Source organism: Pezoporus flaviventris, unplaced genomic scaffold (genome assembly GCF_033815535.1).
Source record: "Pezoporus flaviventris isolate CSIRO_AGI_PZ_B2104156 unplaced genomic scaffold, CSIRO_AGI_Pfla_v1 ptg000066l, whole genome shotgun sequence".
NCBI classification, from domain to species: Eukaryota; Metazoa; Chordata; class Aves; order Psittaciformes; family Psittacidae; genus Pezoporus; species Pezoporus flaviventris.
Genome location: NW_026892614.1, coordinates 24,989,637 through 25,061,725, shown reverse-complemented (window position 1 = coordinate 25,061,725; position 72,089 = coordinate 24,989,637). Strand labels below are relative to the sequence as shown.

General features: G+C 41.5%; 1 long non-coding RNA gene across 2 annotated transcripts; it reads right to left on the bottom strand.

The window, feature by feature from the left end:
- Positions 1 to 12,083: 12,083 nt before the first annotated feature.
- LOC133278303 (uncharacterized) lies at positions 12,084 to 47,389 on the bottom strand. 2 transcript variants are annotated; one of them, XR_009746509.1, is made up of 4 exons: positions 46,767 to 47,389; positions 18,433 to 18,604; positions 17,578 to 17,689; positions 12,084 to 12,476 (listed from the first exon to the last, which is right to left on the bottom strand). It is a non-coding gene; the product is annotated as an uncharacterized LOC133278303 (long non-coding RNA). The 2 variants fall into 2 exon arrangements; XR_009746510.1 differs by lacking the exon at positions 46,767 to 47,389 and adding an exon at positions 31,619 to 33,477.
- Positions 47,390 to 72,089: the final 24,700 nt, after the last annotated feature.

Genomic DNA, 72,089 nt, shown 5'->3' with positions numbered 1-72,089 from the left:
TGCTCCTGGAAGGCATGCTAAGGCACATGAAAATCAACAAGATGCTTGGTGACAGCCAGCATGGCTTCACTAAGGGGAAATCCTGCCTGACCAATTTGGTGGCCTTCTATGATGGGGCTACAGAACTGATGGACAGGGGTAGAGCAGTTGACATAATCTACCTGCACTCATGCAAAGCATTTGACACTGTCCCACATGACATCCTTGTCTCTAAATTGGAGAGACATCAATTTGATGGATGGACCACTTGGTGGATAAAGAACTGGCTGGATGGCCGCATGCAAAGAGTTGTGGTCAATGGCTCAATGTCCGGCTGGAGACCGGTAAGGAGTGGTGTCCCTCAGGGATCGGTGTTGGGGCCGGTCTTGTTCAACATCTTCGTCGCTGACATGGACAGTGGGATTGAGTGTGCCCTCAGCAAGTTTGCCGATGACACCAAGCTGTGTGGGTCGGTTGATACCCTGGAGGGAAGGAATGCCATCCAGAGGGACCTTGACACACTTGTGAGGTGGGCTGATGCCAACCTCATGAAGTTTAACCATGCCAAGTGCAAGGTCCTACACCTGGGTTGTAGCAATCCCAGGCACAGCTACAGGTTGGGCAGAGAAGAGATTCAGAGCAGCCCTGTGGAGAAGGACTCGGGGGTTTTGGTCAATGAGAAAATGAACATGAGCTGGCTTCAGTGTGCACTTGCAGCCCAGAAAGCCAACCGTATCCTGGGCTGCATCAAAAGGAGCGTGACCAGCAGGTCGAAGGAGGTGATCCTGTCTCTTTACTCTGCTCTTGTGAGACCTCACCTGGAGTATTGTGTGCAGTTCTGGTGTCCTCAACATAAAAAGGACATGGAACTGCTGGAACAAGTCCAGAGGAGGGCCACGAGGATGATCAGGGGACTGGAGCAGCTCCTGTATGAAGACAGGCTGAGAAAGTTGGGGCTGTTCAGCCTGGAGAAGAGAAGGCTGCGTGGAGACCTCATAGCAGCCTTCCAGTATCTGAAGGGGGCCTATAGGGATGCTGGAGAGGGACTCTTCATTAGGGACTGTAGTGAAAGGACAAGGGGGAACGGGTTAAAACTTAAACAGGGGAAGTTTAGATTGGATATAAGGAGGAAATTCTTTCCTGTTAGGGTGCTGAGGCGCTGGAATTGGTTGCCCTGGGAGGTTGTGAATGCTCCATCCCTGGCAGTGTTCAAGACCAGGTTGGACGAGGCCTTGGGTGATATGGTTTAGTGTGAGGTGTCCCTGCCCATTGCAGGGGGGTTGGATCTAGATGATCTTCAGGTCTTTTCCAACCCTAACTATTCTATGATTCTGTGATTCATTCTACAAATGAGCTTGATGTTCTGAGAGAAGATAGAGAGGGTAGAACAAAGATATCAAAATACACTGTAAGAAAGGGCAGTTTTGAGTGAAGTTTTGAGAGAAATGGGGGGAATTTTTATGTTTATCTGTGCTGGGCTGAAAGTTAAACTCCAGGTCCTTGAGAAATGCCAAGGGCATAACTAAAAGCAACTCAGGTGGCCTTTTGTGTTTTGGAGCAACTGTTGTGAGGTGGAAAGGCATTAGTAATCTGTACCTATAGCTTTCTTTTTATCTTTGGGAAACTTTTTGAAGGCTGCAGTCTGGATGCATCTCTAGAGACAGCTTAACTTTCACAATGAACAGTTTAACAGGAGTGACAGCTTAGGTAAAATAGTGGGGGAAAATAAACCCAGAAAGGAAAGTGTCTGCATTTTTGTGGGTGTGAAAGAGCACAGCATTTTCCCAGTGTCTGTGAATGTGTCTTTTAGCCATGAAAAATCTGCAGGCATTGGTGTTTTGCCTACACATCAAGGGGTTTTGCTCTTTTGTCAGACAGGTTTTAACCTCCTAGTTTTAGTGGCATTGCTTCTGATTTACAGGGATGTAGGAAGACAGAGCAGGCACTTTCCTGACTCATTCCTGATTGATAATGTAGAAAGGCACTCTATATCATGGCCACTAAACAGAATATTTTTTTAGTAGTTCTGTTTTTTCACATAATTAGGGCAAATAAGAATGGCCACAGCTTTTCATATAGGTATTGCACATTTAAATGTTTATTTACTTATTTTAAAATAGATATTTCATGCCTTGGGGTGCAATTTGTAATTTCTAATCAGGGAAACATAAAATAAGTGAACTTATTATGAGGTGCTTGCTGGAGCTACGAAAACATTTTACTTAGAGATGATATAGCAGTGCTGGGAAACATTAAATAATTCAACAGAAATCCTGCACTGTTGTGCATGGAGCTTTGTGTATGATCAATTTAGTGTGAGTGCATATAGATATAAATATGTGTGTCTGTGTATTTACTTATTTTGCTTTATATTACTCTTTTGCTTTATATAATTAAATGGAAGTAACACACCCTGTGTGGTATTTCCTGGTGACACCTACAAACCATGGCAGGCAAATTTCAGGGTATTGTGTTGCCAGAGATGGGCTAATTCCTATTTCTTTCTGCCATTTTTTCAGTTCTTTCATATGTTGTATTGACACACTACCCTTTAAAAAATGCTAGATTAAGCCTCAGTGCTTGCAGTCATGCTCCTTTGACCAAAGTGGATCTCCTTGTCATAATTAAATATTTTGCATGTCTTCTTCCAGGACAGGGAAGCGGACACATCTGTGCCTTGCACACAAAAATACTAATATTTCTTACACCAATACTGGGATCTCTGAAAAGCAACACTCATTGTGAAAAATCGTGCAGTGATAAAATGGTTCATTGTCTCTTAATCTGTATACCTAGATTAGGTACGGAGGTACCACAAAGCAAAGTGAAGATGCAACATGCACCTCCATTCTCTTTTTGTCTGAGTGTGACATACAAACCCTGTGACTCCCATCTAAAATTCAAGAAGGAGACATTCCAGGCCCCACCTGAAAATTAAAACAGCCCAAACCAGTGACGGAGGGGAGAGGAATTGCACCTGTGCCCTTGCTGCTAAAAGATATATGAAAAGGCTGTATTTAGCATCTTCCTGTCTATTGTGATGTACTTTGCAAGCTCTAAACAGTAATTTCAGAAGAGGAAAGCAAAAGCCTTCCTTGGACTCTTTATGCATGTCTTTCTCCTGTCCACAGAGCAGCTCTTTGCATGCTAATGCCACAAAGGAGGTGGGGGCTCTGTAAAGATCATTCTGGTTTCTATTGTTCTCTATAGTCACAGGAAAATGAACACAGCCTCTCAAAAAGTTCCCTCCCATGGGAAGATATTCAAGGAGAGAAAATTGCTATGAATTTGCCCTCTACTTCAGACACTTACTTGCTCACACAGTTCTAAAGTTGTCAAATGTATTTATACATATAAAATAGCAACTGATAGTGCCTTTGTCCCCTGAGACAAGCTCATCTGCATATTGCCGATGGTGCTTTAGGCACTGCGTAGGCATGAGTGTTACATGACAAAAGCAGGCATATCTATCTAGCACTGGACCTGAGCAGGTTAGTCCACATGAGATAGGATTGACTCAGACAGAGCTATGACTTCATAGCCAGCACCCACAGGGCTGAACTGCTCCGCAGATGTTACAGTCTGTGGCATTCAGAGAGAGGCTGCACCCTGCTCTGGATTCTGTGACTGGCTCCTAGAAAGCCATCACAGCAATGCCTGTCTTTCCAGGGGAAATAAGTGCAAAAAATAATCTTTGCATTTTGTTCCAAGTGACCAGAGGAAGGAGACAGCGTTCTGTCCATCATTCTTTTTTAATTTTTTTTTTGCTTTTATTTCTCTGAAACTGACATAAAGACTGGGCAAAGAAACACCCCTTAGAAATTCAATTTGGTGAGGTGTGAGAAAGGGGGAAATTCTCCTAGATATCTGCAAAAAGCTCTGCCCCTTCCTTTACGGCTCAACATGTCTCTTTCAAGGCAAGCTCTGTTGAAGGACTCACTAACCGTGATGCTTTGTGTGTCACACCAGGGAATGCAGATATCTGCCACAGGCTCCTGGTTCTGCTCATGTGCTTGAAGAGAGAGGTCCAGCAAGGGTAACAATTCAGGAAATAGCCCTGGCATCAATCCCATGTCATCCTAGGAGAAATGGGACAGGAGCTTTCCTTTTAATTGCAGAAGGAAGCTAAGTGTTTCCATATGATGTTAACAGGGACCAGAGCTCTTTGTGGATCTAAGTCAGCATAGCTTAGTTAATTTTGGTGTTGTTACCCTGATTTTCAGAAAAAATTTTAGTCCTGAAAAGTATTTTCTTGTATTTGGATCAAGGCTAAAATAAAATATTCTTTGTGGCTCAGGTCAGGCCTGGAAGAAATATGAAAGAAATAAAGAGGAAAGGCTGCATTATAGGATTCTACAAAGGATAAATTTGCACCCACGAAAAAAATGAAACCCAGGAGTCCATGATAAAGACAACACCTGCATAACAAAAGTGTGCTGAAGATGGATGTATTAAACAGCATCAAGTACATCACTGAAGCCCAAAAAAGAGAAGAATCAAAAACCTCAGCCCTAACTGGCAGCAAATAAAAGGTTGTTAACCACATGGAGATATGTCTTTGGGCACTGCCAAATTGAAAACTGAATGGAACACAATTTTGAAGATTATAACTGGAGAGATGATTAGAGGCATGAGGGAAGCTTTTTCAAGGACTTACGAAGGAAATGCGATTGTAATTAGAAAAGGAAGTGGAATCAAGTGGAGATTTCTAAAAGGTGAACAGAAAAGGCTTTAGTAAATAGTAAAAACACATGGTAAAAAGCCAAGTTGACAACACAATATTGGTGTGAGTTTACTTGTAATTTTTAGCCTGAAAATGATAAAGAGCTGTATTTTAAATCTAATTACTTCAAAATTTGTTTCCATTTTACAGCTCTCTCAGAAATGGTGTGTAAGATTCCACACTTACCATGAGAAAATGGAAATTATCTCTCAGCCCTGGAGTGTCCTGATCCAGCCAACATTGCAGATGTACTTAGTTCCATGTGTGCATTTCCCTACTGATTTTACTGATTTGAATATGAACACTGGCAAGACTGGAACACTGAGTGAGCACTAAGCTCTCTCTGAAGTCCTAGTTTCTCCCATGAAGACAATTTAAAGAGAAGAAAACTTATCAGATTAGATTTTAGGAAGAAATTCTTCACTAAGAGGATGCTGAGGTACTGGAACAGGTTGCCAGGATGGATGCCACATCCCTGGGAGTGTTCAAGGACAGTTTGGATGGGGCTTTGAGAAACCTGGTCTAGTAGAAAATGTCCCTGCCAAATCTTTAAGGTCCCTTCCAAACCAAACCAAACCAAACCAAACCAAACCAAACCAAACCAAACCAAACCAAACCAAACCAAACCAAACCATTATATGATACTATGATTCTATGATTTTTAATTAAATGTTATGTATGTAGTTTCTTGGACAACAGCCACCTAGAACACCAGATGGCCCTGAAAATCTAAATGGAGAGGTAATGAAGAGAGAGGTGGGGGTAAACAGCAACTCCTGAGCAGCTCAAGAGCCGGTCTTATGCAAGGACTCCATCACACGGGTAGCATAGTGCTTCTCCTTCCTGCAGCTTCCCAGCCAAAGGAGAAAGCAGACCACAGGGTCAGTGAGGCTGAAATCCCACTGCCATTTGGGTTACAACACAGCCCTCAGCCAGACCTGTCCAGTGGGAGCCTTGGGTTGTTCCACCAGTCCCTTCTAGTCTGTGATAAAGATCAGCAGCAGGGGGAATCAAAACCTGACCCTCACATTTGTCTGGGTACCAGCCAGGAAAAAAAAAAAAAGCAACTGAAAAGAGAGCAAATGGGTTTCCAAGGCTCTGCTCTGATGAATTTCACTTCTAAAAGTGGCTTTAGTGGTCCATGGAGTCTGTGTGGGGTGTCTTCCCTGGAACAAAATCCAACTAAATGGATGTGCAAGATGGAAAACTGCTGATGAATTACTGACTTTGCCCCTAAAAAAGTCAGAGTGACGGCAGTCAGCGTGAAGGCTGGGACAAGTACTGATCACAAGAATGTTTGTTATAGGGACACCATGCAGAAAGCAAGAAGTAAAGGCAGGCAAACCCTGTTGCTAAAATCCCAAGAGCATCTCCACACCTGGTGAACACCCAGGTCCTTATTCCAAACTTTGCTCTTCAGGTAATGCTGGTGCATTTCTCTCTTATCAGAGAGAAATCAATATTATTCACCCAGGTACATCTTGCAGAATCCTTTCCCCCAGGCAGATGTAGAAATCTGTTGTTTCATTGCACAATGAAAAGGTGGCAGGAGAAGAATTTTATGCTTTCTGGTTTCATCTGACATATCTCCGTATCAGCTCACTGCAGATTTCTAAGATACACAGTGACTGCAAACCCAGCAAAAACACTGCCTTGTGGGTTGTATTTGGAGAGAATATGATTATTTTTTTGTAGTTAAAAAAAACAAAAAAAAGAAAAGTGATTTTTGTATCTGCTGTATCCTGCCTTTGGATAACTCCACAATCCAGGGAATGGAACACAAGAGCAAATGTTGGGAGGTTTAGGATCTACGTGGCCTTACCAGTGCCCTGTCTTGGGCATGTCTGGCTGTGAATGCTGATCTTGGCTGGCAGTATCAGAGCAGCTCTGAACAGGCTGTGTGTCTACATCGTCTAGTGCTGTACCTTGCAGAGATACTAATTGGGTCCTGGAAGCAATATAGGTATGGCAGTATGTTGCTGTGTCAAGCTAATTAGTGGTGCTTCTAACGAGTGCAGGTGCAGTAGCAGGTTGACATGGCACTGGCACTCCCTGTTCAGTGCTAGCCTGGCTGCTTCTGCCTAGAGCTCTGCACAATGGCATAGCTGTTACCTTTCTCACACCGGGAAGCACTGCTAATCTCTCTGGGAAAAACTTATGTGGATTTGAAGCGAGTGGAAGATTTTGTTATATACATATATGTAATGCCTTAGATTACCCATCTGTGAAGTTGGGCATAACAAAATGCATCTGCCTTTGCAAACCACTTAAAATCTACAAATGAAAAGTGCTGCATGATGCCAGCGTTATCTTTTAATTCTTATTCTTTATTATAATTCTTTTCCTTACTATACAACATATGTGCTGAGACAGAGGTCATGAATTTCAATCTGCCAAATCAAAAAAAAAAAAAGTAAGGTAGGAAAACGTCGGAAGGAGAAGTAAAAAGCCACTGAGCACTGAACAAAATATGAGCTGAATTTGTATTATTTATACAGTTTTGTATTCTGCTTACTGCTGAGCACATGAAAGTTGAATATTCCCTGTGCTTTAGAACAGGGAAAAGTAACAGCAGAAACTGAAGGAGGATGGTTGGAAGTTCAGGTGGAAGAATAATTTATAATGGATAATTTATTCAACAAATTTTTTCCTCTCATCTCTTCAGAAATTATTCTAAAACAGATTGCTGTTTTCTCAAATTCACTTGTTATGTGGAATTATTTACTGAACAATTCTTTTAAGTTGTTTGTGAATTTAAATTGTAAAACCGTGGTATGCTTTTGATTTGATAAAAGAAGCTCCACAGAGCCCACTTTGTTGACCTGACTGGAGGGATGCTTCCTTCTCTGGTCTCCATCTGCTTCCACAGAGCTCCATGAAGGCTTGAGTTCTTCTCCAGTGGAGCAGCTTCCCAGAGAGGAGCTAAATGAGCATGTTTGGCACCAAGTCCAAATTTCTAACCATGTTGTTTCTTAATGTTCTGTCAAACCAGGGGTGAAAATGCTCTTTTAACCCTTAATGACAGTGACCTGGAAAGTCTTCTGCCTGAAAGATTGTTTATTTTTCCAGCCATTTCATCTGCTCTGACAGAAGTGTAATCGCTGTTTCCCCAGCCTGTGCCTTTCTGAAGCCCTTTAGCTTCTGCAGCCATAGCCACACCATTTCTGATCACTCTTTTCTCCTTCATCAGGTCTTTCTGCTTACCATGAATAATGGTTTGTGAGGTTTCTGATACCCTTGGGGAACTAGATACTGGTTTGAGTTGTGTGTAGGAGCTACTGAACATGCTGATCCTGGAGAAAGCATCTGAATAAGAAGTTTTTCCTCCTTGTCAACTGAACTAAAGTTGTTCCTTCCCTTATGGTACAATATGAGGAGAAGATGCTGTAGCGGAGGCACTAGCCATGTGGCTAGCCCACTTGCCAGGTGGATATTTTGTCACCATGCCATCAGCACTCATGTCCCCTTCCCCTAGAAACAAGAACAGTTGTGCCTATGCAGGCCTGAGGGTGAACTTGATTTTCAGCAGTGGTAGGGAGGGATAGAAAGCTTTTCCTGTGTATGTGCATTAATGATCCGTCTGCAGAATGTGCCAGTTGCCTTCCTTTGCGTAGGTTGGTAAGAGATCAATTAGAACAAGAAAGTTCACAGACCACTTAAGAAGCAATATTCCCCTTTTATCTCATCTCCTTTTCAGGTTTCTACCCTTTTACAGCTGTGTGGCTGCTGTGCTAAATGCTAATGTGAAAGTACTTTATCCAGTGCCAAGCAGACATTCTTGTGGAAATGAATTCTCCCTTCTCACATTAGTCTCCTACTTTCTCACTTCTCTACCTGGTTGATAGGATCCTCCCTTGGGATTTAGGGGCAATCCTTGAGGTACTTGGCCAGCCACCCACAGCTGCAGGCAGCCTGATGCTGCCTAGTTCAGAGCGGGTTTGCTGCAGTCACTTTATTTTTCCAGGCAGGCAAGGAATTAAATAGTCTTTTTTTGATCACAAAAAGGTGTAAGTGCCTGGTATTCTATCAGCAGCTTAAATGACTGAATAGACTTTGCTGGATAAAATATTCGTCAGGGTTTTTTTTTTGTGTTTTGTTTTGTTTTGTTTTTCTCCTTTCAGTCATTCACATTTGTTTGTGATTTCCCCCTGCCCTTTAAAACTAGCTCTTCTTGGTGATTATTGGTCTAATTGTATCTAGTCTATTTAGGTTCTTATATTGAGCTCATTGCTGTGGTGTCTGAACATCAGATCAATGCCGTGTAATTACAGTCACACAGAGCACAATCAACAATTATCAGTGATCAGTTTTCAGATCTTGCAACAAAGAAATGCTATCTGAGACATTGCTGCAGGATTTCAGATTTCCAAATATTTGCACTTCTAATTAAGCAGATGGAAGACCTGCTGGTAATGAGAAAGCAGGTTTCAGAACTTCTTCCATAGCTAATTTCTGCCCAGACCAAAATAAATTATGCTGCAACAATTCTTTTCCAAGGTAAATAACACACCACTTGGCAAAGTGCCTCACGACAACAAAAAAACCCAGAGAAGTGTTTAAAGGTATTGCACTCAGTGGGAGATTTTCACACCACAGTAATAAATGCAACACAGCAAAAACCTACAGCTAGCGGAAGGGAATGCTTTCTTATCTAACTGTTCTGGAGGATATTTGCTGATCAATCCTATGAAAGGATGATATGCTTCTGTGTGTGTCCAGGGGATGAAATAACAAGCCTGAAGGCAATAATGCTCTCATATCATGTTTGAGAATTTTACAAATACAGCATGAGGCTCTGTGACTCAGTCTGAATGGAATTTTTCTTAGCACATGAATTTTACATGATATTTCGATACTACCTCTTTTGGGCACTTTTCCTAACACAGTGCAGTGTTAGTTTTTTGGTGCTTTTTTATCATATTAGTAAATACCGTGACAGTTTGTGAAATGTGTGAGGAAAGCAAGCAGACCTGAAAATTTGAAAATTACAAGCACATTTGATTTGTCTCTTTTTTTTTATTTCTACAAACTTTCCAAGGTTTTTGTTTGGTTGGTTGGTTGCTTTTTTTTGTCTTTTTGTTTTGTTTTGTTGTTTAGAAGGTAAAAATTAAAAGCACCAAAGAAAATATAGAGCTTAGTGCAGTCTTCACATAAGTTTTGGGGTTTGTTTTCCATTTTTTAATTATTTTTTTTGTGCTCTGTCCTTAACATTTCAATTTTGCCGCTGGCTAAACAAATACCCTCATGTTCCAGATTAATTAAAAAAAAATAAAATCAAATAAATACCTTTTTTTTTTTTTTTAGCAACAACAAAAAAGCATTCCTTTTTGTTGTTTCCAAATCTCTAAAAGCAACAATTCTTGTCATTATCAAATTTCCATATAGAAAACTCGTATGCTTGTGGGGGTGTAATAGCACAATCTGATATTCTTGCAACACCGGTTTTCTATAAATAGGGAAATCTGTTATTTATCACTGGAACTATTCATTAAAATTAAAAAAAAAAAAAACCACCATTATGGGCATCTGTTCCTAGATCTTTAGTTGACTGACAGTTTTTAATCCCTTTAGCTAATGCTAAGTTGAACTTGCTGGAATCTCATCCTTTTCAAGGGATCTTTTCCACTTGGTCCTAATGTGTTGTTATGCCCTTTCTCATGATCTTTGGAAATTTATTTGTTTTTTAAAGTTTGACTCCTAGAGTCAGGTGAGTACATGAAAATTGCAGCATTCATTAAAAAAATAAAGGTTTTCACTGGACAGAAGAAAGCTGAAAATGAGACTCAAGACTTCAAAAGGATTTTAAGGAGAATACTTTTTTTTTTTTCAAAAAGACATAATTTTTAAGCCATTTTCATGACTTTACAGAGTCTGGTCAAAGTTTTTTGAATATTTGGATTTTGTAACAATTTTAATAACATGCTATTTTTATATTTGCAGTACTGTTGAAATCTTACTGATCTATGCCATAGCATTACATTTTTTTAGCTCTTTAGGATAGGGGCTACATCACTTCAGCATGTTTACCACCCTGTTGTTTTAAGCTTAAAGCATCCACTCTTGTCAATGAAGGTATGTAAGGTCAATGTGCATTGGACACCTATGTGTTTGCATTTGTACTTCATCTCCACATCTTAAATCCTTATATTAATATTTTGTCTGGGATTTTCATTACTTTTATCTCAAAAGAATATCCAATATCTCACCCAGTGGAGCAGCACTTACGTGACAGACAAATCCAGGTGAAAACTAGCAAAATGTTAAAGATTATTTTGATACCCTGCAATTATTTGTCACCTCTTGATACTTTTAAGGCTTCCATCCAACATTTGTCCTTTTAGTTCCTATAGTGAAGGTATCTAAAACTGCCTGGACTAATGCTGGTATTCACTGGTATGAATCTGCAGACAGACGGGGAGAGAATTTGTCCCTCTGCCTCTCTCCTGCTGATTTACGTGGATGGGGGTTTGATCACTTTCTGTTGTCAGCATTTGTTTTCTTTTCTACTTGAGGCATATCTTATGTGCAGAGTAATAAATAACGTAATTCCAGCTCTTATGGCTTCAGATGGCACAGTGCCCTCTGCTCGAACTCCTTGGAGAGAGAAACACTCCAGCTTGCCGTCAGAGTTTCATTTGCAAGCTTTACTTTGCCTTAGCCTTATTTTAAAAATTTCAAAGCTTTGCCTCCACAAATCAGGTTAAACTGTACATTACAAGGGAACTGCTTGACCTTGAAGCAATACTTTTTTGAGGCAGAGGTGATGAAGGGGTTGGCAGGCGGGATTTATTGTGCTCTGAGGAATGCAGAGGAAGCACATGAACATAAATATACAGAGAAACAGGAGCGGGAACCGCAGATAGATCTGGCAGATAAGACTTGGGCCTGTACCTGTAACTAGGTCAAAAGTGTGATGGTATCATCTCCAGTGGAAGTACAATTCAAAACCTTGTTTGGATGGTATATGATGCCAGACAAGCTTCATTGGACAGATAAAACATTATCACCATTATTCTGGTAAGACTGCAGAGTAAGTAGGATACTCAACATATATTATAGGCTTGAGAGGTCTGGGGCAAAATGTGTAAGGTAACTGGAAATACTGCACAAAAAACACTCTTACTGTACAGTGCCAGAGCTGTGAGGGGCTGCTGGATAAATGACTTAAAATGCTGTTCACTGAGGCTGGTGGCAGGGTTACATACCTGCTGAAGAATACGTAGATGTGACATATCTGGCCTTACTGGTTCTCTTCTTACCTTACCCTGGTTCTCGCTCCTCAAAGCAAGAGGAAGAAAAGAGAAGCAGAAAGGGTTGGATGCTGTTAGCTGGTAGTCTAACCATAAGAAAACCAAGTATGGTCACAGTGGCCTACATTCATAAAAAAGGTGAGACTCTCCTTGTTAAGGGTAAGTGGGAGATGTGCTAGCATGCACATTTAGGAAAAGAACCTGTATTTGCTGGATATGATTTTCCAGTGTATTCCCTGGACTGATTATCTGGCATTACTGTGATCGACTCTTTCAGTGAGTGCTCTAGGACTTTCTTGTTAGGATGTACGCAGTGAAAGTCAGAATTCTTTATTTTTATTTTTCCAGTAAGTTCTCACTTTTTAATAAGCTCTTGCCAGGTAGAAACCCCAAATAAGCTCTCCCCATTTCCATCCTGATTCCACCTCCATGTGCTGACAGCCCACCTCTGCTTTCTGCAACTCTTTGATCCCTCTTTGGTCTACAGCTCTGTCATCCTGTTTTCAAGGTCTTCAAGTCTTCAGCTGGCCCAGAGAGAAAGTGGAACAAAAAAGCATGCTGAAAACATTGAAAGAGAGGACTAGAGGAAAGAAATGAAAGGAGATGAGTAGGCATGGGAAAAAGAGACAGAACAAGCACAGCTGAGGAGTCAGAACAGACTACATGTTTATTTTCTTTTAAAAGGTAAGTAAGTGGTTATGTTTTGAAAGGCTCCTGCTGTTGTTCTTTCCAGCAGTAAAGCCTTTTATATGAGGGTTTTTTTCATTTTCCTGAATCTTTTTTTCTTTTAAAGGAAAAAAATTATTTAAAGGTTTTGTATCTGACCTTTCAGAACATGGTTGTTGGATTTTTGGACCCTTGGATGATAGTGTCTTATTATGTACATATTTGCATAATGAGTTAATTAGGCATAATATGTGGTTAAAATTATCTACACTGCACTCTTTTTATAGAAAGTCAGCACAGTTTTCTGCTAAATTGTCTCCTTAGACACCCTCTTGGGGGCCTGTTAGGATTCCCTGCCTGCTTTCAGATGTCACTAACTTCTGGCGATTAATTTCTGAGCTCTAATACATTATAGATGCAGTTTATACATATAAACACCTCTTACTCTGTAATTTTAGGATTATGTAATAATCTAATTTTATATTTATTAAAAAAGAGGGAACAAGAAATTCAAGCCTCCATGATTACAATGAAGAATTTGATAATGTCATCAAAATCCATCTAACATGTACAAAAATTAAAGCAAACAAACAAAGAAACCAACCACCCACCCATCTTTGCTATTAATGGTGCCCTGCACATAATGTCTTCTGTTAGTTCCTATGACAGTAATGTTTTCTGTCCTTCCCATTTGGAGGTGCAATGCCACTGTAAGTGACATTCAACCTCATGAAGCTGTTTCTTACATCTATCCCCAATCTTCATATCAACCTAACATCTATTACTGTAGACCTGTGGTCCTCAGGGTTCTCCGTATTGATACTCTTATTCTCCTCAAGCATGGTGAGGTTGATTTCTGATACTGTGTTCACTGGCCAAGACAGGATGCAACTGATTGCCTAATCTTTCGTATTAACTCTGCCCTTTAAAGCTGGCCCTGCTTTGAGCAGAATACTAGGCCACAGACCTCTGTAGACCCCTTCATACCTCCTTTATTCTATAAGTATTTCACCATTTGTCCTGTGGTGTGACAGTGAATATTGATGCTCCAGCCATTTCAGCAATGGATTATAGGAATCAGACAGCAGACCTAGCTTCTCTGAACCAGAGCTAAAGCTTCTATATCACACTTCCTTGTTCCTCTTAAGCATGGTGGTCTTTTTTTTTACCTTGGAACTCAACCTAGAACAGCAGATTTTATTGCCTTTTCAGATATTCAGGCTTATTCCATGTTTCTGATGACTTATGCAGACATATTCCAACATCTCCCTTATGGCATTGCATTCCCAGTACTCTCTGTGCCATGACTTTACATTACATGCACCTGTTATTATATTGCTTGCTCCAGGTGATGTTAAAGGAGAGCTGTGAGTAAGAGGAAATAACTTTAGATGTGTGACCCTTCTTCTTCCTGATCATACACCTTGCTAATTTCCTACCATCCCTTTCTCCCACAGGCATGTAAAGCTCCTCTTGAAAGCACTGGCCACTGCCCAAGACAAGATGCTAGACTAGGTGGAGTGACAGCCTAATACATTTAATCAAGATGTAGGTAAGAACTGAATCCAAAGTAGAATTTAGAAAGCAGCCCTTAGGGCACATTTGCTGGTTTTTTTTCTCTATTAAAATCCAGAGAAGAAAAAACTGCTTATAGTTAATTCTTAGTGTCCTCAGTGTTGTGCACAGCGGGAGGAATAAATGACTAGTAGCCAATGCCAGTATGTGCCACAGAAGGACACAAGCACAAGTCTACATGTTGATTTATACAGCAACCACTTTCCATAGGCCACTCTTCTGGCCTCAGAACCAATTGTGGATGAATCATGTTGTTTCAACACAGTGAAATAATTAAAAAAAATATAAATTGGATTACAGTTTTCTTTAAACAGTATATCCTTGTAGTTATTAGCTCCAAATCTGGAACACATGTACATCTTCTAAATGAAATCATATAGACAAAAGCACTGGCTGTCGAACAATAATCTATAGCTGCATAAAATTAAAGTATTTTCCATTCACCTTTGCATAAGTTACATTATGCCAACTTTAATTCACAGGCCCTTTATGGACAGATTAAAAAGTATGGTCATTCAGCTGTAGAGTTAGTTGTTTAGACAACCATAGAAAAATTTAACAAGTGGGATAGGAAGAGATAAAATATCAGATATTCTGCAATGGCCATGAGGAAAATGGATGATTTTTTATATGCCTGCTATGTGTAATACAGTGTTCAAGATTTACAGATTTTACTCAACAAATTCTGACTGCTAGATTTGAGGATCAGGAGGTTCTTTCCTAAAAATGGCATGGCTACTGGGTGAAGCAAAGGCTTTCCACTTTTCTAAATGGGAAGAAATCCAAAGATGAAAAAGAGGTGTGAAAGGTGTATAAATTGGGTAATTCCATCAGAGTGCCTTGGGGAAGAGTACTCCATGGAGTTTCCATGGAAAGCAAATGCACTGTTGGCAGAATCAGCAAACAGTTGGAAAATTTCTGACAAAAGTGTTTTTCATTAAAATGTGTAGATGGATTGAGACAGACATCTCCTGCGGAATTGTACCACTTCTGATAAACTTCCAGTGCATAAGTTTCCCAACAACAGAGTGGAATTATTTTGTCTCTTTTTTGCACTGCGGTGATAGAAATGATTCTTCTTGCCCTCCTCAGCACATGTGCTATTAGGGCTCTTACCTGGTACAGCTTCCTGCTCTGCTTAATTCCCACCCCAGCTGTGAACTTGGGTTGTCAGTTTCCTATTTGATTAAAAGCAAGTCTTCTGCCATGGCAATTCCATGTTCCACTTCAAAAAGGTGGGAAGAAAGAAGTTCTATAGAGCAGTGCTTATGCAGTGATGAATTTGAGTCCTTATTCTTGTTTCCTAGCTACTGCTATTATTATAGAAACCTGGCAGATTTCTGGTTTATCTCAGATATTCTTACCAGGCAGAAAAAGGATTTTTTTTTTGTCCATTAACACTTGACAAGTTCCAAAGACATGCTGATTGAACAGGATGTCCCAGTATCCCTTCCTCAGCCCTCTGTATAAAAGCATAATTATTCAAGAAAGCCGCTCTGTCCCCCTAGGTAAAGGAAGGGAAAGAGAATAATTTGACCATGTGGGTTTGCCTACACACATGCATCCCTGTAGTTGTTTGAAACTATTCAGAAAATCGTGTGCTTAAGAGAGATGGTGGTGTAGTGTCGTCAACCGTATCACAGAGAGACAACCCAGAAGAGACAATTTTGAAGGAAAAAACTGTAAGTAAGAAAAGCAGTTTTGCAGAAATCAACATGGAAACAGAACCTGCTATAATCATCCTGAAAGGGACAGATGTTGGCATTCCACCCTCAGCTCGTCTGGCCTATTATATCTCTGAATGCTGAAGCTCACAATGCTTTTTTCCCTCCAATTTCAGAAGTGTCAGACAGGAAACACAGTGCCAGTGAAAAACCTTATACAGATCTCTTGTTAGCTAACTGTGGTGTTTTGTTCCACAGTAACATGTCTGCACAAGCCGTCATTGTGTCAGTCATAATTACCACCTATTCAGTGCCTCCCTTCAGGTTTTATCACCTTTGCAGTATTAAGCAGCCAGCTGCAGGAAGCAAAGTCGGCTGCCCTGGAGCAGCAACCGTCAGCCTCTGGGTTTCAGGGTATAATTGCTGCAAGAACACAAACATATCCCTCCTCCCTGCACAAAACACCCAATCCATTCCTTTCTTTGGCAGATATCAGAGCCCCATCAAATGCATGTTCTGCCCAGGATAGGAAAATAGACCCTATCTTCTGCAGGGGCAACTTAGCATGGACTGTATGGGGGGACTGTGCCACCACATACCACCATGTGAAAATGTGGCATTGTACTCCTGATTGGAAAGGGGCTCCACCTTTCCTGTAAGTCACTTTTTATCCCTTCTGTGAAAGACATGAGCTATTTCTGGCACGGAAGTCTAACTATAGCATCCTATATATCCCTCTGCTGTAGGAACTTCTCCAGAATAAAAATTTGGAGTACTCCTATCTAAACTTGATTTACTCTTCAAGACCTATGCTTTGGTGGAAGAACAGGTAGATGAGTCCTTGTCTGGGTCAGCCAGGCATTAAAAAAATGGAAATGCAAAACTAGGAGGCAGTTGCAGAGCATTCCTATCAAGCTGATGCATGGTTTCAAATGCCAATTCCCTTTCCTCTCTTCCCATCCCATTTACTGTGTTTTATAAGTTCATCTTTGGCTATATGACTCAGACCAGCAGGCCTGCCAACGATCACATTGCATGCTGTTAACTGCTTATGACTTCTGGACAGGGTGCTGCTGTGATTGTCACATTCTTTCTCTTAAACGTATGGCGCATGGAGACACAAATTACTCCAGCAAGCAGCTTTCCATGATAGATTTTTGCATACCGATTGCAGATGCTGTTTGAGGCTTCTGAGATTGGTGTGGTCCAATCCTGGAAGCAGCGAAAAACCTGTATTCTGAGAATTACCTGGCATGCTGGGTTTCTTAGGCTCAATTAGGAAAGCCAAAGGTGCTGTCAGACTTTTCTCAATCTGATAGAAAGGCTACCAACATGGGGTAAGTACGTGTATCATGCTGGAGAGACAAGAATGACAATAAAAGCTTTAAAGTAGTGGGAGTAAGAGGTATTGAGAGGCTAACTGAGGAGAAAAAGCTATTTCATTTTAATCAGGAACAAGGAGGAACTTAGAGAATCAGAAGTCCTGCCTGATTAAGGTCCCCACGTTGTGACGCTTGTAACATATTTGTCAATACAGCATATTTGAGTAGGAAATTTTCTGAGGTCCTCCTTGCACGAGACATTCTGAGCTAACTTTGGGACCAAGTAGCTACAAGAAAACATGAAACTGTTGACTATTAAAACTAATATTCAATAAAACCAATATTCAATAAAACCAATATTCAAAAAAGTAAAAAGATAGCATAGAACCCTCGAACACCTGCAAATGTTCCTCCAAAGATGCACAATTCATTTATGTGCTGAGGGAAAGGGATGAAAAGTGCTCTTCTTTTCCTCTCTTCCTGTAAGTTGATTCTTCTTTGGTTTTGAGTCTGAATCAAACAAAAACACATTGCATGACTTTCTTGCCACAAAATTCTGTACTGATATCCAACATTGACATAGCCTGATGAGGATAAACAGGATAATGATCATTGTCTCATCCTTTTGGTGAGGCAGAACATAGCATAAATTTGAAGCAGGGAAAACCTGGAGGAGAAATAGGTTCTAATTTTGTAGAGATACATTGCACTCTTCATACTCACACATTTTTCATCAGACTTGCTGGACTTGAAAAGGTGCAAGCAATACAGTAATAAAAGCATCCAACTTCACCAAACTCTTTAATGAAGAAGAGTTAATCATAAATCTTTAAGTAGAAAATCTGAGCAGCTGCTACACTTCACTAACTGCTGCTTTCACTTGTAATAGCATTTCATACTGCTCAACTGCACTGTAGTGCATTGACATGAGTAGCATTAGTTCTGGATCCACTGGAAGCTAGCTTGTGGGAAATCTCTAAAACTTCTTGGCATTTTAAGCTTCTGAAGTGCTGTGATCCACTAGGATGTGTTGCTGTATGGAAAGAGGTAGGTATGTAAATGGTCACCAATGACACTATTTTTCTTCATTTTCCTTGTCCTCTCGATGTACCTTCAGATTTGAAACTCTTTTCTTTCCTCAACTTCCTTGCTTACAACTGTATGTTTCTCTTGATTTCTTTGAAAAGTCCTTTAAACAAGTACAGTTGAATTTCCTAATGTGACTGCAAAGAACCATTCCTGTCTCAATTTACCTCTTCACAGCTGGCTGGTCTCCTGCCATCAGTCCTATGCAAGTACAGTATTATCCCATTGTCCTACTTTGCTCCCAACAAGCTATGAGCTTGTTCATGAGTGTTATTTGTCTTGTGAAGTTAGTGGACCGGAGTAGGAATTCACTCAGTACATTGATAGAAGTGGAATGAACTGGAAAAGAAAAAATTAGTCATTAACAATTGCCAAGACGCCCAACTAATCTAAGTACATTTCATAGTTGAAACAACTTGAGCTAAGTATGGACTGGAATCCCAATTCTGAATAATCTGGAGATGTAGGCAAGCTCAAATCTAAATCAAGATTTTGTTGTCTACTGTTTTCTTGAAACATAGCAAATACAGTCAATGAAACAAAAAATACACGTAAAAGATCTCTAGCTTCTGTCATGGTACAGTAGGAAGCTGTAATTGAATATTTCCAAGGATCCTCTTAGCTGGTAGTTAATCTGGAGTAGGTGGGATACATACCAAGAGCAGTGTTATAGTCTCTGGATGAACAGAAACTGTTTGGAAACAGCTGCTTGTTAGTGAGCCAAACCAAACATGGACACTGTGGGCTTGATGGTGTGTCGTGGCCGTGTTTTCACTGAAAGCTCACCAGGATGCTGTGTCAGACAAATGCGCTCCCATAGTACAGGTGGCAGGAAAGGTTTGGCCATATGGAGAGGTATTGCTGTTTCTGTCACTGCCAAAAGCTGTACTAGATGCCCACAAAACATAAAGATGATTTGCTGCAGTCTAAGGGGCTTGTTAACTGTTGTACATAACATAATGAAAGCAAAAATGTTTTCCTTTGTCAGAAGGAGTGGTATTAAGAAAATGGTGGCCAGTATTAAGTGAATGATGCAGTTACATAAGGAAGGAGTTATAGGAAGGCATTATCAATACTGCGGCCAAGGTAGAGTAAATACTTGCCACTGAACCTCTGCCCCCCCATCTTCTCTGGGCATATCACCAGAAAGATCATGCCTATTGTCACTCTTACTATGAGTTATGTGACTCCCTCACTTTTGAACTGGGCTCTGACCTGTGATGCCCTCTGTGTCACTCACAGTTAAGCAGTAAGTGAGTGAATTTGTATCTGCAGGCACAGCAATGAAGACAGTGACCTGCCAGCTTTTCAATTCTACCCCCAATCAAAGAGGGATTTATTTCCTGATAGGAGTGTAAAATTTAAAGAAAATGGAGTTTAAGTCTTCAGATAGCGGCTGGACATCATCCTGACTCTAAACTTAACTGCACACCGAAGATAGCCCAGATCCACCCCAGGTATCACTCCTGTGGTACCATTGCACAGCAGTTAACTTTCATCAGGGGCAGAAAGTCCATTTTTAAACCTTTCACAATACATGGCAGGACTTTCCTGCTCAGCCAAAGCTGTCCAGGGAGCTGAAGGTAAAGTGGGATAATCCTCCCAGAGCCCAGGACTATGCCATTTCTTTATGCCCACCCCAGTGCCCTGAAGGGAGAGGTGGCTTGCCAGGAGCAAGTGAGAACACCTCACAGCCTCTCCATGTAGGTGGTATGAGTTTTCAGATTGATAGATATAAGCAACATATTGCTGCTTGGCCCCAGACTGCATTGTTGTGTGTGTTGATTTAGCCCAAGTGAGCTGCAGTTCCTCCAAATAAGTATGTTCACTGATGCTATGACTAAACTGCTGGTGAGCTATGCTCGCACATGTACAAATGCTGTGATTTTTGGTACCAGTTACATCTGCAGCATCTCTAGATGTCATCTATACTGGGCACTACATCTAAACTACACATGAAAGACATTTGTGAAGCCTGTTTTTAAAAGGCACTAGAACTTCAGCAATTGATTTCTGTGCTAACATCACTGGTTCACTAAGGTATTTTAAAATGCTTAATCTAAATACTTAAGACAATAATAGCCACATGGAGAGAATCCAAAAATAGCACTGACAACTCATGTTAATACCAGTTCAAAAACCTTGAGCTCTAGATTGCATGTATACAGCTGTTTGGTGGCCACACCAGACGGGGCTGGTACCCAGACAGTGCAAGAAGCAGCCTGCAGGCAATATGATGCCATGGCTTTCCAGAAGTACAGCTTCCCATTGCTCTTATGTGTGTCTAGAAGCTTCTTGAGTAAGATCATGGACAGAAAAAGATATTTCCTCACAGCAGTTCACACAGGAAGCTTTAGATTGTGTTGCAGCCTGAGGGATGTTATTGGCATCCTCTGAGCCCTCCACAAAACAGCAGAAGGGAAAGACCTTTCCTGCCAGGAAGGCTAGCTGCTCTGAGGAGGAAAGTTGTCCTGAGGTGGGAATATTGCTTCTGGTGATTAAATTACTTCACCTAGAGCTCGATAGCATGACTCCACAGGGCGCTGTGTAGGACCATGTGGATAGAGGTGTTTAGCAATGACAGTGTTTCTGAATCAGCAACCACCCACTAGTTTAATCCAAGGAACCTAATTCCCTTATTCGATATAAACACAACCCAAATCTGGTTAGAATCAGCTAGGTGAAGTCTGAGCTCTTTTCTTCAGCTCCATGGCATTTTCCTGTATTTCCCATAAAGTGGCTCAAATGTGGTACCTTTCCCAACCATTCCTGGGCTGGCAGTCATGCAAGAGATTTTCATGTGCTTGCAAAGCTTCCTTCTTCCATCTAGCTGGGAATATGAGGAAAACAGACTGTCTCAAAACAGACATCTACTTTCCATTCTGACCAAAACCACTGCATGGTGGGAAGATGGCATTTCCTCTGCTCACCTTAAAAGTGGCTTTTTGAGAGCTCTGCTTCTGCAGTGATTTGGATTCAGCTTGGCTGAATTTACTTCTATAAGTTGTTCAAAGCAGGAATCCTTTATAGATGAGAAACAAAACACAGAATTTCATTTGTGGGGATAGTTCAGCCCTGGGAACAGCAACACCTTGTTTCTGAACATCATGGGACAAGGACAACACTGCTCTTATTCAGAGACCAGGGCAGAAGGAACATTAATGCTGATGTCAAAAATGGGAAACATTGGAATGGGAGCTCAGTTTCCTTCTCAAGCACTCAATGCCATGGGTCTAATGGACTGGTCAAAAAACAAGTCTCCCAAGCAAATCAAAAAGAAATTCGACCTAGTGCGATGGAACAAAGAAATTAAAACATTAAGTCTCACAAGCATTCAGTATCACAAGGTACAGTATCTAACAACAGCAAATACAGTCGTAAATATACCTTGATTCTGACCTCCCATGGAGGTGTGAGCACAGCACAGGGACAATATTTAATTCTTCCTTGCTATTTTCTCTGACTTTGATTCACTGCAGTGTAATTTTGGAAGCTTAATGTAGTTTCATCAGCCATGGCTGCAGCTAGAAAACAGGGCAAGTTATCAGAAGATACAGCAGGGAGATAACTAAAGGAAGTTTCATTTGGCACAAATTATCAGGAAATCCTCCCAAAATCAAGCCATCAAGGAAATGATGGAAGTACATGATTTCAATAAAAATGGACACATGCATATACCACAACACACACAAACACAAAAACACAGCCCCTTTCCATCCTCTGAAAGGCAGTTTGCTTTTTTATGGGGCTACTACAAATATTATAATGTATCCTGGCTCCAGTCCAATCCTCTTCAACTGCTGGCAGCCATTTTATATCATCCCTGTTGTAAGTTTCACTGTCCTGGGGATGTCAGTGCTTTGATTTTTATTTTGCCCTGATCCAAACCTGGCAGTCTGGTGCAGTTCAGGGGCTGCACCCACATCCGTTCGAGTGCAGCAGTTGGCACATCTGCCCCAAATGGGTCTTTACTATTTATTGCCTGTGCTGTGGGAGTCCCCAGCAGCTGCCTCCTGAGGAGGGCTGTGCTCCCAGGGAGCAGTTTGTGCTGCCAGCAGCTTCTACAGCAGAAGCAAGAGGCAACCCACGCCTGGGGACCAACAGGAGCAGTATATAGGGAAGTGGGGGTGTAAGGTGGAAATTACAAGTAATAAGTTTGTAATGTGATTGCCTGTGAGCATTGAAATGGCTTCAATTTTTTGTGGGGTCTTAGAGAGCTGAGTGCCCCCAGCCCTCCACACAGACACCAAGGTCACCTTGCAAGAGGTGCACTGTGGGGATCTGTCCCAACAGGCCCTGTCTTCATCTCCAGTTTGTCTGGATGTGTAATTTCTGGCACACCTCAGTGCATCTGATTGTTGTCACTATCAGAGCACGAGGACAAATTGCTGACAAAGATGGCCATGTAAAAATGCACTTGGGTGTAATAGCAGTGGGAATATTTCAAACAGCTTCCTGTTGTACATCTTCAAGAGAAATGGAAGCACTTGTGCTTTATAATTGTGCAACCATATCACTGAATATGGATAGTGCTTACAAGTGCTGTGTAATGTGTCGACAACTCCGCACACATAAATATGTATTGTTTTTCAGGCACCACCCAGGCAAATAGAAACATGGAGTTTTAATTTTAATTTCTTTTGCAATGTCTGAGCAAACTGCTACAAGACTTGTAAAGAAAAGTGGGAGTCCTAATGACTTAACTGGCAATTCAAGACAAAGCACCTCAGATCTCTGAGCTCAGCTCCCTAAAACATTCCTATGTACTGCTCACATCCCACCAATTATTCACATTTTTTTTTTTTTTTTTTTTTACAGCTATTAGCTCTTGAACTCCCTGGTTTGTTCTTTACCTCTTCTGGGTGTCTTTTCAAAATTCAGATCATTCCAAAGTAAAAGCTTTAACCGTCCTTTAAACCAAGATTCCTCTTTCTTTCTGACATCAAGACTTCTCTCTTTGATAACTTCAAATGTTTCTCCCTCTCTGCAGTGAGTACTTAATTCTTACCAATGGTTTTGCTTTTCTATCTCACATAGCAGTAGCACCCTGAATGTTGTTTATCTGCTTTGGCCATTGCTGCCTTCTTTGCCTTTCTTTTTTTTTTTCCACTTTCAACTAAATTGATAAAAACAACACCACTATCTGTTCAACATTGTTGTGTGGGATTTTGTTTTTCCTAATTATGTAAAAATACACTTGCTATTTAAACTCAATTAAAGCTTCCTTTATGTGTTAGCAGAGCTGCACAACGGAGGTTTTCATCCTGTGCTCTGACTGTGAAACAAATAAAAGCCAAGCTTTTGCATCTCATAACCTTGAAGTTCTCTGAGTAGTTTCACCTCCAGGGCTGGGTAACTGAATGTTTTCAAGCAGCTTAGAGAGAAAAATGGGGAGGAGGGGTTAGATGGAGGAAAAGGTGGCAGTAAACAAGAATATGATTTTGTATTTTCATGATTTAGGCTAAACTGAATAGTAGCAGCAGTAGCAGCCGTATTAGAGAGGAAAAAAACCCTGTACATATTTGATGGAATAGTTTTATAATTTAAAATACATACTGTATAAGACTTTAAATGTGAAAGGATTAATGCATTTCTCATGCATCCCACATTTTGTTAGTGCTTTTCATTCCATACAAATGAAATCTGAGTACTGACAGGCTGAAGGAAACATGCATTGAGCATGTTATCCATTGCAAGGGCATGGCTGAAGACATGGTATAACGTGGCAACTGTTGTAATGCTCTGCTTTGCTACACAGCATTTCAGGGTAGACCTGGGAGAGAGTTTTGCTGGAAAAGCAAATGTGCTAGAATGGTAGTGAGTCATGAGTGGTAGTGAGCTATGCAGCCCTGCTGAGATCATGGGGCAGGAAGAATGTGATGCTCACATTAAGCCATCACTGCCCCCTCTACATACTCAGGGCTCTTCTACTACCACAAGTAGCCAAAACCCCCTTCACTTTCCAAATACTCTAACTACTGTGTCCTCTATCAATACACTGACTTTTCATACTGCCCTTACTCACTTACTCTACCAGTACCAAGTCAAAAAAGGTCTATCAATCACATCTATAATTACCAGTACTCCTTTCTCTACTACACAAGTTTACCTTAAAGGATGTTCTTCCAACAGTTGACCTTGTCTGACCTTGCTAAGCTTGCGCTAGCTATAGAATTGCAGAAAAGTGCATACAGAAGTCAGTAGAAGACAGCTTTTCAGAAAAAAAAAATGGGAAGTATTTACATCTTCTATGCAAAAAGTCCAACCCACACATGTAGATAGTCCCTGATTTGATAGGAGACTTATTTCTGACTTTGTAGAAGGAAGACTGTGGATTAGGAAAAAAAACAAAACCAAAACAAACCAAAACAAAAAGCAACATAAAAAAAATCAGATTTTGTTATATAGCTAAGCCAGGATGTTCTTTAATTATGCCATGTGTTAGGGGCTACATAGAATGGAAAGAATGTAGGTGCTCCTGGTAAGAGAACAGCAGTGAGATACTGCTTCATGACTGGTATAAACTCATAGCATGCTTCATGGGATTTACTGTCCTTGTTAAACAAAACCTCTTCTTGGCATTCATGATTTGAAATAATTCCTTCAGATTCCAAACCAAATTTTTAATGGCTGTCTTTTCATATTGAAGTTGGTGGAGGGTGGGTGTATACTATTAATCTTCTTTCCACAAAAAGTGGTTTTTTTTCCTCTTATGTTATGTGCCTACAGGATAGTGCAGTTACAGGTGTAATCTGCAAAATATCAGTTTGTAAGTGAAAAATTCAAGATGCACAACGGCACAGGGCTCTTCCTATGACTTTCAAACACAAGCCTACTCTTCAAAGAGCTAAAGAAGAAAGTGTGAACACTAGTAAGACAAACTGTTTGTCATTCACTTCAGTTTCAGATATACACACTGGAAATCACTGGCCGGTGAAATGTATGCTTTGTAGTCCAGGGTTCCTTGCTTACTGCTCTCTAGCACTTTCTGCATGTGAATAAGCACCATTACATTCATTTACAGCTCTGGGACAAGAAGGTTTATTCTGAGGTTTATAAGATTTGTCTAATGTGCTGCAGCCAGTCTCTGGTTTCCTTCAGGAGTTCAGCACATTAGGATACCCAGTGAAACAAGGAATACATATAATAGTTGGAACTTACATGCAAACATGTAGGTTTCTAATTTAACTGACATGTGAGATGATGTGTGCTCACAGATAAAATGGCCAATCTCCCTCAGCAAAGACATCGTAATTGTTTCCCTTAAGTGCCATAGTCTGTGAGGTTTCACAGGAGGAAGAATGGGGACCAGCCTTATTTTTGGTAATGACCCTGGCACAAAAAATAAAGATGTGCTAATGCATTTTCTTGCTGGTACCAGGCTGGGGGGCATTGTGAAGACAGAAAAGGTTTAAATGATAGCATAGAAGAAGCTGAAGACTTCAGTAGTCTGGCAGAAAGAAATAGGATGGCATTTATAGTTCAAAAAGAAGGATCATTTACTTTAGAAGTAAAACAGAAAAATTCTTATATAGGAGTTTATTGGTTACAGATGACAGAGGGGAAGAAAAACCTCTGTGCACTAGATAGTTTATTATGAGTATGTGATGTGATATAGCTATGGAAAGGCAAATGCTGTACCGGATGTCTCCCACAAAGTATTTCTGATAAGGAAGTGTAAGTTATCAACACTGTATCTGCTTTTCATGAATATGAATCTGAACCAGAGTCAGTGCATGTCTCCTAGGATGATCAGGACTTGTAAAGCCCAGTTTGTGAGAGGAACCAAGCTGATTATGTATTGGATCAATTTGTGAAGTACATTTACACAATGCTCCTGCCCATTACTTCAAAAAATTGGCTCAGAGAGGAAAGAGACCCTCCCCAAACCTTTTTTCTTTTAATGGTACTGACCTTATGTTTGATCAGAGATCTTGGCTATGCTCTTAACTTGCTGATTAGCTTGGATGTTGTTTTAAATAAACTGGTAGTGTTTGCATATGCCAGCTCTGGCAAGACCTTTTTTTCTGAAGAAGTAGCTGTACATGCTTCACAACCTGGGATGTACTTGGCAGCCTGCTGACCTGTGCCCAGACCCCTCCCCAGGCTGCTCTGTCTGGTGCCACTGCAGTGGGGCTCTCTCCCAGCCAAGTGCAGTCCAGCAGGGTGGCTCTTGGTTATGAGAAACTCAAGTTGCTCTGTCACAACCTTACACCTCCAGAACAAACACTCTAACATAGCCAGGATGAGTCCAAGCCTCAGAGGCAAATGACAAAAACAGTGCTAATGACATATTTTTCCTATACTAAACCCAGTAAGTCTGCACTGAAGTCAATGCCCAGCACTTGTAGACTGGAGGAAGAAGAGGAAAAAAGGAAAGCACTATCATTAAAGCCACACATCTGTGAAATGCTGTGATACTGCAGTGATGACCTCAGAATTAAGACAGGCTAAATTGATACCTGTCCTTCAATAGTGGGTATTGTGTGTGACTTATGTTGAGTGCAAAGCACAGTGTAAAATCTTACCCCTGTAAAGGTAAGATAGGAAGGATGATTATTATCTTCAAACCATTTAATCTGTATTTAGTGAGTGATGATTATAAAGGCTGTCCATTCAATAATGAGATTCAGACTCCCTTAGTCAATTGATATATAGCAGATAGTATTGAAAGAGATCCTCTTCAGTTCAATTCACCTTTATACTACAGTTGTACTAAGCATTCATATACCACAAAAAAAATCATTTTCTTTGAATTTGCTTGTAAATTTTCAATGAGAGGAGAAGGTGGGCTTGGGGACTTTGTTGGAAGCGATAGTGTTTTTTAAGACACATGACTGTAAACCTTTACATCACAACCTACTGTGATGCTGTGGCCTCAAGGTACTCCCCTAGCAGAAAAAATGCAAGCTCATCATATTCTGATTCTAGCATGAGGTTCACTAGGAAGAATGAATTCTTAGACTTTCTAAGAGCACAGAGCATGTGGCAGGAATAAAAAACAAAAGGAAAGAGTAACAAGATGTCCTGGGTTCAGCAGTAGCAGTCATGGTTTTTTTTTTCCTTTGTGGTAGCTGGTACAGTGCTGTGTTTCGACTTCCAGCCTGGGAACAGTGTTGGTGAAGTCGATGTTTTCAGTTGTTGCTAAGTGATGTTTACCCTGACCAAGGACTTTGTGAGGCTCATGCTCTGCCAGGGAGGAGGGGAAGCCGGGAGGAAGCAGAGACGGGGCGCCTGACCCGGGCTAGCCGGGGAGGTATTCCATACCACAGCACGTCATGGCCGGGGTGGGGGGTGACTGGGAGTTACCTGGAAGGATACGGGCTTCCAGGTGGAACTCGTTTCCTTGGCCGGTGGTATCGTATTCTCTTCCCTTGTTATTTTCCCTTATCATTGTTGTAGTTGATAGTTGCGGTGGTGATTTGTGTTGTACATTGGTTGCTGGACTGTTCTTGTCTCAGCCCGTGGGAGTTGCATTTTTTTTCGATCCTCCTCCCCGTTCCTCCGGGAGTGGGAGAGAACCCCGGTGGGGGGGGGGACACGGACCTCGATTGTTGTCAGCTCGGCACCACTCACTGGGAGTGAGTGAACAAGTTGCCTGACTGGGTTTAAACCACGACATTTTCTCTTGTAACCCTCACTCACTTGTAGGCTGAATATTTACACTTGAGTTTTCTCTCCCTGCACATACGAATGAAGAACTTAACATGAACAAAAGATAAGGTGATTGAGAGTACACCATGCTAATGGCTGGTATTTATGTGCAGATGACACCTGTTAGATGCTAAAATGATATTAATATTGCTTCACTTTTCCCAGCTCCAACTCCACTCACTCACCATCCTTTAGACTGTGTATGCAGGACACGAGCTGCAGATTATCAAATGGTCCTCCACTGTCTGAGGGAAAGCTACGAATTCTCTGAGGTATGAAGGGGTACCAGAGGCTTTTTCTTTTGACATAATTGTAAAACTGTAGTCAAATTTAGCTAAATATCCGATTTTTGAAACTATTTTGTTTTGCTTATGCCATGAAACGACTGCCCAGAGATGCCATTTGCCCTGAGAAGGCTTTATCCCAGGACCTCAGAACAGTTGCCCCAGCAGATGATGTGACTCGGGACACAGAGACTGCAAGCAAAGAGCAGTCCCATTGCTGTGCCTGTTGCTTGTGCCCTGGCATCAAATGGGTTGAAGAAATAGCCACTGTTTAATAGACCTAGATGAGAGCTTCAGCTGTCTGGGTAGCAGAAGTATTAGGTATCGGAGAGCAAGCTTGGGACAGACTAGAAGAGAAAGGGGCACAAGTGAGTCTATACCCATGAGCACATATGCACTCCCATGAAAATATGAAGCAAGCTCAAGGTACTGCAGCCTTAGTTTTCCTTTCCTTTTATAATACCTGTGAAGCTCGCTAGCACCCTTATATGCCTCTTTTCTGTCCTGTGCCTGTGTCACAGAGGAACAGCTGCCTACTGCTTTCAGGCACCCCACTAGTTCCAGGGATGGAGGCTAGTGTAGGAATATTGCTTCATTAATATGGTGCCAGGGGATGGAAATTCACTTCTTCTTCTCACCTCTCCTCTCTAAAAAACTGCACACTGAAAATAAATTAAATTAAAAGGAACATGAAGATTGAGAAAAATCAATTACTTCAAATTAGCAAATACAGTTCTGAAAGTTGTTAAACCTTAGATCAGCCTCTTTTGGTGCATGCTTTCCAATGCTGCTTTCATTTATGTCATGACAAGGAATCTAAAACTGCTACCTTAGCAGCAGAAAAGGGCTTAGTGGAGCCACAGTCACCTTTATATTCTTGCTGACAGTGAATCATTGGATTCAGTCAGCTGAAATCCCCTGTAGAAGCTGAAACTTCTGTAAAAGGAACCTTTCTTGTGCTTCAAACAAGGGAAAAAATATCGAGGCTGTTGTAGTTTCAGGCACAAAATTTTGACAGGGAGAACTGCATCAAATTTTTCTAAAATTCTGCTGACCTGGTTCTTAGTCCTTCCCAGGAAATAAAATTGTATATAACATTTTTTCCCCTCCAGGGGTTTAAAATTGTTCAGTTAACATTTTTAGCATGTTTTCTTTTTAATTCCTTCCTGTTCCCAGCAAAGCAGGCAGAGTTAATGAAGTTCTCCATGTCCTGTGGAAAAAGCTATCAGAGATTATGTTTTGTTTCTTAGATTCTCTGGAATTACAGCATTGTCTGAGGGTGTTCAATAAGGTCACAGCCCAGTGTGCTAAATGCTATGAAGACACAGCACAGATTGTCCTTTGCTAAGGAGTGCTCATCTTCTCCACCTCATGAGCTGTAACTTCCTTACTCACAAGATACTATAAAAGGATTTCTAATATAAATAATGCATCATCCTAAGCTGAAATATAATCAGCAGAAATGAATGTGAATATTAATGCATGTGACATGCATGTTCTTCTCTATTAGCTGTCTAAAGCTGTCCCATTTTGCTGAGATCTCACTGGCCCACACTTTCCCCTGCACCACAGAATCAGGGATGAATTGCTGTGATCAAAGCAGTCTTAATCACAATACATACACGCCACCTTGGGAGTTATACTGGAGAATATGGAATATGGATTCTCTCCTTCACCTCCTTACTCAGCACTTGCATTGTTTGCACCCACTTTATATATACGACAAAATCCCTTCAAGACTGGGGGAATTCACCCAGGTTACCATCTCTACCAAAGAAAGATCAGGATCACTTTGTGCGATGTTGGTTGAATGAATGCTGGATCCAACTGCACTTACATCACTGTCCTTATGCCAAAGGAAAAAAACTATGCCGCTGAAAGGCAGATCCTCCTGGGACCCTGACCTTCACTGTTCAGAGGACATATTACTCTAGTTGCAGCAAGAGTGTCAAACACAACCTGTTTAGTTTGGTTGTGTGAAAAGCTGGCTTTATATAAAAACTATGGACAGAATACAACAAAACAACTTAAAATAAAGATCATGTTTTTAATACATGTGTATGAACATTTCCACAGACTTGCACAGCATCAGCCTTGAGTGGAAAAATCACCATGCCAGACATTTTGTGTAAACTGCCCAATTTGTTGCTCTCCCATTCCTCACACAATCATAAAGCCTATTACTTCCCCAAGGCCATAATCATGATGCTGATGGTCAGAAAATTTTGAAGGATGAAATGAAAACCCTACAGTAAAAAACAAAGCTAAGGTTGGGGATTCATGACAATAAATCTGGGGCAAAGTCATTCTACCTGTGGCTGTAATTATTATCTGAAAAAGCAGCACGAACTCAGGCATTCAGAGGGAAAGTCTTAAAAAGCTCTAGCACTGTTATTAAAAGACCCAAACAGTATTTCACCTAAGAGATAAAACTATCTACTTATTCAAATATCATGTCACCCTACCACTGTAGATTGATTATGTACAAGCATCTATCACCGCTGCTGGTTAAATACAAAAATAATATTCAACCCCTGAAAGAAAAGGACTCCCTTTTTTTCAGTTTAACATGCTACTCAGAGAGAGATCTTCTAACAATGCTGAATAAGGTGAGAACGCAAATCTCACCTAATTTGTGGCTAGAGCTAAACCTAAGCTGGGGTTTACAGTCGATATTCTTCCTCTCATGTCCTCAGACTTCCTAAATTAGCAAAGACAGAGACTATCAGAAGCATACGGGATGCCAACCAGAACATAATCAGCAAAATATGGGACATTCTGAGCATACAAGGCAGATGATCACACAGAAAGATGTTGAACTCCTTATGCCTATTCATCTATCTACTTGAATGAAAGGAATGGAGGAGGAAGGGGGATGACTGTTAGAAGGGGGGAGGGAGTCTAGGTATGATTAACAATAGGTGTGAGACAGGAAGAACTAGATTAAACTGATCCATATGCAAATGGTCTGAGTCTGATTGCATCAAACCATGCACAGTTTAATGAGTATGGTAAGATGCCTTTATCTCTGCTTGGATATGTTCCGAAAAAAAGGACTGCTCCAAGATAAAACACAGTTTAATAAGAAGGTTTTTCATTGTGGGGTCGATCTGCATTTGCATTTCTCTCTCAGCCACAGAGCTTTCCTCAACCTCCATTCCTTTTCAAGAGATTAGTCAGTAAGCACTTATGTATTGTTGACACACACCTCAGGGCATTGCATACTTAACAAGCCTGTTTTAGCCTGGTCCTTCATGACCTGGATTAGACATTTCAAAATGAAGAATAAGTGGCAAACTCTTATTTCTCTGCTTATCTACTGAGCACTCTTTGCCCTTCTGCTATTTTGAAGCTTTGTAAAATCTTTTGGCATTCATACACTGATACAGAGACAGAATTTAGCTTGGGTACTTACAGCATCGTGGGCCAGACTCAGAACTGCATCACTGCTGTGAGATGGTGATAAATCCTGCTTCTCTGGAGCTAATCTGATTTTATACTATAGTAGCTGAAGTCTAGCCCTCTATTCCAAAAGTGTGTGTTGGTTTCTTCCAAGTGACTGCCTTTGTACACGGAACGTGGTAGCTAGGCACTGCCTCAGCTTCGCCTGTCTTAGGCTCTACTTACTGTTACAAGTGCAGGTGAAATAAAATAGAGGAAATCCTTTTTCTCCTTGTGCAAGCAAGATAGTGGGATTATCTCCAAGGCTTTCAGGGAGACCACAGGAAAGACAACGCACTGGTCTCTGCTCAGACTCCAGCAGCCATATGGTATAGTAAATACTAGCCTTCTCATCCAAGTATGATTAAGGTTGTAGTTAGCAAACTAAATCAGAGCAAGCTGCGAGTACCTTATTTTTACTCCAAGGCATAGCAAGTGATGCAAATTCGTTGAAGAGCAAGACCTTGAAGAGGTCTGACCCAACTAGCACATTCTTTAGAGGCCATCTATGGATACTGTGTTCTTTCTCACTCAGGGAAAAATTCTCCTATTCGTGTGCTGTGCTCTTCTCTGAAGCCTATGTGCACACTAACACCTGTAATCACACACTGCATATTTACACAAGTAATCATTTTGTTGCGGACAGAAAGTATTTCAGTCTCCAAGTGCTGATACTTAATATTAACCCTCCCACTAATGGAAGTAAATAAATACCACTGGCCATTCACATGTCTTCATGAGGAAGAAATCCCTTTTTACAGCAACTATAACTTGTTTGTGCAACAAGTACCTGTTGAACTAGGCTGATTAACAATCTACCTTCTCCATCTCAGCTTCAACAGATCATCTTTATTCTTATATCATGAAAATAAGACATTTTAACAGAAACAAGGCACTTGAACAAAAGCATTTCCATTGAATTCAACAGAAATAATCACGCACTTCAGTGCCTTGCAGATTGGGAATCCAAACCTGTTATTGCTTATTCCATCATTATCAACATGACTGCTTCTTTTCCATCACTGAGCTTTTTCATGTTATTAGGAATTTCTGGGTTTATATTCCTTTGACTACAGTGTATGTTTACATAATATATTTCAATTACTTTGATTTGAGTTTCAGTTCTGTACCTTTAGCTTTCTTGACGCTGAGGTGTCTTTCACCACTAAACCATGCATGTAAATACCACATCTACATGTTTTTTAAATACCTCCAGGGATGGTGACTCAACCACTTCCCTGGGCACCCTCTTCCAATGCCTGACAAGCCCTTCAGTGAAGAAATTTTTCCTCATGCCCAGCAATGGTGGACATGATTCTTCAGGTGGCACTGCCAAAGGCCTGCCGGGCCTCATTTGAAGGAAGCATTTTTAAGGTCAGATTTGAAAGAGAAGAATGCAGCTTTGTGAGTGTGACATGGAGCGTAAGTGAAATCACAGAGGCAGGTGCTGAGAAATTTAATGAATGGCAGATGGAGGCTGGCACCACCACAGCTATCTGAGGCAGGGTATAGGGTTGCTGTAAGAGGTTGTGCAGACATCTCAGGCACAGTTCCAACCTGCTTTGATTAAGTGGTCAGATGTCTCTTGTAAATCTTTGCTCTTCTTAGACTTAATCTGGATTGGTATAAACACATGAGTTCACACTGGCATCCTTTCTCAGGTGCGTATCACAAGTAACAAATGCATCGTCTTGCAGTGAAACACTTGGGGTGAAGTTCTTACCCCTTTGTAAGCCCCGAGTTCACCTCTGGTTTCAGTGACATCAAAATCCATGATTCAGTTCTAATAATTTTTGCCTTTTCACCTAGGTGGTCATCCCAGTTACAGTGGCAGCCCGTTACTTCCCTTTCCTCACAGGTGAGAAGGGCCAGTCTGGTTTCAGTCAGGTCTCTTAGCAGCTATTAAACATGACTATTAACATCCTTGCAGTTCTTTCAGTTATCCAGGTTACATTTTCCCTTTATAAACAGGGGCACTGCCATTCACTATCAATCCAGAGCTAGCATGAGAGTTTAAAACCTTGGTAGCTTTTTCAGTGCCAGTTGTGGAATATGTCTGATGACTGTGGTCTACAATGAGTAATGACTTCTTGCACTCTGCCTATGAACTAATGGTGAGAAGGAAAACTGTCATAAACATCTGCTGTTAATGCCATTAGAGTTTTGCTTCTACGTTATATGTGTAATTTTATTCTGATGTCTTAGTCCCATATTGTCATTTGTACTTTTGCCCCTAGAATTAACACTGGAATCTGCATTGAAAGTAGAGAGAAGGTATTTATGTAGGATTTGAGACATACCTAAATGATGTTTGATCACAATGGCATTATCACAGCATAGTTGTCTCTTTCTTCTTTCCAATTCTCTTTCATTCATAAGGCTGAAAGACCTTTTAATCTTTATGCAATTTCCCCTGCAAGGTCTAAATCACCTTGATATCTAGCAACATTGATTCTGTCTTTCCCTTCTTGATTGCTCAATCTTGGAGAATTTCCTGAATAATAAAAGTTATGTCCATATATACAAATGTAGCTATAAGGCCTCTTTCAGCACCCTGGCTTTATTTATCATACCTAATTTGTAGAGGATTTATATTAGTCTGTATGTGTTCTCTACAGGCTTGATCCAACTTCTGTTCATGTCAATGGCACTTTTGTGATAAACCTTAATGGTAGTGGGATTTAGCCCAAAGCTGGTGTATTTAAGTCAGTTTTAATCTGAAGAGCCTGTAGTAAAACCAATGACTTTGATCTTCTTTCCTGGGAGTCAGAGACTACAATTTTTTTTTTACTCTTAAGTAACTGCATGCTAGGTGGATGACTGTGAGGACAATCCTCTTCTGCACAAGTTGTTCCTTATGTTTAGAACAGTGTAGTGGACTTTGGGCTAAGAAGGACGTTATTTTTGTAAGAGGCAAAACTGGCAACATGTTACATAGAAACCTACCTATAAAAATAATGATCTATTTCTATTAAGGTCCAATAATAATATGTGTTTATATATATACATATATGGGGCTGTATTATTGACTGAAGTTAAATTTTTTTTTTTTTCTAACAGTACAGTAAAGGAGCACTTACCCTCTTCATCCTCACTGGACTCTTTCTTGGGCTGAGTCTTGATGTTTTTTATAACTGGGCTACTCAAGTAGTAGTTATGATGGGATCTTTCCCTGATATACTCATCTATCCAGTAAGAATTGAATGTAGATCACCAAATGAGTTACCAAGTGCTAACAACTTTCAGGTGCTATCAACACTGGCTTGATATGAACTGGTGAGCTAGAGGTGAGGAAATAGCCTACTGACTATTCTTTTGAGCCATATATTCACCAGCAGCAATTTAACAAAATTTCCAGAAAGCTCATCTATTACAATCACAAATCAGGTGGTCAACAACATCCAACATCAGTGTTTTAATCTTAATCTACCTTTGCTTCTCCTCTTGTTTTCCCTTTCCCCTCTGCCCCTGACACATACAAACACAGAGACTTTTCCCTTTTATAAATACAATGGATGTTGTTGTCAGTTCAGATAAGAGCAAATGCCAGATAGGATGGCAATATTTTCAGTCCTGGCAAATGCAATCATAAGTTCAGTTTATTAATATTGCAACAGTTGCACTAAATGAGATCACTTGGATAACAAAACATTTATCAACAAAACGCTGCCACCTACTGAAGTTTTGCAAACAGCCCAGATGATTGGATAAGATCACAAATTCACTCTGTCACAAGCTTATGGTCTTTGCTGAAATCATTCTTAGGGAAAGAAAAAAAAAAGCAAGAATGATAACCAGCAGAACAAGACAAGACGTGTCTTTCACGCAGTCTGTTCAGCAAGTGTCAGGGTAAATCCTGGAAAGCAACCTCCAAAGAGAAGAGGAGGTTTGGCTCTTTGTGCTCAGCATGTCATGGAGTTTTCAAGCACAGTGGCTAGTGGACTTTTCCTACCAACTGTTTTAGCTGGCAACAGCCCATTATAAACTTCCAGTTTCCTTGTGCTGATCTTCAAAACTTCTCCTAGACCATAGTAAACTGATACTAAAACTTGACAGCTTTTTGGGTTGCACCACCCCAGGTTATAAAGGTAAATTAGTAAATAAATAGCAGTCTGAATGATTGCAAGAAATCTTGTGCATTTTCTGTTGCAAGATCTCAACCAACTAAAAATATTCATTATTTCAGTATAATTCCACCAGGCATGCCCATGAAACAAAGATAAGTCCTGCATAGGAGATCTTTACCTACCCATGCTTCATTGCTTTTGTGTGAATCAATAAAATGATTAGATATACAAGGGCTGACAAGGCTTTGGATTGAAATCATTGTGCCCATTTGAAATTGCAGACAGCACTTCTAGAATGCCATAACCTAAGCTGGCTTTTAGGTAAGAATGTGGATCTCATTTTCAGTCTTCAGAGAACTGCTTTGGGGGTTTAGCTCTTAGTTATTGGTAGAATTATTTAAATAAAATGCAAACAAAATTATTCATGGTGCAACTAACTTTGTACCCTATGAGTAGAAAGGATTATTTATGTTAATGAAGAAAGCAAACTCAAAGAGTCAAGACAGCATACTTAGGAATAACAATCTCATTGCTATTATTTCATGTAATAGGTGACCTGTCTTTTCCTTATTCAGTTTCTTATTTGCAATAATAGCAAAATTAATACTTACCCCCACAACATCCTTGAATGTTAAAATTATGGACACTTAGGATATGAAAAAGTGACTGCATTTTAAGACTGGAGAACAACAGAGGATTTAAACGTGAATAACTTTAAGCATGGAAGTAATTCTGTTGAAATAAACAGGACTACTCAAACATTTCTGATTTTGCATGTGCTTCTTGTGCTCTACTAGCTTAGGGGCTAAGAACGGATATGCTTGTTTAATACAGTGTTTATCTACTATGCCTACATTCAGCATTACTGATTCCTTTCATCAGACAGAGACAAGTTCTCCATTTTTCCTAGCCTCCTTCTGGGCCAGTTTCAAACTTTGTTGTGCCTTCCCATGCATTTGCATTTTACATCTGATGTAGAAAATAGCAGCTATGAAACCAAACTCTGAGTCCTGAGGGGGTAAAGCAGAAGACTTGAAAGGAAACACTCAGAGGTTTGTCTAGATTAGGGAACATAATCAATATTAGGCTAGGGATGGCTCTTCCTAACCTAATTTTGGACCTTTTTGCACTGGGAAGCAGGATCTTCTTTCTGCTTTGGATTTAGCTGTTTGCAATCACCCTTGGGTTCCCCTTCATGACTGTGACCACAAGTACTGACTAATCCTGGCCTCATTCTCTCTTCCGAATGCTGGAATTGTCCTTAGTGCTGTGATGCCATATTTATATAGTGCAGGATATGAATATATACTCACTACTGTTCTGGAAAACCCTAACTAGTGAGAAGGCAGACCCAGAGTCTTTAGATGGCCACTATGCTTAACTCTTTTGCAGTAAAATCTGTAATATCTTTTAGACTTCAGTGGGGTTTTAAACCTGAATTGTTTAAGTTGGATTAGTTACGCTACCGTACCTGTTACGTGCATCCGGTGTCAGCTCCACCACCTTCCCTGAAGTGCAAGCAGGGTAAAAACCTAAATCCACGATAGGCTACCTGGAGCTGACATTGCCAGATATAAGACACGTTTAGCTGACATTGCCAGAAATAAGACTAGTTCAGGTAGGCTTGGTCTTTAAGCTGCGCTTTGCTGCAGCTGTTCTTCAACACAAAAGAACTTCAAAGGTTTTTGACTCCACTCAGGGACACTGAAGCCAACACATCTGCTAGCTCCTACGGAGATGAAGGAGTGCGTTTAATGCACACCATTACCCTAACCAGTGTGCAGGTGCAATTTCTGGCAGGAGCTCTTCACATTGGCTTGTCTGTATTTTTTTTTTTAATCAGGATTCATGGTTATTTCTAAGCTCAGAGATCCTGGCCTGTCTCTCAGTGACACCATTCCTCTAATAGCATCTGCAGGTTGCTTTTTCCCTGGCACCATGGTGGCAGCTGTTGGCTTTCCAGCATCAGGTTATTAGGGCAGGCTTCCCCAAGCCATGGTCTCAAGTGCAAAGCCAGTGTAAACAGTACACACTGAGATTTACCTACATTAGCTAATAAAGTAAGATTACTGGCTACTAAGGTACACACCAACCTTGGTTTAAATTTTCTTTCACCTTTGTAAACTCCCAGTCTAGAGTAAAGCTTTGAGAAACTGGGGACAGGTTACCTCTTAGAGGGTCTCTGGGCTAATACGGAATATACAGACAGAGCAGAAAGGCCAACAAACACGGGCAATGGCCAATGCACATAGGCCAGAGCCTCACTTCAGACGGAGAAAAGCACTGGTGCATGGAAGTAGAAGTGAAGGGCTTTGGTGGCCTGGAACTTTCTCAGGTTGCTTCAGCTCTGCCTGAGCTGCTCTGGAAAAAGGGTGGTGACTCCTTGCATGGGAGGATGAGGTGCTGGCTGGAAGGAAAGAGCTGCCAATTGATGGCTCCCTATGTCTGAATGGTTGACCTGTGATTTCACAGGCATCTGAAGTGTTTTCTGGTTAAAGGGTATCAGAAAAGGAGGAGGATGTGTTGATTTTTGACAGCTGTCTCTTTCTGTATCATGTCTCTTGATGCATACTATACCTTGCTGTACACTTTACTGAACAGCATGCTGTGAGAAGGCACTCTTTTGTGATGGAAAATGGCCCAGAGAAGAGCCAAGAAAATACAGGCTTCTGAAAGAATCTGTTTGTAAAGCTAATTATTCCCTGATTTAGGGCTAAAGTCCCACTCCAACGCTGAAGGCACACTTACCCAGCCCAAGGCAGAGCCATATGAGCTGCTCCTAGGAGCAGCTGTGTTGGTCGGGCTTTCCAGCCAGGCTGCTCATTCCTTGAGTGAAACGCAGCTTACAGAGACTGCTCCCTCAGCAGGGGCTCCAGGTTGACATGTAGGCCTACCCTGAGGTACATATGCCCACAAATAAGTCTGGAGGCAAACAAACAAGAGTGTGTGTAGATAGGTTTTCATGTGCAGCATGAAGATAGGTGGGTTTCTGTGTCTGCAGACTTGTGTCTGCTGTAAGTCAGGATTGGATGGCAGGGAGAGCTTGACAAATCATTTTGTGCTGGAGTCTGGGGAAACACCAGGGTGAGGAAATGAGCTCCTACAGCCTGGAGCAAGATAAGTTTGCCATGCTGTTAGCAGAAGCTGTGGCTCTCACACATAATTTTCAGCCTTTCTTCGATCACTACTTTGCTTTTCTCCACTGGTAGGGTGGAGGGAGCAATCTTTGGAGCTCCTCGCTGGATGGCACTGTCCTGCTTGGGTGGTGACAAGATAAATGCCTATGTAAGCTGCCCCCTTTCAGTTTGGAGAAAATCGCTGCATTAGTTATTACTACAGCAGCTGCTCTGATATCCTGGACATGTAGGCACAGGCATAGTCTGGAGTAACAGCTATCATCTGTGGCCTGTTCAGGCTGCCATGAATATTCCTCACACTACACTTGTTTCTAACTTACGGGATTTATGCATTCTGTAAATGAACATCTCTAGTATGTTGCTATTAATCTGGACACAAAGTCCTGCAAAATTGTTTAAACAGCCCGTCCAGCTATAAACACACTCAGAAACTGCCTACTTGGTATCTCGTCTGCCTGCCTCCCTCTCTCCCGTCTTGTTTTGCTTTTAAGGGTACTCACGAGAACTTCCGAAAATGTCTGTAAATGCTAACTCAAACTGAACTTCTTTAAAAAGCAACAAACCCCTCTTACTCTATGATCTACTGCAGGCAAAGGAAATAATCATCATCTACCGTAAATTTTAAGATAAACTACAAGCCATGGACATGACTTTTTCACTTCTCATGTGTTTTTAAGATACTTTTAGAATAAGCATAAATCATCTCCAACTGTAATACCTACACATACTTTTTAGCTAATGCTTTGATCATGTTACTTAAAATTTCATTTTATTTACCATCAACAAAATGAAAAACATTCTCATTTCTTTCTGAATGGAGAATAACAGCAAACATGGACACTGATAATCAAAAGCCATTACAGGCAAAATGTATACCTCATTTGTGGAATCACATTACACCACTGTAAGTTAATTTCACATTTTCCCTAGAAAGAATAACCAACATTAGCCTGGTCCACACAATTGATTCAGTGTCACTTTGCAAGAAAGTCATAGATACCTTCCTGCAGACTGTACTGTTTCTGTTCATTCAGATAGTTAATACATAGCAGGTCAAGCCTCTGTCCTGCCAAGAACGTATGAAATGTCCTAACCTTAGGGTAAAGCTGTTCCTCTGTGAGTACAAATTTCTACGTTTGGAAGGGAGCAGTGCAGTGCAACGGGAGGAAGGGAAGCTGGGACCTGGCTTGCAAATTTGTGACTGAGGTGCCCCAGCATTTATAATGCAAGGCAATGAGTGTTTAGGAATGGCTGAACAAAGTTAGCCAGTTTGGCAACCTGTGGGGAGGTAGAGCTGCTATTCTGCCCTTTTCCTCAGAGAACACAGCAGTGCCCACCTTGCTGTTAGAGGAGGCAGGGAGTTGACTTCAAAAGCTCTGCCTGGAGCAAATCAATGTAGCACCACTGGCACAACATTGATTTGCACTGACCATCATGAGACTATCCTATGCATAGGCTTGTGCAAGTACCAGTTGATAATCCAAACCTTTCAGCTGCATTTCCTGTCTCTTCTCACTACAGATGTTTCAACTTAACTATACCAACATTTATGTTACTTCACCGAGGCTTTTTTATTTAGATGAAGTCCAGTTTTTTCCACTTGGCCCCAGATGTTTTTGTTCCCATTTCATGAAGCCAGTGCCTAAGTAATCTGTAAGCCAGCACTGTAGCTTCCCTGCTCTTTGGCATGTGTTTAGAAGTCACACTACACAGATTTAATGCTGGTGGATGGTAGAGAGATTAAATTTTCAAGTGCCAACTCATCACATCAGGTTGACATAACTCGCACTGTTGCTGAATTTACTCGAGTCCTTTATTATTGGTGTGGGGAGAGATGGCTGAGGGGATTTTGAAAGAAATGGTTTCTTTACGACAGCAAATAAGGAAATACATGTTTTAAACGATAAATTCTCTATTCTGAAAGGTCTGGCATTGTGCTTTGTGTGCTTTCTGCCCTGTCTGAAAAGTACATAACTCTGAGTGTAAACTATGTATGCATGTGTGTATTTGTGGTTTTATTATAAGCAGCTCAGAGTGATGCCTGGGAAAGCTGAACACCAGTGGAATCTGCTGGCTGGAAATAATGTTCATGAACTTTCTTGTTGATGAGTTAGTAAGCCACAAAAGTACCAGGACCTCATTAATGTGGCATTCTCAGACTGTGGTTCATGAAGACAGGGAGAACGATGTGCACTTCTGTAAACGTGCTCCCTTCTAAAAAAACGGCTCATGGGATGGGACTAGCCTTGTAACAGCTCAGTTCACCATTTCTTGGGGACAACTAGAGGGTTTCAACTGGATTTCATACTAGAAGCTTAAGTGACAAAGATCCCAGCAACCTTACCCTCCATCCTCTGCCTTCCCCTGCTAACAACTCACTGCTGCACCAGGGATAGATGATTAAAATTGTGGAGCGCCTCTGGTCCCCACTAGGAATACTGTACTTAGCCAGAGCCCATGATGTAGGGCTTTGACTGAGGCAAGTCTGGGTTCATAACTTGCAGATACTGTATGCATGCATGAATAGATGATGCAACTCCTGCTATACCATTTTCAGTATTTGTAAACAATGAAATATAATGCATGTCTACCCTGACCCTTCATTAATCGAGGAAAAACAACACTGGAGGAAGCATCAGGGACCTAGTTCTGCTTTCCAACACATATACACCTTAACCCCCATTAATTTGAGGTGGAGTTGTGGCTGTATCCTGAGGGGGTGATTGCATCCTACATCAGGTACAAGGGTTGGAAAAAGGGAAAATAATCGGCCTGATACTGGTCATTTGGACAATGTGTATTTGATGTGTCAGAGTCGTTCCAACCTTCCAGTTACCAGATGTCCGTAAAAATTCATAGCAGGCTATTAAATTTAGCAGATCCTGTCTTAATTAGATTAGCTTCTGCTCAGCATGACAGCAGAGTATTTCACTGATGGAGGATTTATAAAGATTTCTGGTGGGAATTCTTTATGGAAGATGTAGTCTTTTATCCAGTGGGATTTACAAATGGAGGAGGGAGGGGGGGAAGGGAGGAGAGGAAGCCCTGATAAGGACACACAAACATTGTCATGGCATGTTAAAACATAAATGGGTGCTTTTATTTTATGGATATTCCCTTGTTATTTCTCCTTCACACTACGGAGAGGTGGTGAGAGTGTTTTTTGTGTCCTTGCATTATCAGGCACAGCTAACATAATGGCATAGGGGTGGTGGAAAACTACAAGCAAATTCTGGTTGTCAAATTTCCTCCTAAAAGTAGCACCAAAGGAGTACTCAATGTTCAGTTGTCTGTCAGGTCATGAGTTATTTTTTCACCTACAGGAAACAGAATTGTACAGTTTATCTTGGGCTGGTTTTATGTACTGCAATCCAGCATCTATCCATCCATTGCCCTTCTTTCTTTAAGGTCACTGCAAAGAAAAGAACCCAAAACCAAACCAACAAACCCACTTTCTTATTATTTCTGCCTCTGCCCCAATGCCAACGATTTTCTGGTTTTCTCTGCACAGGCTTTTATAGAAGATATATACCGTTAATGGTGACACTGGTGTCAGTAATAGAACGTGAGCAGCAGCAATGCCTGTGTTCTATTCCCAACGTGTAGATAACTTCATAAAGAAAAAAAGGTGGGTGGAGGGGAGGGCAGATCTGGATAATTTTTCTTGTCATTTGATTCACCATTGAAAAGGTCACTCCCTGTAAGAAGAGACAGTCTTCCCTCTGAGATGTCTAGGGGAGGAGCAGAAATGGCAGAGCCAAAATGGGGGGGACTCCTTGACACTGTGTGGCTTTTGTGAGGTAGCAGAGCAGCCCTTCTGAGCACAAGAGTGTGCAACACCCAGAGTATGTATGCTGGTGGCTGATAAAAACAGAAAGGGACCATCCTTTGCTCCCGCCACGGGCTGATAGCATTCACATCATACACCGTTTGTTACTAGGCAACTGATTAAATATACGTGCCGGTCCTTCAAGCAGTGCTTGCAATTAATTAACCAAACCATTTTCATTTTGACTGACTTCCGCCCTCCCCTCCCCACCACCAAACACCTTCCCAAATGCTGACAGCTCACAAAAGTGCGAGTGATTTGATGATCCTCCCGACCTGTGGTGAAACAAAATAAAGAATGGACCTCTTTGCATAGTGGATGTGGTCTACAGCCGGGCAGTAGACACCTCTGAGTATCCCTGCTGGGTCTAGATAGCAGCTGGCACACACAACAGACATTTTGCTTTGCCTTGCCAGGGCCAATGTAAACTGAACTATGAAAACCGCAGGGCAAAGTCCAAAAGTTCTCCTGGCAAATCTATATGAAGTGCAGGTGTACTGAAGGATGGAGGATGGGTCTTCTTTCTTGGTTTTAAAACCAGGATTTCTCACCCCTGAAGTACTCATTCTAAATTTAAAACCAGTATGGAGCACGTTTGTGTGGGTACAGATATAGATACATATATATTGTGATAAATGTAAACACCTATACAGCTACTAACATATATGTGAGAGGTGTTAATGTTCAGGTATCACCAACTCTAAGTGCACACTCCTTTTTGCTAGCTGTTACGCTGGGAACTCAAACCAGGCAGTCGGTGCTCTGCTCAGCTCACAGTCTAAATAGCAGTGACAGACAAGTAGAAGAAGGGATCTAGACATCAAAGGTTGTTCGAGGTCATGCAGGGGTCAAGAGCAGGGCTGGGAATAAAAAATGGCTTTTGTTTTGATATCAGATTTTATAATAAAAAAATCTGTGAGTCATCTCACCCCAAATCCTCCCTCTAATTTTGTAATACAGTTGTCATATTAAACTTGTATGAAATAGACTGGAATTACACATGGAAAATGGGTAACTACAAGGATCCTGGAAGATCTGACTGTTCCTATTACACTTGATCAAATGCAACTGTCAGCTGCTTTGGCAGAGATCACCTTTGATGATTAAAAGGAGAGGACTACATTACAAGAGGGTTTGAGCACGAAACCACTCACTGCAATCCACAATTAAACAGGAGAGGCTATTGTTCTGTTTCTGAGTGGGAACAGAGTTACAAATTTATTGGAGTTCACAGGCTTGCTGCAGAGCTTGTCTTTAACAAAATTGTAGCCCCATTCTGTATCAGAGCTTCCTACCCTGCTCAAAACCTCGAGTGCATTAAAGAAGCAATTTAGGCTTTATTTGAAGGGGGAAAAATAGAATGTCGAGTTGGGTTTCTTTCTTCCTTGCTCCCACTGTCTTTCTGCTGGGGAGGGAGGGATTTGAATCAGCAGATTCTCAATGGCACTGTCGCCTATCGGAGCTGGTATAGAATCACTAGAAACGGGTAAGAAGCAAATAATGAAGCACTGACTGACAATTTGAGTGTTTTTTTTAACACGCTGGCCAGCAGCTGATTTGGTGTGAACCATCTGTGGAGCCACACTGCTTTACATTGCCTGTGCCTTTGAGTCAGAACTGGAATGGTGCCTCTGAAAAAAGTGCTCTTTGGGCTTGTGACTCTTGAATGAGCTGAGGCCATTTTCCAGTCCTAATGGGACTAGGTTACCTTGGTCTGCTTTGGTTTGACTCCAGCCTGTCATATTTTGGCCCATACTCTGGTCTGAATAAAGAAGGGTTTGTGGCTTTTTACCAGCCTTGCATGAGCTGGGCAAGTCTGAAGCATGGCAAAAGCAGCCCCCCAGCTGCCATCCTGCCTGCCACACATGCTCACAGCCTCTGGTGATGACAACCATGCTGCAGACAAAGAAGTCACAGGCTGCCTCTTATGAGATACCAGATTAAAGCCCTCTTCTCCAAAGGTGCTGTCTGCTTTCAGCAGTCCCATTAGAGCCATGCACTCCTCCTCTTTAACTTTCACTGTGGCTTTGCTGACCTTCGAATGAGAAAAACATTAGTAAAGAGCAACTTTATGCCCTCATAAAGAGTTATGTGTTACTAGGCAGTAATGGAAGCACAAAACAACCCAGCCAAAAGATTTCAGCCTCCTGTTGCTGCTTTCTTTGATAGTGCTGCTACATCATTAAGCTACTTTGTGCTTGTCAAGGACTGGAAATCCCACCCAGCAGATACGAAGATTGTTCCCAGTGCCAGTACAGGCACTGCTCCTCAGCCCTCCTAATCTGCAGGGTGGAGGGAGAAAGTCAGAGAACACCTGTATTTCGTGCAGGTTTCTGCATGCTGCTCCTTTCCTCTTATCCCTGTAATGATTTATATTTAATTGACTTGTAATTATACTCACTTTTCTTTTTTTCCCCTTGTAGTTCATCGCGGTTGTTCCATACCCATATATGGTCTGTCACTAGCCTCGATTTTTTTTCCACCACAATGAGGCAATAAATCCAATGGGGCTGGACAGGAAACCCAGCTTGCCAAGGAGAGACAGGATGAATATCTCCTAGAGACAGCCAGAGGTTTGAGTGTGTATTGTCCATACAGTGTATTTCAAGGAGTGCCCAGGGCAAGCCTGGATAAACTTTTATGTCTACAACAGTATTTTTTTTCCAGAAAAAACAGATTTTAAAAAAAGCCCCCTGTGTATTTTTTTGCTCTTTTTATGTGTGTGGAATCCATGATATATAGAAGATGACTCGTTTCAAAATTCCAGCTAGGGTCTCTTTTTTAGAGGCAGAAGATAATCACACAGAAATGCCTCCTTTAGAAAATGTGTGTTTGCTGTCACTGCTCTCTTCAGCTGACTCAACATGGATGTGTGTTTATTCCTCAAGTTGGAGATGGCTTCTATGATCTTACTGTTCCAAACACCTTCATTAAAAACACTGAGCAAGTTTTATGAATACTTTCCTGGGCTTTCAAGCATGTCTAGGCTCATTCATGTTTATGCTTCACTGCAAACACTGGTGAACATGCTGATCACACATTCCACCCTGCTGCTTTTTCCTGTAAATGCAGCAGAGAGACTGGGATATTGTATCAAAACTCAGATTAACTCAATAAAATGGTGATAGATGGCACAGTAATGGCACAGTAATGACACAGTGACTACTCTGCATGGTGTGTATGAAAATGCGCATTCCAGATCCATTATTAAGAGATTATTTCTGTAAGACTCCTATGCTATTTGCAGTCTAGGAAATCTACACCAGGCCTTGGAAAAATATTACTTGCAGTAAGAACATGATGCTGCTCAGGCACATCACTACCTTACTCTGCATGCAATGACACTGGATTGCATCTGGGCACACTGATGCAAAATCCCCATGCTTGAGAATGTATTTTGTGTTTCAAACATTAAGGAGAGGTTACTTTTATTGCTGCTAGTGTAAGTGCAAGGAAAATACTAAGAAGCAGAATCCTTGAAGCCCTATTATAGCTGGCTAATCACTATGTCTCTCAAATTAAGTCATTTACTGACACAAGGGCTGGTTTGTGAATTTTAGGAAAAGAACTGGGTCTTTAGTTGTCAGTACATGGGCAAATTCCCAGATATACACAAGCCTGTGAGTACAGCATCACTTAACTGTGATCTCTTGCTTGCACACACATGCAGCCATGCTCCTTAAGGGTTTGCCAATGAAATGTAGCGCTGCATTATACAAGCGAGCTCTACAAGAATTAGCTTGGGGACTGGATGTAGTCTAACAGCAGTGGCAGGATACATTAGCTTCCATGCCTGAGTTAGCCTATCTGGCTACCACTGTGATCAGATAGCTTCTGATACTGAAGATAAGTCATAAGAGCCATCTTGTGTCTTTCAAGGTGACACAATGGACGGCAGCCCACTCCTCCTGCAGCCCCCACCCAGCACAGTGCACTTTGCACACAGGCTATACAGACTTGGCATTCAAAATCTGGATTCTTCATGGAATGAACTGGCCCAGCTTTACAGTGGAAGTTAGTGGCATAGCTACACTGATTTATATTGACAGACTCCTGGCCAAGATGTTTTGGTCTGTCATTTGTACTTACCATGCTCTACCAATCTGGGGGCTAGTCATACTCTTATTCCTTTTAATGGTGATTCTGCTGCAGTCATCTTTTTTTTTGCTTGTTGCAGTTAAGGCCAGGAGGCACTATTATGGTCTTCTAGCATGGTCTTGCAATGATTTTAGCTTTAAGGGATAATTTTGAATAGGACTGGAGAAGCGGCAGCAGTTTCTTTCCACTGCCAGCCGTCAAAGCTCAACCCCTCATTCTGCTTTCTCCATGTTTCAACCTGCAAAGTGTTACGCTAATTTTGCTTGCAGCTTCAAGTCAGCTGAATTTCCGGTTGGCTTCAACTTAAGCTGTTTTTATTTCAAATAAGGTAAATTACCACTTCAGTCCAGGGCTCAGTTTCCAAGCTTCCGTTCTGCCGCTTTTCAGACTTCACTTCCAGCAGCTCTGCATAATCCCTGCAGAAGGAATGTCCTCCGCTCCTCCTGTGCCAGGGACACGCTGCTCTGCTTGGCTGCTCCCAGGGTTGGGATCCTCCTCTTTCTCCTCCCTTTCCTCTTTGGACTTTTGGTCTGAAATCAACAGAAATTATTTTTCACCTTTATAGAAGAGACTTCTGCTAACAGCAGCTTGCCAATCCCTAGACCCTCCTCCCTTTTTCTCTCCAGACTTTGCACAACAGCTCACTGAAGAAATAGAAAGCATGCCTGTGACAGTTGTCTTCATTAATGGCTAACCACAATTATGCAGTACACCTGATGGGGCTGAAAGCTCCCTAGGTGACCAATGGTCCCCAGCTTGCCTTTTCTGAGGCTTAGGTGGTTTGTGAAAAATTTAGTAGTAAGAAGGCTGTGATGGTGTGGAGACATGGGGAGAAAGTAAAACCAGGAGCATTTGTGCAGGCAAACCTCATTTTGCCATGGGACCCAGCTGCATACTCAGTCTCCTCTAGCTATGAAGAGATAGGGGAGATCAACAGCTCTGAGACCTCCTGCCACCACAGCTCACTGTAGTACACTGCCTGTGTGTGTGTCAGCAACCATGCACTTTCAAATAAATTGGAGAGGTGAGCCATCTCTGCTATCATGCCTCAAAAACCTGGGACAGTCTCTCTCTGAAGGCATTACATCAAAATTAATAATCAAGATAGGTGAAGGAAAGGAAGAGACAATAAAGCACACAATGGTGGGGTAACTTAATTGTGGTCACATAGCAGATCAAACCTGAGACATTAGTGTCCTTGATCCCACTAAGTGCCATGGTGCTGTGGAGCAGGTTAGCATATGCTCCAGCTTCAAAACCTTCAGGAAGCCAAATATGAACTAAGAAAACTGCATGAGCATAAAGGGATAGCATTTCTTTGCTTGCCTTGTGGAAAGCTGACATTTTCTGTGCTGTGCATTGGCATTTCCTGTGATGTTGCCACAGGCACAGGACTCAGACTGCTCAGGAGCACATTAAATACTGCTTCATTGATGCAACTTTGGACATAAATCTGTTCTATGCATGTGGGATAGATAGGCAAAAAGTCATCTGACACAGATCATTAGAATCAGCAAAATATTACTGCGGTGCTTTGCAGAAACCTCCGTTCAATACAGGTAACCCAACCCTCATTTCTCTGATTTATTCAAAAGTACACATTTTGGTGTTGTTTTACTCCCCTTTTATGAGACCTACATTTGGCTTGGTTCACCTTTTGAATGTGCAGCTGTTTCATTTAGGAACACAGGATAACTACTACTGTGGTGGGCTGACCCTGTCCAGCAGCCAGACTCCCACACAGCTGCCTACTCACCCTTGCCCCCCAAAACAGGATGGGGGAGAGAAGAGGAAAAACAAAACCCAGAAAACTTGTTTAACTGGTGAAGGGAAGAGGAAAGGAAAACCACAAGCAATCAACCACTATACCCTACAAACAGAACAGCCAGTCTCCAAGCACCGGCTGCTGCCCTGGAAGCCAAAAAAATCCTTCTTTCTCTACCCCTGTTTTCATTGCTGAGGATGACATTATATTTAGGCCAATTTAGGTCAGCTGTCATGGCTATGTTTCCTCCCAGTCTCTTGTTTACCTCTTACCTATTTGCTGCAGAAAGTGGGGACAGAGTGAGGAAAAGAAGAGGCTTTGATGCTGTGCATGCACTCTTCAGCAATAACCAAAACACTGGTGTGTTACCAGCACTGTTTTAGATACAAGTCTAAAGCACAGCACTGTACAGGCTGCTATGGAAAAAGTTAACTCCATCCTAGCCAGAACCAATTCTGGTATCTTGTTTAAGGTACTTCAGAAAAGGTTGTAATGTCTCTGAATCAACAGAGAGGATTATAGAGGGAACTTAGAATTGATAGGCACCTCCAGAGGATAGTCCCTTGGATATGGTTTTGGCTCTCTCCTTTCACTGGAGAGGCATTCCAATACCTAGCTTTTAGACAGCTGAAGCGAACTGGGATGACCTTCATTCTTCAGTGATCAATCCTGAGTCTTTCTACTGTTCTCCCTGTATTGGTTGTTATGCTACAGCTATCAGTGTAGTTGTCATGAGTCCCATAACAGGTTTGATACAATTCATCATTTAACCTTTACATACAGTAAACAAAGTAATTTTAAATCTTATTTTTTCATCATTTTCCTCAGCACTGAGTCCCAGAGGTTAGTGTCGTGTATTTTGTCCTTGTAGAGTATACTTCTACTGGCTAAGCCTCAATGCTTCCTGGCTGTGAATCCTACCTTCTCAGATGTAGAGCGAAGCTTCTCTGCTGCTGTTAAAATGACCAAAATCCTGAGACTGAGCAAAAGCTATAACCTCTGATAACTGTCAGCCCCAAATAAATACTGATTTTAAGTGTCAATTTTTAGTAAAGATAGATGTCAAAGCCCAACAAAACCAATTATAGTGAAATAAAATGTATTTCATAACTCTAGTTTAAAGTATGCCAAAACTTTTATAGTGTAACATGGAAAGACAGAGAATCTACCTGGCTGTATAGGTACAATATATCTACAGAGATACTTATGGAGTTTATCTGATACATATCGTATCGATGTAGCCAAGTGTGTTGTATTTCTGCCATAGTTTACTTTGCTTTTCACTTTCCTCGCCATTTTTAATTAACTTTTAGTGCTGCTTTCTTCAGCCCGGCTGTCCCTATGCATGTGTGTGTGCCTTTCTGCCTTCACTGTGGTCAATAATCTTTGAACTAGTGGGTCATTTCTAACTTTTTTGGAAGCAAAAATGTCTCATATACGCTAACTTCCCAGAAGTTTAATCAAACCAGGCAGCTGCTAGTGACCTGCTGACAGGAAACACTGTGGTATGAGCTCATCTCTTCTAGATAACAGCGAATCCACATGCAAAAGAGTTGTCTGCTGCCTTTGTCTTGGGAAAGACTTTGACAGAGCCTACACCTTTCCAGCCCCCAGAGAACTTGAACATGAGGGGAAGAGCCAAAAGAAACCCCAAATTGCTGGGTCCTTTGGCAGCCTATTTCCTTGTTTCTCCTTTGTGCAAGGTGGGCTGAACCTGAATATAGTGGCCAAGGCAAAAAAAAAAAGATCATGCTGTGTGCTAGTATGATATCACAGGATTATACTCCTTTATTGGTTTTGGTATTTTAACTTTTTAATAAAGACTGATGATTTTGTTCTCAACCACCACTGCATGTTCAGGAGCCGGTTTCCTTGAGTTGTCTATACTGGTGCCTGATGTGTTTTGGGATGTTTAAAAGAAATTCAAAACCTACCCATGTGCGTAAGCAGTTTGTATTCTTCTCTACGCATCATTCTTCTCTTGTGTGTGTTAATTTCATGTACTATGTCAGTTTTCTTAATTTTTTCATTCTCTGCAATTTCTCATGTTTTTCTATTTGACCCACCTACCTAATTTTGCATGACAAAAACTCCATAACTTTTGTTCTTCACCAACATCCCAAACACATGTCTTATTTTTAATCCTTGAGTCATCCTACCTGTAACCCCTTTCCATCCTGAGATCGACCATTTGTTCTTCCTCTTTGTTTCTGCTCTCTCAACTGTGGGCTCTCCTCTCCCCCCCATCCCTGCAGGAGTTTACCTCTCACCTTGTGGTTGCTAAGTCTGCTTTACAGCCTCTTCTCAGGAACTTTATCAAAAGCCTTTGAAAGCAAATAAAATATAGTCATTGGTTGTCCTTTATCCACTGTTTTGTTAACTCTTTCAAAGGCCATGAACAGGTTTGAAGTTTCTTCAAGACAGATCATGCTGCTTTGTCCCTATCGTATCACCCTCATCTACCACTCCTGCATTATGACACTCTTTAATGACTTCCCTGTATCAGGAGTGCGTTGCTTAAGAGCAGAAAGCAGAGGGAGATACTTGTCTGTGGAGACTTTCTCTAACAGCATTCTAGCTGGTTGGTTTATGTAGGCTTTAAGCCCTGAGGTAAGGAAACAGGAAAACAGATTAATAGACATGGCAATCTCCCCCAAGATACTTTTAGATAAACACAGCCTTGGGCATTTAGAAAGTCGGATTTATTACACCTTAAAAGAGGTTTCTGAAAACCATGGCTGTTTTGTTTTAAAGTATGCAGCCAAAGGCATACACTTCTTTAATCTTTGCCACTCTTTTGTGATAGACAACCAAAAAGCACAGGTCCCAGGGTTTAGAAACAGTTGTGTATAAACTGGAAACAATCTCAGCAGGCCTTTATAACAACAAAGATCTCTTTGGGGGCACTGAAGTGGATTTGAACTTAAGCCAAAACACATTTCCAGTGCACAAGCTGTACAGAAACACACAAATGCACAACTGATATTGGTAGGGTAATATAATTGCCAACGTTTTCCTGGAAAAATGAGAATGCAGACAGTGATGTTTGAAGGTAGGTGGGGTTTTATGCTCGAAATAGCACTGAAGAGCAGTGTTTGGCTTGCGCTGGAGGTCTGGGATCCCAGCTGTGACCCTTGTTGCCTGCAAAGTGGCATTACCTGTTCTCGTCACCAGCTGGCTTTAACCCAAGGTCCCAATACCTGCTCTGAGATGTTGGTGAGTGTACTGCACAAGCCCAGGTCAGATAACTCAGTGATAAGCACTTACTTTAGGGGGGCTTTGGGCTTTTTCATTCATTTTCCGTGAGCTAAAAAATCTCTGAAAGGGTGGCTTTGCCATTCAGTGTTCATCTCTTTCTTTACCTCCACAAAGGCAGGAAGCATGTATTTGTTGATTTGCTTCTGACATGGGAAAGAGAAACTCATATGCTTAGCCACTTTCACCTTGTAATTTAAATTTGTCCCTGAGTGGTCCCACTGACTCCCTCTGATCCATTCCCAGCAAACTGGTAAGTACTGTAATCTGAATTTCTCTGACTCCTCAAAATGCTTCTTTCTCTTACAGTTTGTGCTCTATAGTGTTTTTTTTATATATTGATGCACTAATGTAAGAAATGTAAGGAGGTCACTTTGTTATTTGGGAAAAGAAGAACTAAGCTCAGCTTTGAATGCTGCCACGTTGATTTGGTTTTGGGGTTTCTTTTTGACCTTTTTATTTTATTGGTTGTTTTTTGTTGTTGTTTGTCTGTTTTTTAATATTACAATATTCTTGAGAATGGTCTCAGTTCTGCAAGGAATTGCTACTCCCTCTGGAGATGCTTAGGGCTGCCGGAGGACTATAAAACCAGCACTGTTTATAGCCAGAATTGCTAAAATGAGTACATAGTTCTTGGACGGCAGCACTGGGCTGAGATTTATAGGATTCCCTTCTTCTAACCTGGTTCCTGTCTCAGATAAACCCACCTGCACATGTAAAGGGCACCCACACACACAGTAACAAGCTGCTGATATTGTGTGTTAGGGGCTGGGGCTAGTACTTTGTCTTCCCTTCCTGTTTGTCTACAGAAGCCTCCTTGGGTACTCCTTGTCCCCAGCATTTGGAATGTGCCTTTTTCTGCACTGCCTAATGCAGTTTGCTTGTGCTTAGGTGATTTACTAAAGGCTGCATAACTGCTTGGAATTATGCAAGACTGTTTTTGGCAGTGTTGGTGTAGATATTTCAGTGCCCTGCCTCAGATTGATAGTGTTACTCAGGGAAGAGAAGGCAGCTCTGGAAAATGTTTTGAATTCAAAAGGAAGAAGAATTTCTTTAATCGCTCAGGCTCTCAGGAAATCCAAGACCCAGAGGGACAGTGTCCTTGTAGTTGAGACTGTCCCAGAAAATCAGTGGCATCTGAAAGCAAGACCACAGCCAAGGAAGGTGTTGCAATGATGGAGAGGGCCTCAGCCAGTGTGAATGAAATGGCTACTGCCTCTGCTGCAGCTAAAAATTGGCAGGGAGACTTGGGGTTCGGTATTTCAGGAAGAACTGCCTACTTAGCAATGCTGTATTTTCTTTTTGAAATATCTGGGTTGGTTTGGGTCAGATAATCTGCTTTTAAAACCAGTGTGGCCAAGGATCTATTTCAAGTCTCTTCAGATTACGTTCAGGGCCTGATCCTGCAATTTCTTGCTTGCTTTTTTCTCTCTCTCCCCCCTCTAAATATACATATCCTGACTGACTCCTATGAGATTAATTCAAACAGAGCAACTGCTGGATTAGACCTTAATCCATTTTCCATCCATTTAAATCATCCTGAATGGTGAGGGATTGTGGTGTGTTCCAGTGCTGGCCCAGGACTCATTTTATTTTGGCATCTTTCTGTTTTGCATCTGTTTTCTTTTTATTTTCCTTTTTTCTTTCCTTTTTTTTTTTTTTTTTTTTTCCCTTTGGCACATGCTCTGGCTTCAGTTGTATTTGTAACTTGCAATCTTACCAAGATGATCTGGCAATGCTATCTGTCTTGAGAGATCACTCTTCCCCCCGCTTGCTCTGCAACAGCCAGCTCACTCTTATGAAACATCCTCCTCTCATCCACTTGGCTTTGCTCTGCAGCTTCATGGGGTGTGAACTTTTGAAAGAATCAGCTCTGCTTATTCACATTGATAACTCTTTTTTTTTTTCAGCCGTGCCCCACTATACCAATCACTGGCTCCCACGTACAATAAGAACAGTGCTGCCCAGAAGGCAGAATGTGGGCTCAGGGCTGGAAGAAAACTCTTCCTCAAGGTAACTGGAGGCAACCTCCCGGCCACCAAACCTCCGGGTACCAGCGCTTAATGCGGGAAATACCAGGGAGCACCTCCCTGCACAACCCAAACCACACTGGTGTGGCGGAGTGTTAGGTGTATGCACACACCGACCAACAGCCTGCACACAGGGCAACCCAATAGCCTACAACTTCAGTTGGGGCCCAAAACACTGTGCAGGAGCGTAAACTCGGCCCCCGAGGGCCGCCGCTTGCTGCTTGGGACCGCGGGAAAGGAGGGATGGGGAAGCAAGGGCTGCTGGGGGCAAGGCCCCGGGCCGGGCCGGCAGGGAGGCTCCCCCGGCCGCGGCGGCTAAGGGGCGGAGGTGATGCGGTGTGGGGGAGGAAGCCTCGCCGGAGGGTGTGGCCTCGCACGAGGGCGAAATACCGTAGCAAGGGGGTGGGAGGGGCGGCCCGGCCGGGGCAGGCCGGCAGCGGGGCCCGGGGGGCGGTGGCGGGTCGGGGCGGGAAGGGTCGGTGTGCAGCCCGAAATACCGCGGGGTCGTGACGCCCTCTGGTGGGGGCGGCGCGCAGCGCGGCCCGGCCCGGCCCGGCCCGGCCCGGCGTGGAGCGGGTCGGGGTGCTGGCACAGGCGGGGGCGTCTGTGTTGGTGTGAGGGCGGGTGGAGGCCTGGGGAGGGAATGGGCTCGTGTGTGAATGCCAGTGCCTCCCAGCACGGAGATCCGCTTTGCTGCATTACGGTGCAAAGTAGATACAGCCCGTGCTGTGTTCTAGCCTTGTGGGCAATGAGATGCCTTGTCTCTCTTGGCCCCCAATAGCTCTTGAACCCCTCTGGGGTGGTGAGTGAGGACTGGGCCACCCAGGTTCCCAGCTGGTGTGAATCGGCGGTGGCTGTGCTCGAGAAGAGCCCAACCTGCAGCAGGGCACCGGCCTGGACTGTTCCTTTTGGAGAGAGGGAGCAGAGCATAGCCTTGATCCAAGTGGGTCAGGCACTAGAGGTCAAGGCACAGCACACCTTCATGTGCTGCCTCAGAAGGGTCTGCCCACTGCTCCTCATGGCTGAGAGTGGGATAGGTGCCACCAACATCCAGGACCCCCCCTTAGCAGATGATTTAGCAAAAGGAGATACCTTCATTTTCTCTTTCCTTTTCTCACACATGCCCTGCCTAGTTTTAGCGTGCATTTGGGGTTTTGCATCTTGCTTGTTTTTTTTTTTTTTTTTTGGTCCTGTCCCCCAGAAGGAGTCCTGCTTTCAGTAAAAGCTGGAAGGTTTGAAATGAAGGTTACTGACCTGAAAATTTTAGCTGGTTTAAGTCTGCTTCTTGTGTATTATTGATCTAGGTTTGTTCATTCTTAAACAGTTTTAGATTAACTGGATCAGCAGGAACCACCTGTATGTCACTGTTTGAGATAAATACAGTGGATTTCTTTTTTGGGAGCTGCAGAAGAGAAATGTCATGTTGGCCCTTCCTGTCACATGTAAGAGGTAGTTGTGGATTTCAAAGCAGAAAGCCTTTCTAGCAATGAGCTCCTTGAAGTAGGGAGGGTGCTCCTTGCTATCTGGCGTCAAAAGTGTTTTGAAAGTGTTGTTTGCTCATTGTCATTGGTGCCAGCCCAGATCTCTGTTTGCCAGTGCTAGTGGTTTGGCATCACTGATCTAGAGTGAGATCAAACAAGGGGGAATACGGAGCCAGAGCCTCAGTTTATTTACCCTAGTGTGACTGAATGGAGACATGCCAGTGTTAAATGTAGGTAAGCAAATACATAATCTGTCACTTGGACTCATTTTGACACTTAGTAAGAATAACTTACAATGCATCCTGTTGGACTACAGTGAAAAAGCAAAGACAGTGTGCATCTACTTTATCCATACGCTTCTAACTAAAGAGAAGGTTTGTAATCCGTTAGCAAAATGAAACATGAATCTTGCCTAACTCCATATTCCTGTCACCCAGGATAACTTGCATCTCCATAGCATTCTTCCCTTTGGCAGGAAGAATAACAAGTAGTATATAAAATACTTTGGTTCTCTTAAATGTTTTATAAATGATGAGTAGAGATTGGACTTAACCAAAATAATGTCTTTAAATACCCTTTAATACACCAACTGAACCACTGAACAATATAGAACAGCTTAAGACTATACATGTATTTTTGTATTTTTTTATTATGTATAAGATTTTGTTGTTGTTATGTGCTGACAGTGTGCTGAGTAGCTTGGCAAAACTTACTTTATTTTTTTCTGACAAATGTTTGTAGAGGGTAAACAAGCAACTTAGTCTGTCAGTGGAGCTGGGAGCACTGATCTTTTGTTCCTGATGAGTGTGGTCAAGGTATATGGCATCCTATATTTCACCATTGCTGATTTATATGTAGCTGGGCCTCTGTGTTTCACAAACCAAAATCAGTTAAGTAGCTGAAATTGTTCTGTGCTCAGAATCTGTTTTGCTAATTTGCTTGAAAGCAGTAGTAGACTTACTTTAGCTTTTATCTGTGAACCACTCTCTTAGCTTTGATTTGAAGGTATGTCCTGTACAGTCTGCTGCAGGCAACTGGTAACTGTGTTTGCAAGTAGGCAAACATTACTTAACCCTCGGATAATGCTGTGTTTAAATGGTTTAAATAGTTTGATTATTCATGTTTTTTCTGCTGACTTTCTCAAATAGGCCATTGAATAAATTTACTACCAGCTATTGAAACAGTAGTATTTAAGTAAATATTGTGCAATATTTTCACAAGACCATTTTCTGTTTAAAAAACCCAAGTACTGAAGGAGAAACTTGATTCAAAATGTCTCATTTAGCTAAGCAAAGAAAATAAATGTTTGATCTCTGTCTCATATTCTGAGTTTCAGCATTATTTTGACTAATCTTGCAATGAATTGCTGTGGACAACAACTTAGACAATGATTTCAAATTAATAACTGAGGAACTTGCAACAATGCAGATAAAAAATGAGAACATTTTAATTGGATGAGTTATTCACTGTGAACTATCCACCCTGTGCAGTAGCTGTTGTTCCTATGGGGCTTTGGAGAGCATTAGCACCTCACTTGTCTTCCATGCTCCTTTTGCACAGCAACCCTGCAGGATACATGTGGCTTGTTACATGTCAGATCAGTGGTTAGGTAAGACATCTACAGAGAATGGTTTCCAAGATTTTCCTTCTAGGCCAACAGTTTGTAAACAGACTTTCAAAATGCTATGAAAATGGTTCCGTTTCCCATTTGCCTCTGGCTAACAAATAGCAGGAGCTCTGTACTTCTCTGTCTCTCTTCCTCAGTTCTACTCCTGAAGGTGAAATCCAGAGTTAGAAGCCAGTTTCTCTCGGATTTCCTTCATGGCTGCGATTTGTTAACAAGAACTTGATTATTGCAGTGGAAGTAACTTGGGAAGTAATGGCTACTTCTGGCTATTTGCTGAAGTAATCAATTGCACTAATAGTGTAGCAGCCTGCTACTACTTGAGGTGTTCCTCCAATTTCAGTGGCATTTTTGCCCTGTAGAGTGAAAAATCTGGCAACAAAAGGCACTGCATGCTCCAGCCATTCTGTCAGGCTGTGTTTGGTGACAAAAGCTTTGTTACACCTCAGACAGGCTATGTGGAATATTTATAGCTTTCCTCAACTTCGCAGCTGAATCTGAGCTCCCTGCATAGATACTTCTTTGCATGATACGAGCTGCCCTGTGAGTGAATGTCACAAGCATGTTGAGTACAATTGAGTCAGGTTGTGGCAAGTGCCTTTGGCTGTTGAAGATAAGAAATCATGCTTACTATATTTAGGAGTTCTGTTAGTGATCAGAGGCAGCGGCCAGAAATTGAGCTATATTGTTAGGTGAACTGGGCAAACATGAAACAAAGAGTCCTGAACTGGTACCACAGCTGTAGGCAACTAATACATGGTTTAAATGAAGGACAGAGTGGTGACAATCAAGATAATTCTTAGTTTTAATGCATGTCTTCTAGTTGGCTAATCCTGTGCACTCGTTAGTCCAAAATACCTTTTGTTTTCTACTTCCTTATATTCTGTAGATATTGTGTAGTATGAGTTACTGCATTTTTGTCTCGCCTTCCAGGTGCTGCAAAAGGCAAATGACCTTCATCACCAGCATTTTCCCATGGTGAGCTTTGACTGGAGTTGGAGAAAAGACAAAAATGAAATGAACAGCTCAATGTGACCATGCAGCTCAAGTCACTTGAGCCATGTCAGATGGCAAGCTATATTCTTAGGGGTTCTTATTGCAGCCAACTTATCTTCCAAAGAGGAAAGAAACCCTTCTTCTCAGATGGGTGCTTCACCTTTCACCAAGGGCCTCTTTTGTTCCTATGTTTCTTATATATTCTCTGTGCCAGCAAAAGTACTGCTTCTCATGGAATGAAGACAGTTAAAACAAGGTAATCACTGAGGCTTTTATCAGTCAGTTCCTTAAAATTAAACTGAGCAACATTTATCCAGGAAAACATAGCATTGCTCTGCCTGGCAAATTTCCATTACTTTTGCATAATGTGGATACATTTGGCATAGACATACCATAAGGTTCAAGTCTCGGGAAGGGATGCCAAGTAGTCACATCTGCTGGCTTGGGTGCCAGAGCAAACACTCCGCATTGCTTGAGTCAGGGCTTATGCTTCTCTTTGAGTTCAAAAGATGAGTGGAGGGAAAATTAGCTTCATAAAGGCATTTCAGCTGAATGTTAATACAGTTGTCAAATTTCTTTATGCTGTTCAGGGGTCTCAGCACTGACTATCACCCAGATAACTCTTCCCCTAACACCAGGATGGCTCTTTCAAGATCGGTAAGACAATATGCTGGAAAAGCCCTGGGCTGATAAATTAATGTGGCTTTTATGAGAAAAATATGTGGAATTCTTGTGCTGTATCACTAAAAATATGTGGAATTCTTGTGCTGTATCACTTGCAAGATCCCACCTATTACTGAGTTGTGGTGCATGCAAATGCTTGCTCAGACATCCAAAGTTAAGTTTCCTCATAGTCCCAGGTACACTTCCCCAGTGGGCAGAAATGCTGGTAGATTGCTCTTATTTGCTACCTTAAGCTCATATAGGCTCATAACTGAAGGAAAAGCACCCATTTTTTCCTCTACCTTGGGAACAAGAATCTGACATACAACCAATTCAACAGTTAAATTCCTTGTTTGATTTCATAATTCCTGGGTAATGGCTTGCTTGCCTTACAGATGCTATCAACATGTTCCAAGGCTAAGTACAGACTTGCATCTCTCCTGACTTCTGTTTAATGCATAGATATAGTTACACAGATCTGCATGTTAAACTCAGTGCAGACAGTTGGTGTGGAGAAAGTAGATAAATTGTTATTTTCTTTGCCAGATAAAGATACCCAGTGGGGGGGTTTAGAGGAAAGTCAATCCAGAACTGTATTCTTCTCTCACCCCAGTGACAACAAAATGGACAGGGGTTAGGCTGGGGCAGTTGTCACAGTCCAAAACTGTAAGTACACAAGATTCCCACAACTATGTCAAGGCATGTGTATCAGGGATTACTTTTAAGTTACTGAAAGCATTTAAATTTCTGGAAGCCCTCTGAAAACATAGCCAGCTGTAGGAGAGATACCAGGTAGATCACTATTCAACATCACTTAACAGGGCTGCCTTAAGATGCTAATATTTGGAGAGTGAGATAGAGCGTTCACCATACACAAAAAACTATGTCACGAGCAGCAGCATCACATTGTAGATTTTGAGGGGGAGAGTCAAGGAACATTTGGACTGTTTTCCCTGCAGGACAACTTCCCTACAACATTTTATGTATCGCAAGTTGCAGTTTTTCTTTCTGCAATCCTACTTCTGCAACATTTCCTTTATCATTTAAAAGAACTGATGTTTATGGAATGTAAGTTTCAGAATCACAAGAACACGTTTGTCTAAATCAGCCTGAAATTGGTATGTCCAAGTGTTCCTGGCAAAAATGGCTGAGTAGCCTTGGAACTGAAAATGAGCAGTGCCATCTGTCAGACATACATATCATAACCTCTGTGTGAGCTGCATTTAACACTCACAAAGTACATTTTGGAAGTGACACATGCGGTTTGTATCTCATACAAAAATAGTAATTCATTCATTCAGACATTTGATGGTATGTGTTACTAGGAGCAAGTGGAGACTCATCCCTGTGATACATTATTTGCTGCAAGCAATTTGTGCAGATGTTATTCTTTTCAAAAGGGAAGTCAGCAAGTGTCTTCTGTGGAATACACTTTATTATGACTCTCTTCAGTGGAGATCACCACAGATCCCTGATAGAGGCATTTGCCTCTTGTTTAATTCAGGCTTTGTCTGAACTAAAGGTGGGGACAGACTTGATCAGTGTTTAGAGGCAGCTGCGACCCAGTATTGGTGGGTGGGAAGGGAAGCAATGCAGTCAGACAGCTCCTATCGTGCTCAGCTTGGCTGTGCTTGCAGCACTAAGCAAGGCTGATGGAGGAGGCTATGTTACTGTCCTGAATTTCTGTGCTTACTTCTGAGTAAGCAGATTAGTGGATGTTGTCAGGAGTCTTCTCTGCTTGTCTGACATATTGCAAAACTAAAGAATGTGATCTGGATCTGAAGCATTGGGAGCTTTCTCCTGAAGTGACATACATGTTTTAAAATGCCCCGCTGAAATAAGAGTATCAGTGAATGACCTGTTGAAAGACAAGTTGTGTGTTAGCTCCCAGTAGCCAAGTTAAGTTTGCAATGAGCTCAGACTAGGCTGCCCAGGACTTCATGTGGTTGGGTCTTGAAAGCTTCAAAGGATGGAGGCTGCACAACCTTTTCATTTCATGGAGAAATGACATTTGCAATAGTTGAGTTTGCCACCATCAAAGGTAGAAGCTCCACACACCTTCAACCAGGCTGCTGCCTCTCTGGTACAACACTTCTCCCTGCTGACTGTGGAGTTTCCTCTTCATTAGTGAGATTGTAGGTTGTCAAGCTGGTTTGTCACAGGAAAGAGATTCAGTAGAGCAAGGTAGAGGTGTAGAGGCAACTGTGGACAGTTTTAACATCAAAATCTTAAACACTAAAGCTGCTCCACTGAACTGTGACAGCACACCTCTGGACAGCCAATCCTAGTAATCCAGCTGCAAGAGTGATGTTGTCTGTTGTCTGTTCTATCACTGTCTGTGTCATGATTTTAAAAGACTCTAGATGTTAGCATGGGGTATAATGGAGTGCATTTAGACACTTGGAAGAACTAGAGAGTTGTCCTACCTTTCCCATATCCTGCAGAAAACCTACAAACACAAATACTTGCAAAATATCTTTAAAAACAAACCGTTTTGTTGTAATAAAGGAACAGTGAAAGTACTTTTGTATTTACTGTGCTTCATTGCACTAAATAGGATTTAAGCTATTTCTCATGATCAGAACTACATCTACAAGGGGTCTACCAGACAGAAGCCATTTATGGCAGGATTATTTTATCACATGGATAGTTGTGGAGAAAGAGCAAACACAATCCACTTGCAAAGCCCCATTTTCAAAATAATCTTGCAATAAGATACACCATAAAAGAGCAGCCCTAAAAACAAACCCCCCCACAAGGACTTGGCCTTCGATCATTTCTGTGTACCAGCCTCCTGAGTATGAAATGCCATCATGGCTGAGCATAAAGTAAGTGATTTATAGCTAAAATGAATCCTGCAATGGCTAAAGGTCTGCATGAGAATGGAGAGTTTGTTTGCTGAGTTACTATGCAAATTTAACAATTAAATCTTCTCTCAGCTCCTGAGGGAATAAGGGGGATTACTAAAGGGAAGGAATTTGACACGATTGAAAAAAAAGCAGATGAAAATGGAAGGATTCCCTGTGGCTGAACAGTTCTGCCCTGCACAGAAGGCATCACAGCAGTTAGTTAGAATTACTACAGAGATTTCCAGGAAGATTTGTACAAAGCAGGAGAAATATAGTGAAGAAATATAAAACATCTACCTCATAAGTCAACTTTTATTTGTTTTTCTGTTTGCAAAACTGAATTATGAATTTGTCTTCAAGGCCTCAAGTGAATTCCACACTTCTTGCTGCTTCATCCAGCCAACTAAAAATAACTAAATAACCTCAGGAAGGGGTGTGTGTGTGGGGGAGGATATAAAAAAGCCAACCAAGAAGCAACAATTCTCTTTGGTTTGACTGATCTGAACCTTTTTAATTTTTTTTTTTTTTTTCACTATGCCTAGTTCCTAAGCTTGGTAGTTTGAACAAGAGACTTCTGTTTTGACAGTCTGTCTCCTGGGTTCTCCACTGAAAAGGCCAAAGCCCCACTGCAGCAGCAGTAGCTGCCTTTAAACAGGAGATGAGCACTTTACGCTTTCCTGTGCTGCATGCAAATAGCGAGTCTCAGTGCTACCAGGCTTTGCCAAGCTTCTGTCTAACGTGCCTTCTGCATGGCAATGGCCAGTACAAGTGATCATCCAGCAATGTGTCTTTGAGTGTGTTAATGCCTCTGACCCTGGTCCACTGATAACCTGCTTCGACAGGGGACTCGTCATCTGTACAAACAGCATTTACAGAGCGTGCAGCCTCCCAGCTTTACGTGACAGGGAGCACTGCTTTATGCTCTGGCTGTTCATCAGAGCTTAGTGAAGGGCAGCTGTCCCTTCCATGCTTGTAAGTAACACTTCCATGACAACACCTTCAGCTCATTAGTTTTGTTTATTTCCTTCTAGAATGGCAGTGTATTTTCTAGTTTTTTAAGAAGTGGGCTAAAGAATGGGCCATCGTATCTGTTACTAAGCTACCCATGGGGTAATTCAAGAAAAGGCTGGAGGTTTTAAAAACAGGAGAAATGATCACACAGCAGAAACTATATTTACTTCTTCAACCCCCACCTCATCACTTGATCGTCTGTGGTGGTGCCAGAACCAGAGCCCAATACATACATTTGTAGTCACACAAGCATAAAAATGTGTTTAATAAAGCAAGAAACTCTAAACCCCAAATTAACAAAACTTCAAGCAAAGGCAGTTGAGATGCTGCCTCTTTTACCTTGCTGTTTATTTCTCTGATGAAGTAAAAAGTGATGCCTCCTTGCCTCTGCCAAGGGGAAACCAAGTAGCCAGTCAAGCCCAGAACGGTTAAAAGGGAGTGGACTCTATGGGAGTGGGGGAGCACACTGCTTATCAGGGTGTTTGTGAAGGTGATCTTTGAGTTGATGCGTCTTTCCCCACAGCCATGCAAGCAGCTCTGGGCTGCCAAGGCACGGCCCACCATCCACATTTCATTTTTGACATGTCTGTCCCCCAACCAGGGATCTGAAGCTATAAAATCTGTGCCAATAGAGAAGTCAATGCCAGTGATTGCGAAAAAAAATTCATAGCCAGTCGGCACCATGAAACATGCCCTAGATTTGCACCCTAGAAACAAAGAAAATACAGAAACAGAAGTATGAAGAATATGAAATACCCCAGCTAAAAAAACTTCACCTTTGAGAATGTTTTTGCTTCTCTGTTATATTTCTGTCGCTCTCTTCTGTTATTCTACTAGGACATGCTAGACCCATTCATGGAAACTAAACCCATTGTCCTGGGTACTATTGAAACTTAAAGATACTATGTGTTGTGAGACAGTGACCATTTGCTCTTCACTTAGCACTTACTGTTGTAGTGCACTTTCTGTCTGAGAGCCTGTAGGAAAAGCAGAAGATATTTTTTCCCTCTCTGAAATGCTAACATGTTTCTGCAGCTACCTCATTTCTGCTTCCTCCTCCAAAACCATACATGAACACACATATTAGACTTGATATTAGGAAAAATTTCTTCACCAAAAGGGTGGTCAGGCATTGGAACAGACTTTCCAGGGAAATAGTGGAATCACCATCCCTGGAAGTGTTCAAGAGCTGTGTAGACGAGACACTTAGTGACATGGTTTCTTGGTGAACTTGGCAGTGCTGGGGGAACGGTTGAACTTGATGATCTAAAGGTCTTTCCCAACCTAGTCCATGCTACGTTATGCTATGTTATATGTGGAGTCTCCTTTAGTCATGCAAAAATTCTTTGCTGATTGCCCCTCCCACAAAATAATAACAAAAAAAGTTATAATTCTATTTAATGGATTAATTCCCTTCCTAAACCCCACAAAATCTGGTTAAATCTCAAAATCTCTATGAAGATTCTTTTTTTAACTTTCACAATAGAAATAGTCCTAGGCACTGTTGTGTGAAAGATCATGCATGTACAGTGCATATTCTCATGTTTTTATTCTTGTGTTGCCAAACATGATTAGCCCTTTTTAATTACTATTATAAAGACTAGACTTTAACTGCAGCATGTGGGCAGAGATTAGGAGCCACAACATCACTGGTTTTCTTTTTTCTTCTTTTCCCACACATACCTAGCCACAGAGAATGCGCTTAGCTATCATTGATGCTGTGAGCTGTGCACATGAACAGCAGCCAGGCAGATAACAGCAGGCCAGGGATAAAGATTCATCCAACAGACAAATGCAGCAGGATTGGTGCAGGGGTGAGGGAGGACAGAGGTGGCAGTGCACCTCAGCTAGCTCACAGATGGCAGAGAGGAAATAGTACAGAACGTGCTGCTCCCTCAAAAGATGCTGAGAGCAAAAGCAGGAGAGAAAATAGGGAACTGACCACAGGTGGTTGGCTAAAAAAACCACAAAGAAGTTAAATGTCACCTTCAAGGAGGAGGTGGTTCTGTAAATGCTGATTCAGGTATAGTTGGAAGCACGGCAGGAAGATACTGAAATGAAAAGGCTCCTGTTTACTTTAGAAATTGCTGTACAATTATCTACTTGGGTCTCTGCCACTTTCTTCCCAGCATTTTCTCCCTCCTATAAGCTGGCTGGTCTTATTTGCAGAGGCAGTCTGGCTCACAGGCCCTCCTTCCTTCTCTGCCAATTTGCCCATCACCCCATCCAGCTTTCACAGTAGCCACAAATCCTCCATGCTCTTGTCTTTTGATGAAACCGCATTCTGGAGTAAGTATTTAGGTAGCTCAAATTTAAAGCCCATGGTCTGTGACACACAGCAGATCGCACTCCCTTTGTGGGCTGTTCATCACTGTTCTCCACGTCAGGATGCGAATTACAAGAAAAGATGCAAACTGAGACTGAGGTATGCTAAGAAGAACCCTTCAGTGCCTGCTTGCTGTATGCCAGAATGCCATCTCTTAGTTTTATGAGCATCAGCTTAACTCAGAAAATTAGGGGGGAAAGAAAATTCACCCTGAAGCACATTTTCTCATTCAAATTAAACTTTTTTCTTGGACAGCATGATCTCTAAAGAAAATGCCGGTACAACCTTAACCTTGGCAGCACGAGCACTGGGGCTGCGATAATCACTGTAAAAAGCAGTATCAGTACTTCAAGCATGAGTAAGAATCCTTGAGAATATAGCTTGGAGTGGTAAAAAACCAAAAAAGGGTCAGAACTCAACAAAAAGGGTTTGGAATTTTCCCTCCCTCTGCTGAAGTTCAAAGTCTTCTTTCGCTTCGATATGAAAAAAAAAAAAAGGAAAATGAAATTTAATTTTTTTTTGCAATCTTAAAGCTAAAGTTTAAGCTGAAAGCTTAAAGTTAAGTCCTATCTGCATGCAGATCTTGACAGCCTCAGGCCAGAAGAAAGTAGCCATTGTAGATCTTGAGCACACGAGTTACTACATATGTAGAAGCTGTGTGCATGTGTGAGAACAGTTGCAATAGGGACAGCCTGTTATTAGCAAGCAGATACTCTGAGTTTCAGGTTCATGTTACCATGAGACTCGAAAAAGTTGAAACTCAGCCTAACCAGGCTGCCAATGGCCTCTAATGAAAATTTCCAGTTGGAAAGGCTTGATGTTGACTTGGCATGACACCAAACAAGCAGCCTGCTGCAAAATTTTACACCAATTGTATTTCTCCTAATTAAACCCTGTCTGACCTCAGCATTAAGAAACAATTTGTTTCAGGATATAGCCAGCACACATAAGCAATTACATTCTGTTTGCCCTATTAGCATTATTTGGCTTCTGTGCTTTCCAGTGCTCCTACTATTGCAAATGCTGCCTGGGAGCCAGAGGTATAGAAAGTGTGGAGTGCTTTAACTTTTCTTGTGGGGTAGGCAGGAAAAGGAGAGCAATGGAAGTTTAAACTGAAAATATCATCATCATCTTTTAGTCAAATCATAGGCACCCAGAAATAGTGATCAGATGGTCTCTTCAAGTTTATTCTGGGACAATGGAGACAGAAATAAAATGACTTGTGAAAACCACTGAGAACGTATATTTAAATTTGCTACAATTAAAAAATAAAATAAAGAGGTTAACCGAATTATCTGTTCTCTCCCCTACCTTGTTATTTTTCATCCAGTTTTCTAACTTCTGCTTCTTACCAGTCAGTTAGAAATATCAGAACAGACTCCAGTGTCCTAACTGTGAAACACTAAGCCATAATCTAGCCCTAACAAGACACAGGATAAACTTATTGTCTCTGCCTTTCTGACAGCCAGGGGAATGTGGCTGTGGGAAGAGAAGTGATTTGGAGGTGGAGGTGAGAGGTGGGACCATGCTGCACCTCCAAAGCTAAGGGGCATCTTGCAGAGACTTTTCCACTTCGTTAGGAGTAATTCTCACTGGCAGTCAGTACCCTTTAGGCAGAGAGAGGAGAATTATTTAACACATATGGGATGTGAGGATATAGAAATCATCTCTGCATCATGGTTTCTTCACAAGCTAGTGCTCTGGAAGACCTCTGTCCCCCACAGATGGGTTGTTGCTCATTGAGTAAGGACCTAGTGTGATGAGGAGGCTAGAGGAAGAGGAGAAAAGAGAAGGGGCAGCCTGTCGACCACACATTCTGCAACATGTGCAGATGACTAAACTGTGAAATACAGTGGTGAACCACAGAGGAAAAAGATGAGTGAAGAATCCAAAATGAGATGTGTCTAGCAAGAGACAAACTAGTTACAGTTTGGAGATCTCAACATCTTTAGTCCACAGTGGGATAGGGCTAATACCTAAATTAGACCTTTCTGTGTTTGTCTGCCATTATGAGACTGAAGAAGACTTTCTAGTGTTCAGATATTCAAGGAACTGACTGGAAAATAGCAGCAAGATGTGTTTGTGCCAAGGCCATTAACCCTCCATTCTTGCCAACATCAAATTAAATAAACTGAGAAGACAATTTGCATAACACTGTCACTGCGATATACAGTCGAGGCAACCTTTTGCAAAACTGATCCTGTGAAGAAGTACAGTACAGTAGACACTATCAGTGACTACGGGGTTAGACCTGTGAATGACTAAGCTCAACCTCTGGAAACAAACTGCAGGTCTGTGCACAGCCCTCATTTGCAGTTGTGCAAAACTGCTGCAGGGCTTATATGGGCCATGAAAAACAGACTCCCACTTTGACCTCTGGTGCAAACTGCTGGTATGTTTTCCTGGCAGGCTTCTAGAAGCTGATGAGATCAGGAGTATGCACAATGATGGGAACTGTTCAAAAGCAACAAGAGAACAGCAAAGAGTCTGTGGTTGCTGGAGAACATAGAGTCAGCTGGTGTGAATGTACATTAAGTGATCACTTCTTTCACTGCCTGTACCTGTTCAGACCTCAAGGAGGGAAAGGAAGGAGGCACTTTCTCTTTACAAGCAGTTAAACTGTCTGCTTGAGCAGAACAGCAGCAGTCACTTCCCTGGCTTGCTTTCACCTGAACTAAGCACATCCAGGAGATGCTTCTGTACCATATTTGAGCCTGGCTATTTGTTGTGACTATGTGGCAGCAAATGGAGTATGAGAATGTGCAATTAAGGATCAGAGATCTGAAACTCTGAGATGAGACACAAGACGTGTAAGGCACATCTGGAGTCTGAAATCTTTATGCTGAACAGGCAAAGCTACTTATGGTTGCTTCAGAATTGCTATGGCTTAGCAAAAAAATGTATATGTGGATAATTATGAAAGTATGCTTTAACTTGAGAGATTCTTTCAGCTCTCAAGAAAACATTTGAGGCTGAGTAAATACAAACATGCATTTTATACATTGCCTAACTATGCTCATTCTTTTCTGTGTATTTGCATATTTAAACAATTGACCGTAAAGAATGTCTTGTGCTATCCTACATATAAGCTCAAGAGAGCGTGTCTAAATCCTATGCTCTTTGAAAACATAAAGCTTAATTTTATTTAAGTACCAACTCACGTAGCTTAATTTTCTTTCTTGGTTTGATTTTGTTCCCCCATGTAGGTCTCATCAAAAACAAAAAAAAAGCACCCAAGTACAACCTACCTTAACACCTGCGAAGTTAAGAAAAAGCCCTACAAAAAGGGAAGCTCTCGCTTGGAGCTGTCTGTGAGCAGATACAACATGTTCTTTACAGTCCATTGTGTAAATATGAAAATATGTGGAAATGGAATATATTTAGGCAAGTTTTAAAATGCATAATATTTATTCAACTCTAATAGCTTCTTATTAGGAGTCAATAGAGTCTATCAACTAAATGGGTATTTCAGCCATTTTCAATAGACACATTATTTACTCAATAGACCATAATGATTCTGAAGGAGGCATTAGGGCCTATTATGCAAATCTCTGTGTATTGTAGGTGTATTCAAAAATAGTGAAATTTTGACCCTGGCTGTTATACAGATCCTGATGACATCGCTCTTTAGAAAGCAAATTGCGTAAACCTAGTTTGAACGAAACGGAAAGGTTAGAAGTAGCACAGCGGAAATAATAGGTTTTTTTTTGGTTGGGTTACTGAGCAGAGAATATAAGAAAATTCAGTTCAACTCTAAGCAGTCTTTTTCTTCAGCAAAATGAAAAAAAAAAGGACAAAAATAATTGTGTCTCAGAAGAAGCATTTCCTTTCACACGCAATGTTTTCACTCCTTTTTTACCCAGTAGCTACACAAATAACGTCATTGCATTTTTGGCTGGTTAGAGCATTCTCCCAGGAGACCTGCAGTGAATAACCTGCTTGACACTGGATGTGTGAGGGAGGAGTTTGAACATGAGTTTGAACTCTTTCTAAGATGGCAATGCCAGTTCACCCAGCACTTCTGTTGGTCAGACCTCCAATTTCTTTCCAGCTATACTGCTGACAAATTATTTCAGGCTGACTGAGAATATTTTTTAAGATTCTTTTTCTTATAATTTACTGCAGAGAAAAACTATAAAAATGGCCCATCTGTACTGGCAGGGGGAAATCCTCATAGCAGTTGGTAGGTGACCCGATTCAAAACTAATAGGTATTTATTGAAGATCTTTCATCTGATTTCAGTGAGGTTTAATACTGTGCTCCTTGTTGCATGCCAGATACAAAGAGATTTCATTAGGGACATTTATAAGCATCCTAGAGGAGACATACAACTAAAAAGATACTTCTGACTCCCATAGAACCACATGAAGCTCTCCCAAGTTCAGCTGAAAGTGTTGAAACAGGTGTCTTAATTCTTATCAAATATTGAAAAAAACCCAAACCAATCCATTTCTGAAAGAAAAAAGTATAAAGGTCCATACCCAACTATTTAACGTAAAGCATTGAACCCTGAACCAAGACATCCAGCCTAACTCAAGGACCAGAAGTAATATCATAAAAGACTGGATAAAATTTTTTGCACATGTGGCTCTATAGTTTGTGCAAAATCTCCAGTTACTGGGTGGATATTGCTGACCAGTGTGGCTCTCTCCCTGAGACTTTGCAGAATTCAAGATAACATAAATGTGACATTAAAAAAATAGCAGATTGACTTTGCTTTAACTTGCAGTGTACTGGGAAGTTATTTTGTTTCGAAGGGCTCCTTTTTCTTTCCTTTTTTAAAATGCTAAAATATTCAAAACCAAACAAATGACCAAATGACTGGGTCTGCTTGTGTCAGGAACAGACACGTAAAATGTCTGCATAAAAACAATGAGTTATATGCAACATCGGCAATGACTATTACATTCTTTGTCTGTGTATGAGTCTGTGTAACCACTGCTTTTAAGAAAGGGCACAGTTGCTGGTGAGGCAGGATTTGTGGAAAAAAGCAATATTTTGCATGAAGTTGTACTGTTTGGAATTATGTGCACTGAACTAATAGACATGCATTCTCAGTTGTGTACAGCTGGTGTATTTGGAGAAAACCAGATGGACTTCTGGGCACTCAGACCCTTCATCACGTTCTGTTCATCAGAAATTAATTTGCAATTACAACCTGGAGGATGACCAAGATTATGTGAATGTGTTACATTATATAGTATACTCTTCATATCCTTCTCTGAAAACCATACAAGGTGAGTTCGCTACACTACCACTTACAGCTTCCTTAGCTTTAGTAGGGGCAGAAAATAGGCCTTTTTTCCAGAATAAGATTGCTAGTGAACATTAGCACAGGTCTCCATAAGCTGAGAGATGCTACCGAGAGCAGTGTGAGCCAAATGACCAACCCATGACAGTGGAGCTGGGCAGTTGTTATTGCTGGCCTGGAGCTTACAGGAGTGAATATGAGGTATGAATGGACAAAGCATAAAGATAAAGCAAGAATGAGGGTGAAGGTTTAAGTATCTTGACTATCTAGGCAAAAGTACCCTGCTATGCTTATCTATATTTGTGCTTTATGATCTCACACCACCACCAACAGAACTTTCTTTCTCTTTCCTTTACTTTTTTTTTTTTTTTTTGTGTCTTCATGGAAAATAATTATTGAAACCGGTTTTGGGGCAGATTAATACCCTGGAGGTGCTTTGGCCCATTACTTTCTTTTAGACCATTTGCCTTTAACTCTCACTTGAGCTACTGTTCGACAAAGTTAATAGCGGCAAATTCTTCAGGGATGGTTTATTAAATCATGTCCAAGAAAATAAATAAAATGAATGAGCACTCTCAGGAGAAAGTCCTGACATTTTTTAAAAAAAAGTAAATGAGTCTCAGAAGTATCAAGCCATGAAATAAGTGAAGTACATTAGCAAAAGTGAGATATGTTTTGCAGCCATTAGAGGAGAAGATAAAGTCTTCTCCAGGGACCACACCTTGAGTTCTTGAAAACTCAACCAAAAGCTGTTAGTGTACCGCATCCTGGCGTGTAACAGGACAGACCTGAATGTGCTCTGTTCATAACTCCCTCCCACTCTCCCAGCATTTCAGTCTGCTTTGGCTGCTACTGAATCAATGGACTTTGATATGAGGAAGCTAGAGTATAGCTTTGAACTCCACTGAACCCAATTATATCTGGTCATTTCAGAGAGCTGTGGTGGTGTGACTCTGAACTAGGAGGCAGAGAGTTCACGACAGATGTGAGTGCTGCAGCTGCAGGAGAAAATTCATCCCATGCTGTGGTATTGCAGGTTTTTTTCCAGAAAAGAACGGGAAATCTGAACTAAGAACTAAGCTGCACTAATTAACATGAGGAGATTTTGGCAACTGGTATCTGATCTGGTTTGGGGTTAATGCCTTTTAATTGCCATGGCACAAGTGGTAGGTTTTATATCTGATTGTTACTGGAGGTGCACAGGGGATTCAAATCATTTGCTGAAATGGGAGGAAGTCAGCTTTTTTTCCAGCACCAGTATAGAGCATACCTCTTGTCTTTGGCAATTGACACTTGCCATTTAATGCTCAAGAGAGGATAAGCATAGCAGGACCCTTAATTTCCTAGAGATACAGGGAATACCACATCAAAATGATATTAGAAAGCAGACTTAGTTTTGCCCATGGCTCATGTAATTAAAACCTAGCCTGGTGACAGGGTACAGCATATAGAAAAAAAGTTACCCTTGGGCAGAGGACTGCTAAAGTCTTATGCATCACTGAAGTCCTATTAAAACCTTTTTTTCTTGGCTTTATTAAAACCAATTTCATTCCTTGTCCCTGAAAATGAACCTGTGAAATGTTTCCGTAGGCCTTCCCTGTTATAGACAGCTTTCAAATGCTCATTGCTGATTCTGTTCTCACAGGGACAAAGCCAGCGAATTAGTCTTGATCTCCACCACATTAAGCAAGAGCAGCTTCCACCAGGTTTTCATGGCTGCCATTGATTTCCCTCAAGAAAAGAGGAGAGGACCAGTAAAACCTGCCTGCCAGCTTTCTCTCAGGTGGAAAAAAACATGAAATTGTGCACCATCCACGTGCATATAGTCATCTTTTCCATTAAAAGAAAATAAAAATGCATGGTAATGTCTAGCCCTTCCACTCCAGAATATATAGGGGGCCTATAGGGATGCTGGGGAAGGACTCTTCGTTAGGGACTGTAGTGATAGGACAAGGGGGAACGGGTTAAAACTTAAACGGGAAGTTTAGATTGGATATAAGGAAGAGATTCTTTCCTGTTAGGGTGGTGAGGCACTGGAATGGGTTGCCCAGGGAAGTTGTGAA